Below are 72,089 nucleotides of genomic sequence, written 5' to 3'. Positions count from 1 at the left end.
AATTAGACCCTTAGAATGATTATGTTAAAACTCCACTGAAGCGTAATGTATATCACACTTTTTTCACTAGGGTAATGTATATCACACTTTATTCACTTGGGTAATGAGTAATGCGCTCACGTCCCACATGTGCGTTCTTGAGGGTTCATTTAGACGTTGTAGAGTGCACAAAACACTTTTTATTACGAAAGTGGAAAAGGCATTTTCTTCCAAAATGGGCTAATGCAAACCATGATAGAAAAAGACGATGGCCGAGCACAGCGCATGGAGTCACGGGCGGTTTGAACCTTAATTTACATCTTTACCAGGATAAAAAGAATTACATAGGTGTACCTAAATTCGAAAACAAAATACGTCCATGGACTGCCCGGAGCCGACATGAAATGATATATTTGGCTTCTACACAGAGTTGTGCGCGTATACACATCGAGTGGACCAACCTCTTCACTATTAGAAGATCCACGCCGGGGGACCACAACAAGTGGTAGTGCGAGACGATCTCCCTGGGTGTTGATCGGGTCATCTCATGATCATAGAAAGGGTAGACAAGATTCCAAATAGTAAGTGCGCTGTCTCCATTCCCTATTTCCAGTTTGTACCAGAAGAGCTACTCGTACAAGAGCTCCTCTCCATCTGAGGCGACTGTGCGGAACTACCATTGTGGTACGTTAGGTCGTCTCCTTTGTGATTTACACAGGAATCACAACTGATAAGAGTTCCTTCATCCTATCATTATCAGGGTCAACCAACATGTGGAACCTTACAAATGATTGGGATACTGTGGACGCGATGGAAATGATAGTTTATGTTGAGGACTAGGTTCCTAAGATTATGAGATGTGGCGATCATGGCATGAAGTGTGTTCTCAGAGTTTTTGATCCAGCAGAGAGTGAGCTCAATAACATTTGGAAAAGTGTGGCCGCCCAAGAGATCCTCGGGGAAATGGCAGCAGCTAAAGAATGTGACACAGAGAGAGGAGAACTTCAGTGTGGAAGGCTACATACAACAAGGGCATCGACTCACCATCCTAAAGTGGTTAGGTGTTGTTCACCTGCAGGTAGCTGAAATCGAACTCCTTGAGGTGATCGAGAACCTTGGATCAGAACCATTTGTTGAAGATGTGTAGAGGTCTCAGTCGCCGGAGTGGCGACATAACGTGCTGAGAAAGACGACGAGCGTGCACCTGGCGTGGAGCCTTGAGGATGTCCGAGATGAGGTCGACTAGGTTGTCTTCCCATGCCCTTTTCTGGAGGTCATGGTCATCAAGGCTGAGCGGGGTGGATTCGTGCCAAAGGCGTTTCCACCCTGGGATATGGCTTGTATGTTGGTGGCGTCATAGGTGTGGAACATGGAGATGATGGTGCCACGGATGTCATTCGGTAGGGCAATGATGTCGTCCTCCTTGGCGCCAGCAGGGTCCATCGGTGGTGCCACTTCTTCTCTGCCCAGCACCACCTGCGCTGAAGACGATCCACCAGCAAAGGAGCAGATATGTCCCTTCTTTGGGAGGCCACAACGGCCACAATAGTATCGAGCGCATTTCATTTGCGTCGTTAGGACCTTACGGTAGCTGACGTGGTTTGGGTTTTGTATCGGAAGAGGTACTCGTACAAGAGCTCCTCTATTGAGGTGGCTATGCAGAACCACTCGTTGTGGTACGCCAAGTCTTAGTGCTCATATGGCCGAATCGTCTTCAACGGGTATGACTCTCCATCCCCGGGCGCTAGATCACCACATTGGTTTGGCCACATGCTATAGCAAACGACGCAGGTGCAACAACAAGCTAGCGGTGCGGCGGCATGGTGACGACGTGGATCACTAGGATGTACGTCCCACCGATGTTGTTTAGCACGAAGACACTTTCTTTAATGTACACACGGTCCGAGAGCGGGATGCACATGCCCGAGCAAATGTTAAGCAGGGTGTGGCCGCTCCAATGCTCGAGGGTGACCATGGCTCCCAATATCAGCATCGACAAAATATGAATGATGTCACATGTTGTAGCGAGCGTATTTCAATGAAGTTTTGTCAATCTCTATGGGTACCAAAACCTCTGCACAGACTAGTAGTAGGTTAATGACCATGGTATTTTTTTTGTTTTCATGATGCAAGTATAAAATGCACATCTTAGGGTTGTAATAACAAAACGTTTTAATCAAGACACCATTTTGATTACTTTTAGGATTCTGTTCTTGTAATACGCTCATACGATCATGTGTGAACTAAACTTCAGTTTATAATCACACTTAAGCAGATGCATTAAATAATAGGCTTGTGTAGGAGACTGTATTCATAGAATATATTACATTGTTAGTCCAAACATATATATATATATATATGTATATATATATATATATGTATATATATATATATATATGTATATATATATATATATATGTGTGTATATATATATGTAGTTAGCTCTTTTATGATGCCCCAACTTAATTACCTCCAAGGAGGTACGACCAGCATTCAATATTAGTGATCCATCGATAAAGGGTGTGTTAGACAATTAATGTAAAATCTTCAAGTATAGTGTGTTTTCCTAAACAAAGAAATGTCCAAAAGGTCATCCTTATTAAGAACGATCCCTTCTTTTGCTTACTCATTAACAATATGACACACAAATGCAGCCCATGCCATATAGAAAAAGGTATTATTTGTATCAGATGCCTGTAAACTCTAACAAAAAAATGCATGTGATTCTTGCTTGAAAACTTTTGAAAATGCAAGAATAAAATGCACACACCTCCAGTTTACAAATATTTAAAGAGATCTCATATCCAAATTTGTTACGCAACATCCCAGTTTTATTACTTATAAATTTGAATGGATATGCAAGATTCTTATAATAGAGTCAAACAATCATTTGTGGCCGAAACTTCTTCTCTTTTTTGAGAAAATAATTTGTTTTATAACCCACTTAAGATGATGCATGACATAATAAACTCCCCCCCAGATAATGTATGCATAGAATATGTGACAATCCAAGGATTGGTATATACTTGTGTCCATAACCGACCTTTAATAAATTAATAGTGAATTTGAACACACACACACACACACACACACACACACACACACACACACACACACACACACACACACACACACACACCGGTGTGTCCCCCTTTCTCTTTGCCGATGGTATTTGTATTTCCAGCTTTCGGGTTGTAACCTCAAAAGATTCAAACTAAAGTTACATAGGAGCAGTGAGTTGGCTGGTATGACAAGGCACGAGCTCGTCTCTTCTCATGCAGAGATAGCGTCTCCTTTGTGGTTTACACAGGAAACACCACCTGACGTGTATCCTTGCCCCGACCAAAGAGCCTTCACTCGCTGACTATCTCCCAGCGCTCATTGCCAAGATTGGAAGAGACTAGCTTGTTGTCCCACCCAAAATGGGTACGGCCGTCGAGTCACCGACACCTAAGACCTTAACCTATCCCATAACCAGCTGGTTTACAAGGAACAAACTACTAGAGGTGGTCAGCATCTGTCCACTAGTGGATTGCTATTATCAGAGGTCAGAACCTTATTGCTTTTGAAAGGAAGGTTGAAAGCAATTTTGGTTCCTTAGACATCTGAATTTTATCCTCAGACATCAACTCCTAGATTGGCCCTCAAATGCAGCTAGTGTTCCTTTGCAGTGTAATTGTTTTGTTTCTTTTCTCCATTCGAGCAAATGTGTGCTAGACAGGACAACATGACTCAACTGGATATACCATGTAATCGCTAGTATGTAGTAGTATGTACCACGACACAAAATTGTGATGTTTACTACCTCCATGTGATTATATATGCCTTACCTGAAGATTGTTCAGCCAAATTTGCAAATGTGGGTATTTTCTCCGCTGCATTTCTTATGCGGATTAGGATGATTTTAGATCTCCACATGGACTACACACCAAAGCATAGAACAATGGATATTACACAAATTTATTGAGGCATAGGACAGTGTATATCACACAAATATTTTTCACTCGGGTAATAAAAGGCACACCATAGGTTTATAGTAACAAAACATTTTAATCAAGACCCCATTTTTATTACTTGTAGGATTCTCTTCTTGTAATACACTCATACTATCATGTACAAACTAGACTATGTTGACATCATTGCACTACTAATGCTTGCGGAGACTACAGTTCTGGAGTAACATATAATAAACTTTAAAGCTATGAAATACTTGCAGCTAGCAAGTAGAGCAGAGGCATATAGCAATAGGATTTCTAAAATAGGATAACAACTATCCCTGGTTGCACTTTGATTGATCTCCATTGCAATAAAATAGATGCTAGCTAGGTTATATCTCCCACGTATGTCTACATAGTAATACTCCCTCTGTCCCTCATTTCACGAAGTGGACCATGTAAGCCGAGGGCGGCGTGTTGGTATCCCGTGATTTGCTCCCAGAAAAGGAGGTCCCGAGCTCCTTCCCCTTTCGCGGTGACGAAGACGGCGCGTCCATGGCGGCAGTCGAGGATCCGCCAGAAGCGGCGGTCCGGTACGGGGAAGGAGAAGGGCATTGCGGTGGCGGGAACGAAGCGGGGGAGGCAGTGACCGTTCGAGTTGTGGACGAAGCCAAGCACAGAAGGTGCCCCGTTCAGCTCATGGAGCCGGCCGAGGATGGCCGGGCCAGAGGCGACGTGGCTCCAGGGCCGGGGGAGTGGCACCGCCATGCTGATGTTGCTCGCTCGAGGTGGCTATTGATAGAAATGGGCCTGTCTGTGCTTGAGGGGAGACTGATTAGTCCGCCGGTTCAATCGGCTAAACCAGATCAGAAGAAGGTTCCCTGTTTTCGCAAATGAGAATTGCTCTTCTTCTTTTTTAGGAAATCCATAATGCATATATGCACTCTTGAGGTTTTTTTTTTGCCATAGTGATGGTATCTTAGCCGGTATCATGCACTCGAGAATAGCAAGCATGCTGATGTGGCAGAGAATTAAAGAAGAGAGTGGGGGTTAGAGTAACACTAGTAGAAAAAGGGTCAAATGTGAAGCACATTAGTGCCGGTTTGATTTTGAGCCGGCACTAATGTGTCCATTAGTGCCGGTTCCAACGGCTAGGCGGGCGGAGATCATTAGTACCGGTTCGTGAGCAACCTTTAGTACCGGTTCGTGAGCAACCTTTAGTACCGGTTCGTGTCACGAACCGGTACTAATGAGGCTGCGTCAGGCTATGGTCAGGCTGGGGCCCCACTGGCACCTTTAGTACCGGTTCGTGCCATGAACCGGTATTATAGTTTCTTGGTAAGCTATTTTTTACTCCCACCACGCGAAGAGAGAGGCACTAGGAGCGGTTTATAAGCCCTAAGTGCAGAGACGATGAAGGAGAGGCGTAATGCTCATCTGCATGTTGCTTAGCTTTAAGCCTTGAGGAATAGTGTAGACTGCACGGAGCTATGTGCAGTGCAGTTTGCACTATTCCGAAAGGCTTGAAGCTAATTAACGAGCATTGTGCCTCTTTTTATCTTTAATAACTTATTCCAACTCTGAACTTCTTGTGTTACGGCAAAAACTGAACGCACTTCGTGTACAAACGTGACAATCTCTTTTAAAGTATCAGGGTTTCTGACGAGAACTCATCTGTTACATGGGCACTTCATTTTTTAAAACTTATTACAACTCCAGACTTTTTTGCCTTCCGTACACACCATTCAAAGCGACGTCATCAATTTTCAAAACTTTCTGACATCATTTGCTATTTTTTTAGTCATTTTCCGATTTGTTTAGAGAGCTAAATGACCATGAAATTAAAAATCACTACAAAATGAACTCTGAAAATGTCGAAACATGGCATGGTATCATCATTTCACCCACATAGTATGCGCAAAAGAGTAGAGAGGGTTACGGCAAAAATTGGACGCACTTCATGTACAAACTGGACAATCTCTTTCGGACTATCAGGGTTTCGGACAAGAACTCATCTGTTACACTGGAACTTCATTTTTTTAAACTTATTACAACTCCAGACTTTTTTGCGTTCCGTATGCACCATTCAAAGCGATGTCATCAATTTTCAACACTTTCTGACATCATTTGCTATTTTTCAGTCATTTACCGATTTGTTTAGAGAGCTAAATGACCGTGAAATTGAAAATCACTAGAAAATGAACTCTGGAAATGTCGAAACTTGGCATGGTATCATCATTTCACCCATATAGCATGTGCAAAAGAGTAGAGAGGGTTACGGCAAAAACTGGACGCACTTCGTGTACAAACTGGACAATCTCTTTCAAAGTATCAGGGTTTCTGACGAGAACTCATCTGTTACATGGGCACTTCATTATTTTAAACTTATTACAACTCCAGACTTTTTTGCGTTCCGTACACACCATTCAAAGCGACGTCATCAATTTTCAAAACTTTCTGACATCATTTGCTATTTTTTAGTCATTTACCGATTTGTTTAGAGAGCTAAATGACCGTGAAATTGAAAATCACTACAAAATGAACTATGAAAATGTCGAAACTTGGCATGGTATCACCATTTCACCCACATAGCATGTGCAAAAGAGTAGAGAGGGTTACGGCAAAAACTGGACGCACTTCGTGTACAAACTGGACAATCTCTTTCGAAATATCAGGGTTTCTGACGAGAACTCATCTGTTACATGGGCACTTCATTTTTTTAAATAATTACAACTCCAGACTTTTTTGCGTTCCGTACACACCATTCAAAGCGACGTCATCAATTTTCAAAACTTTCTGACATCATTTGCTATTTTTTAGTCATTTACCGATTTGTTTAGAGAGCTAAATGACCGTGAAATTGAAAATCACTACAAAATGAACTCTGAAAATGTCGAAACTTGGCATGGTATCACCATTTCACCCACATAGCATGTGCAAAAGAGTAGAGAGGGTTACGGCAAAAACTGGACGCACTTCGTGTACAAACTGGACAATCTCTTTCGAAATATCAGGGTTTCTGACGAGAACTCATCTGTTACATGGGCACTTCATTTTTTTAAATAATTACAACTCCAGACTTTTTTGCGTTCCGTACACACCATTCAAAGCGATGTCATCAATTTTCAAAACTTTCTGACATCATTTGCTATTTTTTAGTCATTTACCGATTTGTTTAGAGCGCTAAATGACCGTGAAATTGAAAATCACTACAAAATGAACTCTGAAAATGTCGAAACTTGGCATGGTATCATCATTTCACCCACATAGCATGTGCAAAAGAGTAGAGAGGGTTACAGCAAAAACTGGACACACTTCGTGTACAAACTGAACAATATCTTTCGAAGTATCAGGGTTTCTGACGAGAACTCATATGTTACATGGACACTTCATTTTTTTTAAACTTATTACAACTCCGGACTTTTTTGCGTTCCGTACACATCATTCAAAGCGACGTCATCAATTTTCAAAACATTGCATGGTATCATCATTTCACCCACATAGGATGTGCAAAAGAGTAGAGAGGGTTACGGCAAAAACTGGACGCACTTCGTGTACAAACTGGACAATCTCTTTCGGACTATCAGGGTTTCGGACGAGAACTTATCTGTTACACTCGCACTTCATTTTTTTAAACTTATTACAACTCCAGACTTTTTTTGCGTTCCGTACGCACCATTCAAAGCGACGTCATCAATTGTCAACACTTTCTGACATCATTTTTATTTTTCAGTCATTTACTGATTTGTTTAGAGAGCTAAATGACCGTGAAATTGAAAATCACTACAAAATGAACTCTGAAAATGTCGAAACTTGGCATGGTATCATTATTTCACCCACATAGCATGTGCAAAAGAGTAGAGAGGGTTACGGCAAAAACTGGACGCACTTCGTGTGCAAACTGGACAATCTCTTTCGAAGTATCAGGGTTTCTGACGAGAACTCATCTTTTACATGGGCACTTCATTTTTTTAAACTTATTAAAACTCCGGACTTTTTTGCGTTCCGTACACACCATTCAAAGCGACGTCATCAATTTTCAAAACTTTCTGACATCATTTGCTATTTTTTAGTCATTTACCGATTTGTTTACAGAGTTAAATGACCGTGAAATTGAAAATCACTACAAAATGAACTCTTAAAATGTCGAAACTTGGCATGGTATCATCATTTCACCCACATAGCATGTGCAAAAGAGTAGAGAGGGTTACGGCAAAAACTAGACGCACTTCGTGTACAAACTGGACAATCTCTTTCGAAGTATCAGGGTTTCTGACGAGAACTCATCTGTTACATGGGCACTTCATTTTTTTAAACTTATTACAACTTCAGACTTTTTTGCATTCCGTACACACCATTCAAAGCGACGTCATCAATTTTCAAAACTTTCTGACACATTTGCTATTTTTTAGTCATTTACCGATTTGTTTAGAAAGCTAAATGACCGTGAAATTGAAAATCACTACAAAATGAACTCTGAAAATGTCGAAACTTGGCATGGTATCATCATTTCACCCGCATAGGATGTGCAAAAGACAAAAACTATATAAAAAAATTACTCAAAAATAAATAGCAGAAAATAAATAATGCAGAAAAGAAAAAAACTATATAATTTTTTTTATATTCACAAAGAAACTAAATACAACAAAAAAAACTACTCAGAAATAAATAGAAGAAAATTATATAAAAAATTATTGGGGCGCTGCCTAGTGGGCCTGCCAGACCTAGGGTTTGCAAATACAGGCCTAGAAGGGCCAGCAGACTCACAGGGCAGCGCGACGAAGTTAGGCCCAGAAGCCTGCTATAGAGAGGAGTTCGAGACAGCAGCCGCGCCGGGGCTTTGAAACTGGTGCGGGCGCCCCTCGGCTAGCGAGGTGGGACTAAACTTGCCCGCACCGCTCCTGCGCCAGCGCACCCCTTTAGTACCGGGTCGTGGCTCGAACCGGTATTAAAAGGGGGCCTTTAGTACCGGTTGGAGCCACGAACCGGTACTAAAGGGGCAGTTTCCCGCCCCTTGGCCTGGCGAAAATTGGCCATTAGTACCGGTTGGTGGCTCCAACTGGTACTAAAGGCCCCTCCTATATATATGACACTTACGAAAAATTCAGTTTCATCGACCACCACTTCTTCTCCAACTACTTCGCGCGACATCGCCGCCGCCGCCACCGAGCCATCGCCCATCGCGTGCCGCCCTCGCAGGCCCCGCCGCCCTTGCCGCCCCCGCCGCCCGTCGTCGCCGTCACCGTCGTCGCCCCCGCCGCCCGTCGTCGCCGTCGCCGCCGCCCCGTACTACGTCGCCGTCTCGATCGCGCCGTCGCCCCCGGCCCGCCGCTCGTCGTCGCGACGTCCCCGTCGCATCGCCGTCTCGCGCCGCCGCCCGTACGCCGCCGCCGCCCGCTCGTACACACACACATACACACACACAGACACACACACACACACACACATATTGTTTTTACTTATTTTCTGTTTTCTGTTGTTTAGATTAATGTTAGATAAATTACATAGATAAGAATGTTAGAATGTTAATGTTAGATGAATTATATGGAAAAGATGTTAAATATTAATGTCAATTTTAGATGAATTATCTAGATATTAATTAGGTATATATATGAGATTTGAACTAGTTGAATTAATATAACTAGTTTATTTTTAGTATGAAAATTAATAGAACAAGTTTATTTTTAGTTAGAAAATTTAGGTATATGAGATTATTTGAACTAGTTGAATTAATATAACTAGTTTATTTTTAGTAAATGCTTAGTTGAACTAGTTGAATTAGTAGAACTAGTTTATTTTTAGTAAGAAAATTTAGGTATATGAGATTTGATGATCTAATTAAAATATTACTATATATATAGCTACTTTATATATTTTAGTAAGAAAATTAATAGAACTAGTTTATTTTTAGTAAATTCTTAGTTGAATTAGTTGAATTAATAGAACTAGTTTATTTTAGTAAGAAAATTTAGATATCTGAGATTTGATGATCTAATTAAAATATTACTATATAGAACTAGCTACTTTATTTTAGTAAGAAAAATAATAGAACAAGTTTATTTTTATTAAATGCTTAGTTGAATTAGTTGAATTAATAGAACTAGTTGAACTAATAGAAGTAGTTGAATTAGTTGAATTAATAGAACTAGTAAGTGTTTAATGTTTCACCTATATGAACATAGGAAATGTCGTCTGACGACGAAAAAGATTTCATTAAGTGCGAATTCTGTGAAGACCAGCGCGGCCTGTGCGACAGAAATTTCCTTGTTGATGATAGGCGCTTCAGCATCAAGCTGGATGAGACCTTCGAAGTGGATACAGTAAGTCACAACGACAAGTCTTTTTTCGTAATTAAGCATGACTTATATATGCTTCATTTGCTTCAACTTATAATTTTAAATTTTCACTATTCTACTAGCGCATCCCCTGCCATGCAAGAATTTTTGTCTTGGATAAGATAGGTTTCAGTGCTATGGAAACTATGGAGGTAAAGAGAGTTTACCTGAAGACCGAGCATGGTTATACTTTCAACGTCAAATTATACAATGCAGACACGTACACCTATTTTGAATGCAAAACTTGGCAAGAACTATGCAAGGCTTATGCATTTGAGCCTGATATGGTTATCACCTTTGATATTCGTCCGGAAGATGATATTGAAGGTAATAGAGACATCTGGGTCGATGTGCAGACGCCTCCAGTTCTACCATTATGTGAGTTTCTCAACCATATTTATGTCTTTGATATTGTTTATTCAAAAATAGTTGACAACTAATTTCTATTGACAGCTTATTTCCATTCAAGCAAACATGTCCGGCGCTTGGTAGACAGGACCTACTACTGTCCCGGAGCTGAACTAAACTGCGAGGAGATAAGTCATTATGTTTCATGGCTTGAGGATCTTGATGCTGTTAAGAGAAATCATTTTCCTGAATTTGAAAATCTTAGTACTCAAAACATGCGACCAATAGTGATCGTATTGAACTACGGTCACATGTATTTAGGAAAGATGGTAAGATTTTTACTATTAGTTCTCAGTGCATCTTTTGCATACATTATTTTTCAAGCTAAACTTTCATTGCTAAGTATATTAATTACTATACGATGTTCTTCAACAGGGACTCCCGATGACAGTTGTGCCTCAGTGGATCGAGACTAAAGGTCGCATGTCAATTGTTAGCTTACGGCCAAGATATCCTACAGTGCACATGAGTGCATTCAGGATTTCTGAGAGCGATGAATGCTTAATAGTGAAAGATTGGAGCAAAATTGTTAACGATCGCAGAGAAGTACTAGGGGGCAGCAATCAGAAGCGCAGCCCACGATTAGGAGACAGGTTCATCTGCATGCTCCAATATGATGAATCAGGAGAGCTATACATGTTCTATGCTATTTTACCCGAGAGAGAGCAGCAGGAGTGATTTAGCTAGTTATCATGCTCTTAGTACTTGTTGTCCTCTCATGCGTGTCCGTGTTCTTCGTCCTGAACTTAATCTCAAAGAGTGATTTGCTTTTGTGGTGTTATGAACGCTTATAATATCATGACCATGTTGAACTCGATGATATCTTTGCTAGCTAGTATATATTGTTGTTGGTGATGATATGATGCAAGAGTTTTTATATTAATATGATGATGATGATGATGAGTTATTATATCATTTATGAAAGAAACCGCATATTAGTTTCAACTGGATGGATCCTAGCTAAGTGATCAAGTATATGCCATATCCATATTACTTGATCACTTAGATCCACATGCATCCAGTCGAAACTAATCTGCGGTACTTTCACCTAATGATTTAACAACTCATTATAATGTAAAACAATCACTAAATTAAATTGAAAACACAAAACTAAAGGAAAAATAAAAATTAAAACCAAAACACACCCAAACATTTAGTACCGGTTGGTGTTACCAACCGGTACTAATGTCCTACACGCACCCGGGCCTGGCTCGTGCCACGTGGTGGCACGTTAGCGCCGGTTCGTGCCGAATCGGTACTAAAGGGGGGGCTTTAGTCTCCACTCTTTAGTGCCGGTTGCAGAACCGGCACTAAAGGCCCTTACGAACCGGCGCTAAAGCCCGGTTCTGCACTAGTGTAACATAGGTAGATAACATGTCATGTTAAATGATACGCTACTTTGTGTCATGCATGGCAATAAATATGATCATCTATGATACTACTCTATGAAACTATGCACTGTGAAGGTAGTATCATACAATAGCTTCATAGACGTTGTAGAGTGTACAAAATACTTTTTATTACAAAAGTGGGAAAATCATTTTCTTGAAAAATCAGAGCTTTACCCTTAGAATGATGGGCTAATACAAACTATGATAGAAGAAGGCAATGGCCGTTGGCCGAGCATTATGGGCGGTCAGAACCTCAATTTAAATCTTCACTAGGATAAAACAAATTACACATGTCTACCTTAAGTGGAAAACAAAATAAAGCCAACGTGAACTGCTATATTTGGCTCCTACATGAAAGAAAGGAAGATTGGAAGCGTATGCTATCGTGCAGGGACGCATGCGTGTTATATATAGAGAACAGAGTACAATGGCGCAGGTTGTTGTGTGGCTTGACCCCTCATCCAAGTCTATACAAGATAAGGATCTCCAACTCCAACAACCTGCCTAAGATTACAACTCACGCATACACGTTTACACCACCGTGACATATGTCACGCTACACAACTACAACTACATCATTTAACATCCCCCCTCAATCTAAACGTGTCAAGGTTGAGATTGTTCTTGAAAGCTTGTAGTTGTCGAACCTGCAATGGTTTTGTAAACCCATCTGCCACTGGATCTCCTGTTGGAATAAATCTGATCTCCAATAGTTTCCTAGCAACTCTTTCTCTGACAAAGTAAAAATCAATTTCTATGTGGTTTTTCCTTGCATGAAACACCGGATTGGCAGAAAGATACGTTGCTCCAAGATTATCACACCATAAGTAAGAGGTGTGTGACCTCTTTACTTCTAGCTCATCTAGTAAAGTTTCCATCCACATTACCTCAGTTGTTGCATTCGCTAGAGACTTATACTCAGCCTCAGTGCTGGAACGAGAGACTGTTGCTTGTTTCTTTGCATTCCATGATATAAGATTGGACCCAAAGAAAACAGCAAAACCACTAGTAGACCTTCTGTCATCAGGACATCCTGCCCAATCTGCATCAGAAAAGACACTTACAGTAGTTGAAGGTGACTTACATATTTTGAGTCCTGTACCGGCAGTTCCTTGGACATATCCCAATATCCTTTTGACAGCTGTCCAATGTAGAGAAGTGGGTGAGTGCAAAAATTGACAGACCTTGTTAACTGAGAAGGAAATATCTGGTCTTGTCAAGGTTAAGTATTGGAGTGCACCAACAACACTCCTATATTTAGTTCATTCCTCTGCACTCAACGGTTCTCCTTCATGCAGCGACAGTTTTTCTGTTGTGGATAAAGGTGTACTGGAAGGTTTACAGTCTTTCATACCTACTCGCTTGAGTATATCCTTGGCATATTTTTCTTGGGTCAACAGTATACCATCATGTATCTTGTTTACTTCAATGCCGAGGAAATAATGCAATTCTCCCAAGTCTTTGAGAGCAAAGTCATTTTTCAAATTTTTAAGCAAAGCTGAGGTGGCTTCTTGAGAAGAGCTAGCAACAATTATATCATCTACATAAACAAGCATATAAATGATCACCTTCCCTTTCTTGAAGAAGAACAAAGAAGTGTCTCCCTTTGAAGGTCTGAACCCAAGCTGTTGCAGTTTTGTGCTTAGTCTTGAATACCAAGCTCTGGGTGCCTGTTTCAGACCATACAATGCTTTGCCTAATTTGCACACATGTTGTGGCTTGGTGGCATTCACAAAACCAGATGGTTGCTTCATATAGACCTCTTCCTCGAGAACGCCGTGTAAGAACGCATTCTGTACATCCAATTGGCGAAGACTCCAACCTCTAGAGACAGCAATAAACAAAACAAGTCTGATAGTAGCTGCTTTAACAACAGGACTAAACGTGTCCTCATAATCAATACCATAGCGTTGTTTAAACCCTTTAGCAACTAATCTAGCCTTGTACCTATGTATAGTGCCATCTGCGTTTCTTTTAATTTTGTACACCCACTTGCAGTCTATTATATTTCTTCCTTGTCTAGCTAGGTGGAACTAAATGCCAGGTTTGATTTTTCCTAAGTGCATCATATTCAACCTCCATAGCATGTTTCCAATTTTTATTGCCTAGAGCTTCTGCTAGATCTCGTGGTTCTGTAGCAGTAGCAGCAAAGTTCACAAATTTGAAATTCTTGTCATACCTGGCCGTGCCATCCTTTGCGACCAATGGTTTAAAAATACCTCGCTGTGAACGCGTACTCGGACGCGCAGGAATAGTAGCCGCAGACGATCCTGGTGCTGCAGAGGATCCTGCTCCTCGTACCGGCAGATCCGTCAGAGGATCTCCCTCGGCTGCCGCGTGATCGGGCGTGGGATCGCGCGCCGGATCGGGCTGTCGTGTGGGCGATACACGCCCTGGAGACCGCGGGCCAGCGCCATCAATGCGCAGTGGGCCAGGCGCGGGCGATCCAGCGGAAGGGCGACAACCCGCGCTGGGAAACACGCCACAACCGGGTGCGCCCGACCGCTCAGCAGACGCGGGCCGCATGTCGGACGTAGAGGGGCTGCCCGTGGGTGGAGGAGACAGATCCTCCTGGGAGTCTGCGCGCATGATTGGGGCGCCGGATCCTGCACCGCTGGATCTCTCGGGATCAGCAACTGCAGGCGGATCCGTCTCGTCTCTCGCGCCGGTTCCCTTTGGCGTGATATGGAGCATAAAATCACGCTGTGTAACAACATTTTCTGCATCATTTTTGCTGCCTGTTTCTGCACCATGACGATCAGGGTCAGTATCACTATTAATCACATGATCACTAACACATTCGCCCCCTTGATCAGTAGGATTTAAGAGCTCCGGTGAAAGCAGGAGAATTTCGGCGCGAAGACGAGCACCCGCATTAGGATGCAAATTAGAGAAGGGGAAACAGGTTTCATCAAAAACTACATCACGAGATATGTAAACTCGTCCAGTGGAAATATCCAAGCATTTGTAGCCTTTATGAAGGTTACTATACCCGAGGAAAGCGCACTGTTTAGAACGAAATTGGAGCTTATGTGTGTTATACGGCCGAAGATTAGGCCAGCAAGCGCATCCAAAGATACGGAGAGATGAGTAGTTTGGGGTTTCACCAAATAATCTAGTGAGAGGTGTCTCAATGTTTATGACTTTGCTTGGCATCCTATTGATGAGATAGGTAGCTGCAATGAAGGCTTCATCCCAAAATTTTAAGGGCATGGAAGCTTGAGCAAGTAAAGACAAACCGACTTCAACTATGTGACGATGTTTCCGTTCGGCCGAGCCATTCTGTTGATGAGCGTGAGGACAGGAAACATGGTGAGAGATACCAATGTTTGTGAAAAAGGAGTTCAACTTGACATACTCCCCTCCCCAGTCGGTTTGAAGGGCAAGGATCTTTCGATCAAACTGTCTTTCAACAAGTTTTTTAAAGTCATGAAATTTTTGAAAAACTTCAGACTTGTGTTTTATGAGATAGATCCATGTAAACTTACTGAAATCATCAATGAAACTAACGTAGTATTTCTTTCTTCCTACGGTTTCAATGACAGGACCCCAAACATCAGAGAAAATAAGTTCCAAAGGAAATTTTGATTCACTCATAGATTGAGGATAAGGCAACTGGTGACTTTTCCCTTGTTGGCAGGCGTCACATACAAGTTTATTATCATCACTACTAGCACACGGGAGTTTATTTTCACAAATGATCTTCCTAACAAGGATGGAAGATGGGTGACCAAAACGTCGGTGCCACCAATCCGAAGATGGTTTGGTGACACTTAGCACTTGCTTCTTGACGTTTGTCCTGACGTGCTTGACAGGATAGAGACCTTTCCTACCCCTGCCTCGAAGTAGAACCCTCCTCATTTCCAGATCCTTGACAAGAAAAAAAAACGAGGGTGAATTTCAAGGTGTCATTATCAAGGGCAAGTTTGCTTGCTGAGATTAGACTTTTTGTAGCCTCCGGAACGCGAAGAACATTATTGAGATATAGATCACGATCTGGGGTTGAAATAGTTGTGTGACCAATGTGATCAATAGCCATACCTGACCCATTGGCCGCGTGAATTTGGTCATTGTCGGTGTACCTCTCCCGGACGGTGAGCTTCTCCAGATCACCGGTGATATGGTCAGTGGCACCACTGTCCATGTACCAGTTGGTGTCCACCCCATACTGTGGTGCAGTCATGTTCGCCGAGCGCTCTTCTCCTCCCTGGTAGGCGGAGTCATAGCGCTTCCAGCACTTCCATGCTGGATGACCCACCTTGCCGCAGATCTGGCATGTCAGCTTGGTGGTGGGATTGTTGTTGTAGTTCCCACCTCCACCACTGCCGCCTCCACGGTTAGGTGGCCTGGAGGAGTTGCTGCGGCCACGATCACCGCCGCCGCCTTGCCTGCCACGGCCGTGGTCACCACTGCCGCCGCCGCCGTTTCTGTTGTTGGAGCGCCCACGACCGACTGCGTTTGCAGACGACTCGGAGGACCCGCCACGAAGATTCATGCGGGTTTCGAAGCTCAGGAGCTGTGAGTACAACTCCGGGACCTTGACTGGCTCGACCCGAGAGCACATGGCTGACACCACGGGGTCGAACTCCTCATCTAGTCCAGCTAGGATGTGGGACACAACGTCCTCTTCATCCACCTTCTTCCCTGAAGCAACGAGTTCGTCACAGAGAGTTCTAACCTTACCAACGTACTCACTGATCGTGGAGTTTCCCTTCTGAAGATTGGCGAGGGCGATCCGGACGTTGACGTTTTGCGCTCGGGTTTGCGATGTCAGCATCCCCTGCACGGTATTCCACACCTCTGATGCGGTGTGGCAGGTCGCCACCTGGACGGCCATCTCGCGCGCATACCACACGCCAAACTCCGGGTTGGGGGCCTTCTAGATCGTTTTGTAAGAACCTTGCTCTAATATTATCAGCTCTTTTCCCGCAAAAAAAAAGTATCTGAATAGTAAATGTGCTTTCTCCATCGCCTATTTCCTGCTTGTACCAGAAGATCTACTCATACAAAAGAGCTCCTCTCCATCTGAGGTCACCGTGCAGAACCACCATTGTGGTACGTTAGGTCATCTCCTCTGTGGTTTACACAGGAAACACCACTGACATGTCAGGGTCAACCAACATGTCAAATCTTACAAGAGTTTAGGATAATGGGGACGCGGCGGAAGTGATATATTCTGTTGAGGACCAGGTTCCTAAGATTAGGAGATGTGGCGATCATAGCGTGGAGTTTGTTCTCAGAGTTTGTGATCCGGCAGAGAGTGAGCTCGATGAGATTTGGAGAAGTGAGGATTCTCTTCTTGTAATACACTCATACGATCATGTGTGAACTAAACTTCAGTTTATAATCACACTTAAGCAGATGCATTAAATAATAGGCTCCTGTACGAGATTGTATTCATAGAATACATTACATTGTTAGTCCAAAGATATATATTGGAGCTCTTTTAAGATGCTCCAACTTAATTACCTCAAAGGAGGTACGACCAGCATCCAATATTAGTGATCCGTCGATAAAGGGTGTGTTAGCCAATGTAAATACTTCAAGTATAGTGTGTTTTCCTAAACAAAGAAATGTCCAAAAGGTCATCCTTATTAACAAAGATCACTTCTTTTGCTTACTCATTAACAATATGGCAAACAAATGCAGCCCATGCCATATAGAAAAGGTATTATTTGTATCAGATACCTGTAAACTCCGACAAAAAAATACATGTGATTCTTGCATGAAAACTTTTTTTATTGAGGATGACTCACGCGGCTGTTTCTCTGGTGTATATAAGTTACCTAATTTCCTTGGGTTTCAATCATTTGTATGTGTCCGGCTTAACAATGCACAACTCCATCTAGACTAGGCGAGCACTACTCCACCGCAAATGACGAACCTCCAACGGTAAACTAATTAGACAAGGAAAAGAGCACGCCAATGTTACCTCGCTTGGCTGTCATTACATCTTGCCGGAGTACTGAAGCATAGGAAAGAAGTATGATTCTCAAAAAAAGAGGGAGGAAGTATAAAGGGGGCAAGAAGGCAATAATAATTCTGATGCAAATCCAATGGATACTAATAGTAGTAGGTTCTCCAGCAGTTCGGTGAATGACCAGTTAGTTTTTGTTTTCGAAATGCAAGAATAAAATGCACACACCTCCGGTTTACAATATCCAAAGAGATCTCATATCAAACATGTTACGCAAGATCACATTTTGACTACTTTTAAATTTGAATGGATATGCAAGATTCTTATAATAGAGCCAAACAGTCATTTGTGGCCGAAACTTCTTCCTTTTTCTTTGTGAGAAAAAATTCGTTTTATAACCAACTTAAGAAGATGCATGACATAATAAACTCCCCCAGGATATTGTATGCATAGACTATGTGACAATCCAAGGGTCGATATATACTTGTCTCAATAACCGCCCTTTATCCTGTGTGTGTGTGTGTGTATCCCCCTTTTTCTTTGCCGATGGTATTTGTATTTCCAGCTATCGGGCTGTAACCTCGAAAGATTCAAACCAAAGTTACATGGGAGCTGTGAGTTGATTGGCACGACAAGACACAAGCTCGTCTCTTCTCATGTAGAGATTCTTATAATAGAGTCAAACAGTCATTTGTGGCCGAAACTTCTTCTTTTTTTCTTTTTGAGAAAAAATCGTTTTATAACCCACTTAAGATGATGCATGATGGAATAAACTCCCCGAGGACATTGTATGCATAGAATATGTGACAATCCAAGGGTTGATATATACTTGTGTCCATAACTGACCTTTAATATAAATTAATAGAGAATTTGAACACACACACAGAGGGACAGAGAGAGAGGGAGAGAGAGGCCTGTGTGTCCCCCTTTCTCTTTGCCGATGGTATTTGTATTTCCAGCTATCGGGATGTAACCTCGAAAGATTCAAACCAAAGTTACATGGGAGCAGTGAGTTGATTGGTATGACAAGACACGAGCTCGTCTCTTCTCATGCAGAGATAGCTCCTTTGTGGTTTACACAGGAAACACCACCTGACGTGCATCCTTGCCCCAGCCAGAGAGCCTTCACTCATTGACTATCTCCCATCGCTCATTGCAAAGATTGGAGGAGACTAGCTTGTTGTCCCACCCAAAATGTGCATGGCCGTCGAGTCACCGACACCTAAGACCTTGACCTATCCCATAACCAGCTGGTTTACAAGAAACAGACAACTAGAGGTGGTCAGTATCTGTCCACTAGTGGATTGCTAATATCAGAGGTCAGAATGTTATTGCCTTTGAAAGGAAGGTTGAAAGTAATTTTCGCTCCTTGGAGATCTGAATTGTATCCTCAGACATGTGAACTTCTAGTTTAGCCCTCAAATGCAGCTAGTGTTCCCTTGCGGTGTAATTGGTTTGTTTCTTTTTTTTCTCCATTTAAGGAGATATGTGCTAGACAAGACAACATGACTCAACTGGATATATCATGTAACCGGTAGTATTTAGAGCATCTCCAGCCGTTGGCCCCCCAGGAGGCATAAAAATCACCGCCTGGGGGCGAGCCGGCGGCAGAATCGGTACTGCGGGCAGTTGGGCATCCAGCCGTCACCCCAGGCGCCGATATCGGGCCATTTGTGACCGCTTTTCGGCCCAGATAAATAGAAAAATGGCCCGATATCGGCAAGAATCGGCCCATATTCGGCGTGGTTCGGCGTTGAATTCTCAACATAAATAATTTTTTATCTCATAGTTCATCACAGAATATCAAATAGTTCAACAAAATAGTGCAACAACAAATAATTCAATACAAATTATATAGTTCAACAAATAAAAACTCAGATTTCATCACACCTCGAGCTAGGCGTCGCCCTTGATCCTCCATAGGTGCTCCAGCAGATCCTGCTGCAGTTGATGATGCACCTGTGGGTCTTGGATCTCCTGACACATACTGAGGTAGGCAGTCCAGGTTGCCGGTAGCTGGTGATCAACTTCGGCTAGAGGACCCTGCCTGTAGTATGGTTCTGTGTCAAACACTGGTTCTTCCTGCTCTCTCTCGATGATCATGTTGTGCAAGATAACACAGCAAGTCATGATCTCCCACATTTGATCTTTCGACCAGGTCTGAGCAGGGTACCGGACAACAGCAAATCGAGATTGGAGCACACCAAATGCCCGCTCGACATCCTTCCTGCAAGCCTCCTGAACCTTGGCAAAGTGGGACTTCTTGCCTCCTGGCACAGCGTTTGAGATAGTCTTCACAAATTTAGACCATCTCGGATAGATGCCATCAGCTAGGTAGTACCCCTTGTTGTAGTGCCGCCCATTGACCACGAAGTTCACCGGAGGAGAATGACCTTCAACAAGGTTGGCAAAGACAGGGGAGCACTGCAACACGTTGATGTCATTGTGAGTTCCTGGCACACAAAAGAAGGAGTGCCAAATCCAGAGGTCCTGTGTGGCCACCGCCTCAAGTATCACACTGCAACCTCCTTTGGCGCATTTGTACATCCCCTGCTAAGCAAACGGGCAGTTCTTCCATTTCCAATTCATGCAGTCGATGCTTCCAAGCATCCCAGGAAATCCTCTTGCTACATTCTGTGCTAGGATCTGAGAAGTGTCTTCCGCATTGGGTGTTCGCAAGTATTGCAGTCCAACCACTGCCACCACTGCCCGACAGAACTTGTAGAAACACTCAATGGTGGTGGACTCGGCCATGCGCCCATAGTCGTCGAGTGAATCACCGGGAGCTCCGTATGCAAGCATCCTCATCGCTGTCGCGCACTTCTGGATTGAGGTGAATCCAAGTTTGCCGGTGCAATCCTTCTTGCACTTGAAGTAGCTGTCGAACTCCCAGATGGAATTCACAATCTCGAGGAAAAGCTTTCGGCTCATCAGATAACGGCGCCGAAATGTTTTATCGCCGTGCAGTGGAGCGTCGGCGAAGTAGTCAGAGTAGAGCATGTAGTAGCCTTCGAGACGATGCCGATTCTTTGCTTTCATCCGCCCCGGCGCTGAGCCACCTCGCCGCAGCTTTTCATTGCTCGCCAGCAGGCCGGCGAGGGCGGGGAGGACCATGAGATGTTCCTCTTCTTGGATGTCGGCCTCGGCTTCCTCCTCCAGCAGCGCGGCGAGCGCTTCCTCGTCGTCCGAGTCCATTGCCGCGGCAGGCAAATCGATGAACACCTTGCGGGCGCGGTGGCCGTGTACCCGCCGCAACACTGCCCCTCCGCGGCCGGAAACGCTGGAAAAATCGCCCAGCTGGTGGTGGAGGGGCTGCCTCGGCGAAACCTCTGCTCTTTTTCCGGCGGGGATAGGCTATCTAGCGGTGGCGGGCGGTGGGCGGCGCCAGGATCAGCCGGTTGGCGGCCGAGCGCGCGGGGGGTGGGAGGCGAATCTAGAAGAAAGACTTGACTTTTCGCCTGACCGTGTGGGCCAGACGTGCTTTTCCCTTGCGCCGGAGCCCCCGAGCGCCCCCCAGTGCACCGGGTTCGGCCTGTGATCGCCGGGCCCAAAAACGGGCCGAGCCGGCGGATTTCCGCGTCCTAGGGGACGCGACTGGGGCGTTTTTTCGGCGTCGGGGGGGCCTGTTGGGGGCGCGGCTGGAGATGCTCTTAGTAGTATGTACCACGACACAAAATTGTGATGTTTTTCATACCTACGTGTCATTGTATATGCATTACGTGAAGATTGTTCAGCCAAATTTGCAAATGTGGGTATTATTTTTCTCCGCTGCATTTCTTATGCGGATTATGATGATATTCGATCTCCACATGGACTACACACCAAAGCATAGAACAATGGATATCACAGAAATTTCTTGAAGCCTACGACAATGTACATCACACAAATATTTTTCACTCGGGTAATAAAATGCACACCTTAGATTTAAACTAACGAAATGTTTTAATCAAGACCCCGTTTTGATTACTTGTGGGATTCTCTTCTTGTAATACACTCGTACGATCATGTGCAAACTAGGCTATGTTGACATCATTGCACTACTAATGCTTGCGCAGACTACAGTTCTAACATATAATAAACTTTACAGCTATGAAATACGTGCAGCTAGCAAGTAGAGGAGAGGCATATGGCAATAGGATTTCCAAAATAGGATAACAACTTTCCCTGGTTGCACTTTGATTGGTCTCCATTGCAATAAAATAGATGGTAGCTAGGTTCTATCTCCCACGTATGTCTACATAGTAATACTTCCTCTGTCCCCCATTTCATGGCTAACACGCTTAAGAAAAGAAAAAGGAAATTCATGATTAATTTGACTAACTAAACGTGTGATATATTTCACAAAATTATATCATCAGATTCATATTTCAACAAAGTTTCCAATGGCATGAATTTTATGACATAGGACATATATTATTAAGAAAAAATATTTTCAAAATTATATCACGAAAATGAGGAGATGCCATGTAAAAGGGGACAGAGAGTAGTGCAGGTCTATTTGCACTCTCAAACATTGACAAACACCATATAGGTTGGTCAGACGAGGATCCTCTACCGTGCCGCTGGGCACGGTACTCTGACGTGCCTTCTTACCCAGCGTACGCATTGGTATTGGACCTATCAGCCTATGGGTCAGAAATTAGAACTAACCAGCCCAGCCGTTCATGGTTCATCTATGCACAGTTTAACTAGAGTAATTACCTACTTATTATTGGGAATAAAAAGTTAAATTTTAATTAGCAATACACATGAGCAACATTCTTAAATGAAAATGAACTCGTATTAGAAAAATGGTTTTGCTAAATCTCAGTCATATTCTACGCGGAGCGATTTTTAATATTTTATATTTTTCTTTCTCCTTTTTTTGATTTGTTATTGTTTAATCAGTTTGATTAGTATGTTTTTTGTCTTTTTTGCGTGCCAATTGTGTAATTGGAGTTGCATACTCGTCGACCATGTGACACTACAGTTGCACACCAGATGCATGCACGTCACTGCCCTTATGAGCACCTATGAGAGACACGTGAACACATTTACGCCCGCCCAACTGACGTGCACCTGTAATTACGTGCGATCCATGGACATGTAACTGTGGCCGCATGAATCCCCTGGATATGGATTTTGGTCAACCGGATTTTCGACGGATATGGTAGCGGATATGGTATCGATAATATCCGACGGATGTGGATCATCCGGGCTTTTTGCAAATTATCTGAGGTTATCAAATAGGATTATCCGATAAATTTAGCCCAAACAACAAGTAGCAGTCTATTTTTTGATAGGCCGCTCCGCGAGCAAGGAGCACCACAAGGAGAAACAAAACGGCACAAAAAATAAAAATAAAAGGACCAATCCAAATGATAAAACAATAATAAGTAATAAAAATTAGGAAAAGGAAGTATATAAAATACAAAATTCGCTCCGCATAATATATGACTGAGATACAAAATTGGTGTTTTTAAGATAATAATATTTTTGGGGAAAATAATAATACTTCATTACTTTTTTCAAAAAAGTAATAGTTAATTAGTTAATATGCAGGGGTGTGATGCATTAGGTTTTTCTTTTGAGCGGTGTGTGATGTATCAGGTTTGCTAGGCTGGTTGGATTCTGGCCCATATCTTCTTTTTTTAGGGGATATTCTGGCCTATACCAGTGCGTACCCCTGGGTAGGAAGAAGGCACGGCAGAGTACCGTGCCGTTGGGCACGGTAGAGGAGCCGGATCCAGGTTGGTCTCACCACCAAACACAAGAGAAACCTAAACTGCAACACACGGTTCACTAACGACCACACATTACCGTACACCATTTTAAAGTTTAGTTCTAATAATTAAGCTCATCTCCAAGCCTACTATCCAATGCTCAAATGAACTAAGACACATGACAGTAACAGCAAATTAAAGGGAGTATTGACAGATTGTAATAAAAAAATCTGTGCAACTGCGAGTCCCATGGGAGTTTGGAAGAAGCCTAATGTGATTTTGAGTGCATGGCTGAGGCAGTCGACAGCATCAACGACGGCTTTCTCCTCCTTCCCAACTCCCACACCAACTTGTGTCTGGAGCTTACAACCTGTAGTATAGAAGTAGAAGCTAACAACTGGAATCAAAGGGCGTCGCACACCTTCCTCACCCGCTCCGAAGGGAGCTCAATTGTGAAGATGGCCAGCAACCGCGCTCACGAAAATGGTGTTTGCTTCATCGGCGAAACCCATGACATTTGGTGATTTTTGCAAAGATTCAATACCATCAAAGTCATGGTGTTGGGACAAACCCTCCCGCGAAAACACCGGACAGAGGTAGATGAAGGAGACACCATGACTTTTTCCAGCGACGAACGCCTGTATCTTGGCTTTATTCAACTCAACTACTCAAACACATACATGGAGGAACACACGCACACACGCAGCACAACCCCGGGAGAACTCTCACATCGACCGGGTGCATACCACGGTCCCGACGGAGTCTATCTTCCTTAGGCCCCTCCCCCTCGGCTCGGCACATACCGTCATCATGGCGCGGCAACAGACCGGCGCACTCCATCAATAGACAGGACGGAGGTTTTATACCCGGGCTAGCACAGACGCACACACACCACTAACCGGGCCACCACTAAGCACGTACTCACGGCCGGCTCACCCACTAACTCATGCATGACTATGCAATCACGCCATGAAGCTAGCTAACCAACTAAACGCTTGGACCATGTACTACGCGCTGGTCTAACCAACAGCCACGGCCGAGAGTCCACACGCATATCCATCTGATGCATGCATCACGTTCGCCGGTCTCCACAACCGCACACATGACCGGACTCGACCGTGCGCTTACACCGGTCGCCACCATCACGGGCATGGCTTGTTAACCATTACGAGCATGGCTTGCTGCTAACATTCAATACCACCAATGGGGAGCAAATTGGCCAGGTCGATGACCCGGGTCTGTACACTAGTAGAAAACAGGGCATAGGTCACAGGGCAGTTTTCACATTAGCCCCGGTTCAGTCACGAACCGGGACCCATGGGGGCATTCGTCCCGGTTCGTGAGCCCAGGGGGCCGGCCGGGGCCTCGTGGGCATTGGTCCCGGTTCGTATGAAAACATTTGTCCCGGTTCGAGCCACGAACCGGGACTAATGGTCCTTACTCCTGGCCCACAACCATTTGTCCCGGTTCTTGGCATGAACCGGGACAGAAGGCCCGGATTTAGTACCGGTTCATGCCACGAACCGGGACCAATGAGGTGCCTATATATACCCCTCGCCCGCGAGCAGAGCACTCCAGTGCTCTGTTTTTCTCTGGCCGGCGAGGGGAGGGCTTTGTGGTGCTCTAGCTCACCTCCTATGCACATGACGTGTTCGATGAAATGCCCGAGCCACACTAGTTAAGCTTTGTCCTCTCGAAGCTCGACCTCAAAGCTCCATTTTCCTAGAGATTTGTCTAGGTTTAGCGGCCCGTCACGTCCCATTCCCGTCTTCACCGCCGTCGACCGCCCGCGCCGATCTCGTCGCCGGCAACACCGTGGTGAGCCTCTTGTTCTTATCTTTTTTTTGAAAGAAAAAAATTCTTACTTTAGATAGATACTTTTCTAATTTTCTTACTATTTTATTCCTTCTTATTACATAGTGCGATGGTTTTGGTATCCGCCCCCGTCGGCCCTCGTCCTGTCTATGATTCAGATGTGGTATATATTATCTTTTTATAACTATTTGATTCATTTATTGTTTATGACAAATATACCGACCAGCGTGACATAGATTTTATTTATCTAGGAGGTGGTTGAACCGGAAATTCTAACCGACCCTATTGTCGAGAGGTTAAATTTAGTTGAAGAAGAAAACAATTACTTGAAGGAAAAAATAAAAAAAATTGAGGAGGAGAAGATGATATTGGAGTTGCATGTTGCGGATGTCGTCGATGATCACAAGATCAAGATGGATGCAATGCGCTTGAAGATTAGAAAGATTAGAAAATATGCCATTCATACCGAGGCTTGGTGTCATTATGCCGTTGGATCAATTGTTACCTTGGTTGCGATTATGATCGCATTTGTTTTCGCATTGAAATGTTTTACATAGTTTCAATGTATGGTTTAATTAATTAGATGCTCTGGAGAGCTATATATATGTTGTTAGATGAGAACTATGTATGTACTTTGGTTCTAATGTGATGATGAACTTCTATTAATTTGGTCACTTAATTATCTATTCATGATGTTCTGTAATGGTTTTTGACGCACTTAATTATATATAATGCACGCAGATGAACCGGCAATGGATGTACGGTGACAGACACACCTCCGAGTACATTAAGGGCGTGCATGATTTTCTCGAAGTGGCTGAGGCAAACAAGCAGAATGGTTTTATGTGTTGTCCATGCCCTACATGTGGGAATACGAAGTCTTACTCTGACCGAAAAATCCTTCATGCCCACCTGCTTTACAAGGGTTTCATGCCACACTATAATGTTTGGACGAGGCACGGAGAAATGGGGGTTATGATGGAAGACGGCGAAGAAGAAGAGGACGATGACAACTATGTGCCCCCTGAATACGGTGATGCTGCAACGGGGGAAGCTGCTGAAGATCAAGAGGAACCAGACGATGTGCCCAATGATGCTGCAAGGGGGGAAGCTGCTGAAGATGAAGAGGAACCAGTGCCCGATGATGATGATCTCCGCCGGGTCATTGTCGATGCAAGGACGCAATGCGAAAGTCAAAAGGAGAAGTTGAAATTCGATCGCATGTTAGAGGATCACAAAAAAGGGTTGTACCCCAATTGCGAAGATGGCAACACAAAGCTCGGTACCGTACTGGAATTGCTGCAGTGGAAGGCAGAGAATGCTGTGCCTGACAAAGGATTTGAGAAGCTATTGAAAATATTAAAGAAGAAGCTTCCAAAGGATAACGAATTGCCCGACAGTACATACGCAGCAAAGAAGGTCGTATGCCCTCTAGGATTGGAGGTGCAGAAGATACATGCATGCCCTAATGACTGCATCCTCTACCGCGGTGCGTACAAGGATCTGAACGCATGCCCGGTATGCGGTGCATTGCGGTATAAGATCAGACGAGATGACCCTGGTGATGTTGACGGCGAGCCCCCCAGGAAGAGGGTTCCTGCGAAAGTGATGTGGTATGCTCCTATAATACCACGGTTGAAACGCCTGTTCAGAAACGAAGAGCATGCCAAGTTGATGCGATGGCACAGTGAGGACCGTAAGAAAGACGGGAAGTTGAGAGCACCCGCTGACGGGTCGCAGTGGAGAAAAATCGAGAGAAAGTACTGGGCTGAGTTTGCAGCTGACCCAAGGAACGTATGGTTTGGTTTAAGCGCGGATGGCATTAATCCTTTCGGGGAGCAGAGCAGCAATCACAGCACCTGGCCCGTGACTCTATGTATGTATAACCTTCCTCCTTGGATGTGCATGAAGCGGAAGTTCATTATGATGCCAGTTCTCATCCAAGGCCCTAAGCAACCCGGCAACGACATTGATGTGTACCTAAGGCCATTAGTTGAAGAACTTTTACAGTTGTGGAATGGAAACGGTGTACGTACGTGGGATGAGCACAAACAGGAGGAATTTAACCTGCACGCGTTGCTGTTTGTAACCATCAACGATTGGCCCGCTCTCAGTAACCTTTCAGGACAGACAAACAAGGGATATCACGCATGCACGCACTGTTTAGATGACACTGAAAGTATATACCTGGACAAAAGCAGGAAGAATGTGTACCTGGGCCATCGTCGATTTCTTCCGACCAACCATCAATGTCGAAAGAAAGGCAAGCATTTCAAAGGCGAGGCAGATCACCGGAAGAAGCCCGCCATGCGTACCGGTGATCACGTACTTGCTATGGTCAATGATTTACACGTAATCTTTGGAAAGGGTCCCGGCGGACTAGCTGTTCCGAATGACGTTGAGGGACACGCACCCATGTGGAAGAAGAAATCTATATTTTGGGACCTACCCTACTGGAAAGAGCTAGAGGTCCGCTCTTCAATCGACGTGATGCACGTGACGAAGAACCTTTGCGTGAACCTGCTAGGCTTCTTGGGCGTGTATGGGAAGACAAAAGATACACCTGAGGCACGGGAGGACCTGCAACGTTTGCACGAAAAGACGGCATGCCTCCGAAGCAGTATGAAGGTCCTGCCAGCTACGCTCTTACGAAAGAAGAGAAAGAAATCTTCTTTGAATGCCTGCTCAGTATGAAGGTCCCGACTGGGTTCTCATCGAATATAAAGGGAATAATAAATATGCCAGAGAAAAAGTTCCATAACCTAAAGTCTCATGACTGCCACGTGATTATGACGCAACTGCTTCCGGTTGCATTGAGGGGGCTTCTACCGGAAAACGTCCGATTAGCCATTGTGAAGCTATGTGCATTCCTCAATGCAATCTCTCAGAAGGTGATCGATCCAGAAATCATACCAAGGCTAAGGAGTGATGTGGCGCAATGTCTTGTCAGTTTCGAGCTGGTGTTCCCACCATCCTTCTTCAATATCATGACGCACGTCCTAGTTCATCTAGTCGACGAGATTGTCATTCTGGGGCCCGTATTTCTACACAATATGTTCCCCTTTGAGAGGTTCATGGGAGTCCTAAAGAAATATGTCTGTAACCGCGCTAGGCCAGAAGGAAGCATCTCCATGGGCCATCAAACAGAGGATGTCATTGGGTTTTGTGTTGACTTCATTCCTGGCCTTAAGAAGATAGGTCTCCCTAAATCGCGGTATGAGGGGAGACTGACTGGAAAAGGCACGCTTGAAGGGGGGAACTCAATAATATGCAGGGACGGATATTCTTGGTCTGAAGCACACTACACAGTTCTACAGAACTCTACCTTGGTGACCCCGTATGTCGATGAACACAAGAACAGTCTGCGCTCCAAACACCCGGAGCAGTGTGACGACTGGATTACATGTGAACACATCAGGACTTTCAGCAGTTGGTTGGAAACACGTCTCAGAAGTGACACCACTGTTTGTGATGAGTTGTACTCGTTGTCCAGGGGACCATCTTCGACTGTATTGACTTACAAAGGATACGAGATAAATGGGAATACATTTTACACGATCGCCCAAGATCAAAAGAGCACCAACCAAAACAGCGGTGTCCGCTTTGATGCAGCAACCGAGAGGGGAAAGGACACATATTATGGTTACATAATGGACATATGGGAACTTGACTACGGACATGATTTTAAGGTCCCTTTGTTTAAGTGCAAATGGGTCAATCTGTCAGGAGGCGGGGTACAGGTAGACCCACAGTACGGAATGACAACAGTGGATCTGAACAATCTTGGGTACACTGACGAACCGTTCGTCCTAGCCAATGATGTGGCACAGGTTATCTATGTGAAGGACATGTCTACCAGACCGAGGAAAAGAAAAGATAAGGAAGAGAATACATCATACGATGAGCCAAAGCGGCACATAGTTCTTTCAGGAAAAAGGGACATTGTGGGAGTGGAGGGCAAGACAGACATGTCTGAAGATTATGAAAAGTTTCATGAAATTCCTCCCTTCAAAGTCAAGGCTGACCCAAGCATCCTGATAAACGATGAAGATTATCCATGGTTACGGCGCAATAAGAAAATGACACAAGCGAAGAAAAAGTGAAGACTTTCTCCCGCAACTATTATGATGATAGCATGCCAACTTTGTAATAGACGAGTATGATACCATTGTCCGTTTTGTACAAGAAGTGCATCTAGTTTTTGCCGTAACCCTCTCAACTTTCTTGCACATGCTATGTGGATGAAATGATGATACCATGCCAACTTTCAACCTTTTCAGAGTTCATTTGAAATGCTTTATAAGCCCTGAGTGCAGAGAGGTTAGGCCCGTAAGCCTGCTTTAGAGAGGAGCTCGACAGCTCAGGCGCACCGCACCTTATAAACAGGTGCGGCTCTCTCTTAGCTAGCGAGGTGGGACTAAACTCACCACCACGCCGCTGTGCAAGGCCATTGGTCCCGGTTGGTGGCACGAACCGGGACCAATTCCACCCTTTGGTCCCTGTTGGTGCCACGAACCGGTACTAATGAGGTTGTGGCCCCACGAGCACCTTTAGTACCTGTTCGTGGTACGAACCGGTACTAGAGTTTCTTACTAGCTAAGCAGTTTTTTAGTCCTACCTCGCTAGCTGAGAGGCACTAGGAGCGGTTTATAAGCCCTGAGTGCAGAGACGATGAAGAAGAGGCGCAATGCTCACGTTGCTTAGCTTCAAGCCTTGAGGAATAAGGTAGACTGCATCGAGCTATGTGCAGTGCAGTCTACACTATTCCGAAAGGCTTGAAGCAAATCAACGCGCATTGCGCCTCTTTTTTATTTTTAATCATTAAAAGCAAAAAAAATTCATAAAGAACTTTTTTTATAGAAACTTTAATAGCAGAAAGAATTATCATAAAGTAAAATAAATAAGTAATTAGAAACAAAATAAAATAAAATAAATAAGTTTTTTGTTGTAAGTAGAAATAAAACAAATTAAATATAGCAAAAAAGAAAATAAAAAAACTAAATACAGTAAAAAGAATTTTCATAAAGAACTAATGGCACTAATAGAAAGTTTTTATGTTTTCTAAAACTAATGGCACTAACAGACAGTTTATAATTTTGCTGACCTAAAAGCAAAAAGAATTAAAAAATAAAGCAAAAAAACAAAAGAAAATAAATAATGCAAAAATTTAAAAAACTGCCACCTATTGGGCCACCACGGCCTGAATACGACTAGAAACCTAACCTGGGCCAGGATTCAGACCCGCAGAAGGCCCAATAGACCAACAGACAGCACAGTGTGACATTAGGCCCGTAAGCCTGCATTTGAGAGGAGCTCGAGAGGGCAGCCGCAGTGGAGCTTATAAACCACTCCGAGCCCCTCTCAACTAGCGAGGTGGGACTAAACTTTTGGCCGCGGGCAGCGCAAGGCCTTGGTCCCGGTTGGTGGCACCAACCGGGACTAATGCCCACCTTTAGTCCCGGTTGGTGCCACGAACCGGGACTAAAGGCTTTGCTATATAAGTCCACACTTAGGAAATTTTCGACATACCTCGCCAGTTGCCCCCGACGCCGCCAGGCTGCCCGTGCTCGCCGTCGCCGCCCGCTCCTCATCGCCGTCGCCCCGCGCCCTTGCCACGACGGGTCGCCGCCCGGTGCTCGTCGCAGTCGCCCTGCCCCCACGCGCCGCCCCGCCTCGTGCTCCCCTGCTCGCGCGCGCCGCCTCGGCGCCCCGAGCCCCCCTGCCCGGCCCGCGCGTGCTCGCCGGCGCCCTCGCCGCCCCCGCCCCGTCCCGGCCCCGTGCGTCGGCGCCCTCGCCGCCCCCGCCCCCGCCGTCGCCATCGTCCTAGCCGCCCCCGCTGTGAGAGCCGCCGCCCCGGCTCTGTTTTTTTATTTTTATTAGTTTAATTTTTTTGTTCATATGTGATGTATATGTGTATGTGGCTATAATGTATATGTGAACAAAAAAATGTGTATGTATGTAGATGTTCAAAATGTATGAATATATATGTCAAAAATGTTTTTTTGTTCATAGAAAGTTTTTTGTTCATATATAGAAAGTTTTTATATATTACAATGGATATATATTCGATATATATGAGAAATGATGATCCACATGGAAAAGTTTTATATATGCAAAAGTTACAATTTTAGAAAAGTTTTATATATCTAGCTAGGAAGGGAAGAAGAAGAAAAAGAAGGATAGGAAAGAAGAAAATAAGAAGAGGAAAGAAAGAAGAAGAGGAGAGGAAGAAGAGGAGATATAAATAAGAAGAGGAAAAAAGAAGAAAAAGAAGAGGAGAAGAAGAATATTTTCTATTTTTTCTTCTTCTCCTCTATTCCTTTCTTCTTCTCCTATTTTTTTTTCTTCTTTTTTTTCTTCTTTTTTTTCTTCAATCCTCTCCTCTATTCCTTTCTTCTTCTCTCCTCTTTTTATTTCTTCTTCGTTTTCTTATGTTTTATCGGGTCTGTCGTCGTCGATATATACCCCTCCCGATAACTTCAACACGAGGGGGGATAACTTCAACACGAGGGGGGGTCGATATACCCCCTCCCCGATAACATTATTTTCCCGTGTATATATGTCGTCGTTGTCGATATAACCCCCTCCTGATAACTTCAACACGTGGGGGGGGTCGATATACCCCCTCCCCGATAACATTATTTTCCCGTGTATGTATGTTGTCGTTGTCGATATTACCCCCTCCCGATAACTTCAACACGAGGGGGATAACTTCAACACGAGGGGGGGTCGATATACCCCCTCCTCGATAACATTATTTTCCCGTGTATGTATGTCGTCGTTGTCGATATAAAACCCCCTCCCGATAACTTCAACACGTGGGGGGGTCGATATATACCCCCTCCCCGATAACATTATTTTCCCGTGTATGTATGTCGTCGTTGTCGATATATATAACTCCCTCCCAGATAACTTCGACATGATGGACGGTCGATATGTATACCCCCTCTCGACCGTGATAACTTATACCACGGGAGCACCCCCCGGCCCTCTCGCTTGACCAAAACTCTCGAGGACACCCAAACCCTAGAAAAAAACGATGTCGGTCTCCTACCCCCTCCCGCCGCGCCCCTACCCTTGAAGCGTTGCCTAGGCCACCCCAAACCCGGAATAAGCTAGGTCTACGTTTGCACTAATATATCCACCTGCTGTCATGTTTGTGTAATAATTGCTATGTTGTAATATTTGCAGAAACAATGGAGCACGGACGAGATGAGCAAGCAGAAGAGGTGTTGGGGGACATAATCTTAGCCAGAGGTGATATCTTGTCGTATCTTAACGACAATGATGGTCTGGAAGAACAGGGTGAAGAAGCTGGCTGCGGTGATCGAAGAGTGGAGGAGGAAAGACATGATTATGATGGCTCCGGTGACCCAATGCTGGTGCAAGAAGGAGCCCGTGGTGACGGCTCCGGTGACCGAACAGAGTCCGGCCAGGTAAATATATTAGTTAAGCCTGTGCTGACTAGCTAATTGATGCATTCATTGTTTTGGTATGTACACATATTAATTAACACTCGTCTTTCTTCTTTTTTCTAGCCCTCCGGATTGAGCACAACTGCGGTAAAGAGACGAGGCCCGAAGAGAAAGTTGCGCTCGGATGAAAGGTTTGAGATCACAGCAATCGCGCGCGACGGCCAATCGATTGAACCCCTCTGGACAAAGGATGCTTTTGCTGCTCAGTGCGGGGTTCTAGTTAGGGACAAGATCTCGATCAGCATCCACCAATGGTATAAGCCTAAGAAGGAAGACCCTGAGGTTTCTTATGTCAATGATGTGCAGAAAGATGATCTTTGGACTGAGCTGAAGGCAAATTTCACCCTACCGCCAGAGGAGGATCCGGAGAAGCCAGTTATAGAGCAATTAATCAAGTCTCATGCTCTTAAGAAGATGGCAGACCTATTCAGGAGGTGGAAGAATGAGCTGAAAACGTTTGTCGACAAAGAAGAGACACCTGAATTCATCGGCCGGTATGAGAAGATCAGAGATCACTGGCCCGCATTTGTGGCCCACAAGAGATCGGAAAAGAGTAAGAAGATGTCAGCGACAAACAAGCAGAATGCTGCGAAGAAGAAGCTTCACCATCGCACGGGGTCAGGTGGCTACCTCAAAGCCCGGCCTAAGTGGGCCAAGTTTGAGAGGGATCTGCTTGATAAAGGGATCGAACCACAGACAATGAACTGGCCAGACCGTTGCCGGACTTGGTTCTTCGGGGCTGGCGGAACCTTGGACCCTGTATCAGGGAGGTGTCGTTCGACGGACGAGCAACTTGCAATACCCGTCAAGAAGATTCAGCACTATATCGATGCAGCGCAGCAAGGGACGTTCGTTCCAGACAGAGAGAACGACGAGCTCACAATGGCCCTCGGGAATCCTGAGCACCCTGGACGGACACGAGGCACGCCAGGCTCCGTTCCGTGGAAGGCTGGTTTTCCGGACGCGGGCGGTTACAAAACCCAGGAGAGGAGGAAAAAAGTGGAGCAGATCCAAATTCAGCGTCTGCACGAAAGGGTTCAAGTGCTAGAGGAACGAGACAGCAATAGAGATGCCGAAACTGCCCCCGAAGCTACACCGCCATCTCAGCGTAGAAGCAGCGTGGCTTCCACCGAGCTGCCTCAGCTGGAGCATGCGGCTACTCCTAGCTACCCCGTGGATGCTATCACGGAGTCTCAACATTGCCACCTTATGGCGAAATGGCAGAACTTGAAAATCAAGGCGGCTGTTGGCTCTGTTTTACCTACTGAACGCGGCGCAACCTACCACTGCCGGCCGATTCCAGAAGGATATGCTAGGGTGATGGTGGATGAAATAACGGAGGGATTTGAGGACCTCCAGCTTGACCACCCTACCGGTGAAGGGGAGACTCGGCTGGGTTTAGCTCTGAAGACTCCATGCCTATGGCGGAAGGAGCTCATCAAGCTTCCGAACTGGACGGCTCCGGCGAGTAAGGGCACTCCGCCTCCTCCTCCGGCGAGTGATCAGGGCACTCAGCCTCCTTCTCCGGCGCGTGGCGGCACTCCGCCTCCTTCTCCGCCAGCGCCGGCGCACCAGGGCAGCCAGCCTCCTCCTTCTCCGCCTCGTCAGCAAGGGCGGAAGAGACCCGCCGCCGCTGCGGCTGCTCCGGCGCGTCGTAGTCCTTCTCCTCCGCCTCGTAAGCAAGGAAAGAAGACAGCCGCAGCCGCTCCGTCTGCTCTGCCGGCGTTTAGCAGTACAACTGCCAGAGGCGGGAGGCAATACAGATTCGGTCCTTCTCTGAAGACTCCAGAGAAGTTACCATATGAGAGGACCAAGGAGGAGAACGCGAAGATCGTGCGAGCCGAAGTGAAGAACTTTTTTGAAGGGGTCAAAGCAAAGAAACATCCACCTCCGGAGGAGAAGGTAGATCCGGTGAAAGTAAAGCGCACTCTGGCTGCCCTGACAAAACCACCAAAGTCTCCGCCAAAAGGCAACTATGAGCGCGTTCTTGCAAAGGCATATGCCGAAGCGGAGCGGTCGGGAAGTACTATCAGTGATAAAAGGATGAAAGAACGACGAGCTGGGAAAAAAATTGCCCAGCTCGGCGAACAAGAGAACCAATCGTGCCCCCCGCTCAAGGTGTCAAAAAACATCGTCGCTAATGATCCGGGTATGGTGCCCGGTTATACCGATCTTGGAGATTACCTGCCCGACGATGTACATTATGAAATCATGGAGGTGGACGAACACAAATACCATTACGGGAAGCCTCTCGTCAAAGATGTCAAATCTCTAAGAACGATGAGGCGAAGACTACATGATTGGTAGATGAAAACCTGCAGAGAGTCTGATGGGATGAGTACTTTAACGCTGAGAGTTAAACCGGAGCATGACCTCGTTGGAATTGAACTGCTGAATGTTCCATTTGAGGATTTCTTCCAGTTTTACAATCTAAAGTCCCTCGATAAAACAACGATCACTTGCTACTGTCTGTAAGTAGTACTACTTTTGTCATTAAGTCTCTCTATATAGGTCAGCTCTTTCATTGCATGTATTTATACTTATCGTCACTATATTATGCAGATTGAAGATCGCCGAATTGAAGAAAAGACAAATCGGTGATATTGGGTTCATTAACACAAATCTCATAGATGATTATCAGGTTAAATTTCATGCCAAAGATACCGAGGCCAACTTGCTACAATCGTTGGTAATAAATCAAAACAAAGATATAATACTCTTTCCTTACAACTTCAAGTGAGTGTTACTGTCTTCTGCATATTCGGTTTCCCTTATTAGTCCAGGTTATGGTAATGTAATTGATGACTTATGCATGCATGCGCAGCTTCCACTATATTCTCCTAGAGATTAAGCTTGAGCCGGGAGTAGTAACCGTCTTAGACTCGAGACGAAAAGATCCTCAGGACTATGCGAACATGACTCAAATGCTCCAGAAGTAAGTTAAATCGATCATTATCCACCATATCAGCAACTTTGTTCATTTCCTGATATCAAGTAATTGTTTTCTTTGTCTGGCAGGGTTTGGAGAAAATTCACCTCAAAAGCCCCGGGACTGCCGAACCAGCTGCAATTTAGACACCCGAAAGTAAGTACTATAGTAGCATGTTTCGCGCATCTCCTAGTGATTCAAGCGCTAGTTTGATCAATACCATTTAGCATGCTTGCTTATCAGTTTGATTGACCTCTATTTCTTGTAAAGTGGTTGTGGCAGCAACCCGGGAATAATTACTGTGGATACTACATTTGCGAGTCCATCCGCTACCATACCTGTGAGCGGGGCTACACTGAAGAACAATATGAAGTGCGTAAGCAATAATATTCACAATTTTATTTTATTACCATCATTTGTGTTGAGTTTCATTTATTCATATATATATGTATTAACCCCCTTCTTCAAATTAGATTTTTCGAAAGCGGGATCAACTCCTAGCACCAGATCGTATGCGAGGAATTCAAGAGGAATTGGCGGCATTCTTCCTTGACCACGTGATCGCTGAAAACGGAGAATACTATGTGAACCCTGTGTTCCTACAATATAATTAGGAGATTGTATTGTAAGAGATAATTATTGTATATATGTAGCCGGTAGTGTCGGATAGATATACGAGAACTTGTTGTTCGACCAATATCTCGGAGAAGGAGAGGTGGTCGATATCACTTCTCTCTGTATATATATATATATATATATATATATATATATATATATATATATATATATATATATGTTCATGACGATCTTCTGTTTCCTTTATTTGATTACTAGCTAGCGTGTCTACTCCTCTCCATACGTATATAGTACGTAGCGTCGACAAAGCACGAAGATAAGAGAGGACACTTCTCTCTATTAATTAGCTAGCTAACACAATATATGAAACACCTAAATTAACCCCCCAAAACCCCTAAACCACCCTCTTTCAAAAAAAAAACCTCAGCTCCTGCCAGATGCTGACGCGTGGATGCCTATTGGTCCCGGTTGGTGGCACCAACCGGGACCAAAGGCCCTCCTGCCTGGGCTCCCCGCACCGGCCACGTGGACGGCCTTTAGCCCCGGTTCGTGTAAGAACCGGGACTAAAGGGCTAGTAACGACCCTTTAGTCCCGGTTCCAGAACCGGGACTAAAGGCCCTTATGAACCGGGGTAAAAGCCCCTTCTCCTACTAGTGGTACCCACAGGTAGAGACACGACTCGAAGGACATGGCAGCTCCCAGCCCACTGTTCCCGGCCGGCATGAAGACAATTCTCCTGTCGAACGACCACTCCGGCAACCGCGGTGATAGGAAGATTTTGAGGCGATGCTTGGCCAGGTCATACTCGAGGATAAACCCTAGTCGACTGTTCCCTCCTTCTCTAAAAAAGTGGGAGCTCCCTACGTGCACCGCAGGATCCTCGTCGGATCGTCCCAAGTACTAGTCAGCGACGAGTACACGCAGGCTGACCTTTGGTTCTCCTCGTTTATGCAGGTGAAGAGCACGCGAAAGGGCCCTCCATGGCAGGCGCACTGGTCGCACCCGTCAGCCACGCAGAGCTTGGCTGCGTTCATGGAGTGGACCCTGTACGCCGAGGGCGCCGGCAACCACCGCTGGTATCCCGGGCTCCTTCCCCTGACGCGGAGATGAAGAGGGTGCATCCGTGGCGGCAGTCGAGGATCCGCCATAAGCGGCGGTCGGGGACAGGGAAGGAGAAGGGCGTCACGTTGGCGGGGACGAAGCGGGGGAGACGGTGACTGTTCGAGTTGTGGAGGAAGCCCAGCATGGAGGGTGCCCCGTGGAGCTCGATCGTGGAGCCGGCGGAGGATGGCCGGGCCAGAGGCGGCGTGGCTCCAGGCCTTGGAGACAAGTGAGGCCCGGAGGAGGCACGATGGGTCGTCCAGAGGGAAGCGGATGAGGATCTCCTGAACGAGGTCTTCCGGGACGCTTGTCCAGGGAGAGTGCGCTGTCATGCTGATGCTGCTCGCTCGAGGTGGTTCGATCAGCTAAACAGGTTCCCGGTTTTCCCTGTTTTCCCAAATGAGAACTGCTCTTCTTCTTTTTTGTAAATCCATAATTGTGTGTTGTATTAAGAGTCAATTACATCAGTGATGCTAGAACTTGGCGCAAACAGTCACTTTGATGCTAAAACTTGTGGCATACATTGAACTGGTGAAACAACTTGGCTCAAGCGTGTAAATACGGTGCAAATCACATTGGATACGAAAAGACCAATGACTTGGCGCGCCAGCATGGCATGGGCCCGCTGTCGGTGAGTAGAAAGCAGAGAGGAATGAGTGTGGCCTATTTTTTTGTGAAAACCCCCTGATTTTTTTATTTCTCATAAAAAAGCCCCTATCTACGCCTCAGAATGCATTTTATTTTACCACTTCAATGACTCATGGGTCCCGGGTTTGAGTACAGGGAAATTAACCGGTAAAAAGAAGCCCCCACGGGTCGAACTCATGAACTACGCAAGAATGCTAGCCGACTTAAACCACTCCATCGATAGTACTCTTTTGCACAATATCGATAACAGTCCTTCTTGTAGTATACAAAAAAAATGGGTTGCACGTGAGGCTTAAATGGATTGCAACCATTTTGCTTGCACTAGGTTTTTTTAAGATATTTTTTTGAGGGAGTTTTTTAAGATATTTGTAAAACGTATGTAATAAAAATAAAATGTTTGAATATTCATGATTTATAAATATTATATTTTTTTGTGTGGATATAAATAGTATACATAACGATGATGATTAGTAAATTAAAAAAATTTAAATATACACCCATGTATTATATAAAAATGTTTAGTAAATAAAAACATTTAAAATATTTATATTAAATAAAAAAAATTAGTGAATACAAAAAAATATACAGTTGCAGCTTATATTTAAATTATACAAAATGATGAATACAAACATTTACTAAATATTCACCTGTGTATAATTTTAACTCATGACTTATATTCAAAAACGTTATATATTTTATATATTAGCCATGATTAAGTATTCATACGAACATTGTAGATTTTAAATTATTTTTTATTATACAAATGTGTGTATAATTATTGAATTTTTTAATTATACAAACATTTTTATTTGTATGTATATAATTGTATTATAAAAACATTTTTATTTTCAATTTTATTTTTAAATTACCTGTATTTATATTGTATTGTTTTGAATTATATAAACATTTTCATAATTCATAAATATTATTTCATATATATTAATATTTTTGAAAAAATGCCTGATTTAAAAAAAAAGTAAGTTAGTTTGTATGTATATAATATTTATATGTCACAAATATTTGAACTTTATTTTATTACAGAGATTCGAATTTACATACCTTTTACAAATTTCTGAAAGATAAGAGCAGATGCAAATGGCCGCACTGACAGCAGGTTATTTCAGCTCCTAGAACGCCTTCGTTATTTACTAAAAATAAAAAAGAGAGTGCCTTCATTCAACTACATTATGCGTAGTTATCCTTCTAAGACATGAATGCGTTACAGGTGAATTTGCTATTATAAACTATTTGCTACTTACGGGTCGATGGTTCGAGGCGGAGCTCTCTTTATGTTTTATTTTTTTCAGAAAAATTGAGATGCCACCTCACCAATAACGACAGGTTTTTTTTTTGCTAAAAAAATCGAGGTTGTTTTCACAAAAAGTGGCCACACGCCCCCTCTCAGCTGTCGAGCCACTGACAGCAGGCCCCACGCCAAGCTGGCATGCCTAGTCAGCGGTCCGAGCGTACACAATCAACATTTGCACCGTATTTGCAGGCTTGAGCCAAGTTATTGCACGAGTTCAATGTATGCCACAAGTTCTAGCATCAAAGTGACCGTTTGCGCCAAGTTCTAGCACCACCGGTGTAATTGACTCTTGTATTCCGCACAATTTGCTCCACAGAAATGAGAACTGCTCTTCTTCTTTTGTAGGAAAGCCATAATGCACATATGCACTCTTGAGGGTTCTTTTTGTAAGTCAGCTTCACCGACGTTGTAGAGTGTACAATACACTTTTTATTACAAAAGTAGGGAAAGCATTTTCTTGAAAAATGAGAGCTTGGTTATACTATGTCCCATATAACCATTTTCTAAGTCAGCTTCATAGTTGCATTTTTTTCATGTTGCTTGATTATACTATGTCCCATATAACCATTTTTATCTCAGATAATTTTCATTATCATTTGCAATGTCTCTTGAGATTGAAACACCGATAGCACCTGGAGAGTGACAATACGCACGTCTTCCATATATCCAAAATAACTTCATAGCAGTATTTTTGCAATTGCATTTGAAAGAAAAATTTTAAGGGATGCTTAGATCGGACCACATTCAAAATTGAGAGAGCCTGATCTTTCTTCATCCAAAGGATAGTCTACAAAACAACAAAAACGGTTGTACAACCAAAAATCCGAGCCGTCCGTGTTTTGTTAAAAGAAGAAAACAATGCACATGTACAAACAAAAGTCGGTGCGATCCCATTTTCTAAAGAAATTACTCTATAATATGCACACACAATTCTCATTTTTTTTTCTTGTAAAACAAAGTGTGCACGTATGAAAAACTTTACAGTATGCAACACAATCCTCTAACCACATATGTACCTAAATAACACGCTATTAAATGAGGGGGCATTCCCACACTTTAACCATGTTTTTGCATAGTTTCTCTGTTTTAGTTGATTTTTTCACGTTGCTTGGTTGTACTATGTCCCATATAATCATTTTTCTCAGATTTTTCTCATGATCACTTGAATGCCTCTTGAGTGAAGCACCGATCGATATCACCTGAAGAGTGACAGTACTCTTCCATATATCCAATATCATTTCATAGTTTACTATTTTTGGCATTGCGTCAAAATAGAAAACATTTGAGCATTTGTACTGGATGATCCGGGTAAAACCGCCGTTGGACCTGGTTCTCAAGGGAACCGAAATCAACTGCCCGGTGTTACCCCTGAAAAGAAAAACCTAATACAGCATGGAACGCAAATAAGAAAAGGATTTATACCCGTGGATCCGGGTAAAAACGCCGTTGCAGCGGGGTCTCAGGGAAACTGAAATCAACTGCCGGCCAGGGTTACCCCTGAAAAGAATAACTTTATACATCATGCAACGCAATAACAAAATATTTGTACCCATTGATCCGGGTAAAAATACCGTTGCACCCGGGTCTCAGGGGAACCGAAAGCAACTGCCGGCGTTACCCTGAAAAGAGAAACTTTATACAGCTTGGAACGCAAATAAGAATAGGATTTGTCCCCATTGATCCGGGTAAAAACGCTATTGCAGCGGGGTCTCAGGGAAATTTAAATCAACTGCCGGCCGGCGTTACCCCTGAAAAGAACAACTTTATACATCATACAACACAATAACAAAATATTTGTACCCGTTGATCTGGGTAAAAACTTTGTTGCACCCGGGTCTCATGGGAACCGAAATCAACTGCCGGCGTTACCCCTGAAAAGATGAGTTGTTACTACCTTTTTACTAGGTCGCTTTCGCTGGGAAGAAGGCGCAATACGCTGCTGGCTTTAGCTTTCAGTTTCATGCCGCCAGTGACAGTTCTGATCAGTTTTTATTTCTGATCAGGACCATCAAGTGGACAGGTGGTATGTAAGTCGTTTTTGGTGTATCCCTGTAAAAAAAGAAGTTGTTTTTGGTGTATCCCGTGCAGCCCAGCAGCAAGCCTGCCGAAGTCCCAATCTATTTTTTTGTTTGTTTGCTTTGAAGCTGCTTCATGTTTACATGCACGAATGTAGCCAAAAAAACACCGCGTAGCTGTAATTGCACCGGCGACCGGTGACCCAATTAGGCAGGAAACTACGGGCCAGGGAGACCCACATTTTCCGATGCTTTTCGTCATTGCAACCGATCCCATCCATGAAACGTATCCTAAATCTCGCAAAAAGGTTAAGGACTCTTCAGCAATTGAGGTGGTACCGCGCGACTGGTGGTATAAAGCCATGCATCTACTGCGCACAGAAAATTCAGCAGTTCAGTTCCTTGTAAAAGAAATACCTAAGTAACAAAGCTCTCATTGTAAAATAAATCCATTTCGATTTTTTACTTTTTTTTGTTTTTCCTATTATGTTTTTGCTTTTATCTTCTTTAAAATAATTCAGGATTTTTAAAAAGTTCCAAATTTCAAAAAAATGAATTTTGGAAAAACGTTCAAGAAATGATAAATGTTTCGTGGATTTAAAAAATGTTCGTCATTCTGAAAAAATGTTCACGTAGTAAAAAATGTTAGTGAATTTGAAAAAATGTACAAAAATTCAAAATGTTCATGAATTTTTTAAACATGTTTACAAAAAGAAGAAATAATTTTGAATTACAAAAAAGCATTAATTTAGAAAAATTCTCATGCATTTTGAAAAACAGGTTCGTCAAAAAAATGTTTATGAATTTCAAATAATTTGCCCATATTTTAAAAACATATTAGTTGATTCAAAAATGTTCCCCAATTCACAAATATGTTCAAAAATTAAAAAAAATGTTTCCGAATATAAAAAATGTTCATGAGCAAACTGTTGAGGATATAAACCTTAAAGTCACCCGCCAGGAGGGGCCGGGTTACTCATAATGGTCATTGCCAGAAGCCCGGCGCCAAGCTTGGAGACGGTGGGCCAAAGATGGGCTTAAGACCCGGATATGGCTTAAGGCCCGTAGTTACAATCATTATTATGGTAGAACTTGTAGCGTAAGGCAAGAATAGTTGAGAGTCCGAGCCGGACACTCTTATGAGCCGGCCGGGACTCTGAGAGTTGCTGGGCATTAGCCTCCCTATATAAAGGGATGACCCGGCAGCGGTTTAGGGACAAGTAAGATCTCATCGAGAGCCAGGCATAGCAATTAAGCTCCCTGGTCATCGAAACCCTAATCAATACCACCTCAACTGGACGTAGGCTTTTACCTTCACCGTAAGGGGCCGAACCAGTATAACCCTCATGTTCCTTGTCCCGTTAACCCCTTCAAGCTTCCTAGCGGCGATGGCTCCACGACTAAGTCCTAGCTTGAGGACATCTGCCGTGACAATTCCACGACACAAACGAATGTTCCCAAATTTAAAAAAAATCACAATTTTCACATAACAATGTTTGCGTAATTGAAAAATGTTAACGTTCAAAAATAAGTTCATGAATTCGAAAAGATATTCACAAAATGAAAAATGGGAAACAAGAAAGAAAATTAAAAAAGGAACATGAAAAATAAAAAGAAAAGAAAAACTAGCATGAAAAAACGAGGAAAACCAAAAAAAGGAAATGAAAGAAAAATGAAAAAGCAGGAAAAAAACCGAAAGAAAAAAAAGGGAAACCGGAAAGGAGCCAGTTGGGCCGACCCAAAATGTGTATGTAGCGGGAGCGGGGGGTACGCGCCAGGTTGCTAACTAGTGTCCTACATGCCGAATAGGGATTCACAGCCCCATGGTGGGTGTCGGCAACAGCGGCACGGCGTGACGCGGTTATCACCCATCGGGTAGGCCATGGAGACAAAACCCAATAAATAATCAAGGAGGCCCAAGCCCATTACGCCTATAAAGGATGCTAGAGTACCCGCCTCCTCGGGGGCTTCGGCAGCAAGAGTGTCCCCCAAGCCGTTTGTTTTTAGGTGGCATGCCGTGGGGGCCTCTCGTGGGCTCTCCGCGTCATTCGATCTACCCGGACGGCACGCACCCGGGCGACCTGCCTCGAAAGTCCATGACGGGTGGACTATAGGCGCATGCGAGGCCACTGTCATGTGGTGTTTTTGGCGCACTCGCGTGCAGCGCCTCGTGCGCTTACCCGCGCATGATGGCCCTGCCGGACCCACATGTTGGCATAGTCGCGCCCGCGGTGGGCTGGTTCGGTCGCGACAAGCAGGGCATGCGTCGCACCATCCGACTGGTGGCAGAGACCGGTTCTTCAAGGAGGCCCTCCGTGCCATCTGTTTCACGCTGGCCTCTCGCGGTTGCGTCCCTGGGGCTCTCCGTGTCGTTCGATCTACACGGACGGTGCGCTCCTGGGTGGCCTGCCTTAGGGTCCTTGACAGGTGGACGAGGGTGCGGCTGATGCCACCATCATGTGGTGATTTCGGCCGTGCCCGAATGTGCCGCCATGTGTGGTGCCCTGCTTGTAATGGGGAGGCCAGGTCACCTTGTCAGCATCGCGCGAGGCAAGACAGGATGTGCACGCGCCTCGAATTTCACTCGGGCTTTGAATGCCCAGACTTTTGCCTTCACGTTTCCTAGCCGGCTAGTGTGTTTTCTTGTGCTCGGCTATTGTACGTTGCTAGGGCTAGCCGGTTGGCGGCTACTGCCATTTGCTCCATGACGGTCTCTTTCTCTCAAGTGTGCCAAGCACACAAGAGCGCCCAACATGGGGTGTACCATGTTCGGTCTTGACGTCTAGGGTTGTCAAGGGCTTGGTGGGCTGGGTTTGTTTGTGTATGCCCAGACTGAACTTTGTCTACTCGAACTGTACATTGGTTTGCTCGTCGTGGCATCTCACTTTGGTCTTTTGGCAGTCCCTGTTTTTGGTTTGGTCGGTTAGTGTCTCGTTGGTGCTGTTTTGAGTGTTTTTTGTTGTTGTCTCTTTATGTTGGTTTGTGTTGTGCGTGGGGTGCTGTTCAACGGGATTCTTCGTCTTCTTATTACTGATGCATTCTTTTTGCATCCGCCCTCTCGCATTGCACCCAAACGATTTACGCATCGTGAGCTTCTTGCACCTTTTTATTATGCTGGATTCCTCTCGCTTAATTGTTGATACCTGTCGTTTGCTCTTGTTTGCTTCACTGGTGTCCATGATGTTGATTTCCCTAGCTAACCAATGTTCATACCTGGCTTCGCTCTTGCTTTTTCTTGATCTATTTTTTGCCGCTCGCCGTACCTCGTCTTTCTTCTTTGTATTTGTAGCTTTTCGCGTCTTCTTCTTTTGTTCTTTCCTGCCACGGTTATTCCTGGCGCAGTGTGTTGCTCATTCGTCTCAATTCTTCGCAGTGGGTTTATGTTTGGTCTTGGTTCAGCTTAGCTGCATGAGGATTGGTCGCGTCCTGAAAGTAGTCAATTGTGGTTGGGATCCGACCTTATGGCACCGACATGGCCGATGGTTGTGCCGGTGGAACTGATTGGTGTCGCCGTAAGAGGCCCAATAGAATATATGCGCCCCGGTGAGGAATGGCGGTGGCTTTTACATGCGCTAGTGGGAATCGGGGGATATATTCACTGTTCTTCCTCCTAGTGAAGAGGCTACTGTGCTGATGGCATGGCCAGAGGCGATAGACATCCGTGGTAGGGTTCCAGGCCGTCGGCCCTCGATGATTGATGGCGATGTTGATGTTGATTATATAGTCCCGTGATGCCTCCCCACGGCGATTCCCATATTTACCGGACAATGTTGCGGGTGGAACGACCGTGTTGCATGTCCTGTGCGTGGGCATCCAGGCATGTTTCTCACTTGCTCATCACGAAACGTTAAGATCACCGCAGTTCCACTGTGAACATACTCGTCAATCCCCGGACTGGTGATGAATGATGACCCATAAGTATAGGGGATCGTAACAGTCTTCGAGGATAGTATTTCAGCCAAATTTATTGAATTGACACAAGGAGAGTGAAAGAATATTTATAAGCGTTAACAGTTGAGTTGTCGATTCAACCATCACCTAAAAATCACTTCCTTGCAGCAATTTATTAGTAGCACAATAATATGATAATAGTGATAATAAAAGTAACTTTAACAGTAACAGAAATAGCAGTTTTGTCGCAAGCAGAGCGACATTAGTAATAGTAACTTGAGAAATAACAATAGTAGTGAAGTGTAGGTAATGGATCAATGATGGATATTTGGATGAAATTCAATATGTAACACTCACAATCTAGAGCGACACACAATAGTTTCAATTCATCAATCATATGTACGCATGTATTCCGTATATCGTTATACGTGCTTGTGATAAAAACTTGCATAACATATTTTGTCCTACCCTTCCGTGGCAGCGGAGTCCTAATGAAAACTAAGATAATTAAGACACTCCTTTTGATAGAGAACTGGAACAAAGCATTAACACATAGTGAATATATGAACTCTTCAAGTCAAAGTCATCCTCGTCAATATCCCAATTATTGTCACCTTGGGGGTCTAGAACGATGACATGTGCATACAACTTGTATGTAAGATTGACATCTCAAATATATAATCATGAAAAGCATATGTGTCCCGATGTGAAATCATAGCACTCAGGCCCTAGTGACAAGCATTAAGCATAGCAACGTCATAGAAACATTTACCTCAGAACATAGTAGACACTCGGGATCAAGCCCTAACAAGCTCGACTACATAAGAAATTTCATCAATCTCCGTCACCGTCCAGCAAGCCTACAAAAGGAACTACTCACTCCGGAGGGTGAGCATCATGGAATTGTTAATGGAGAAGGGTTGCTGATGACGACGACGATGAATCCCTCTCTCCGGAGACTCGAACGGACTCTATATTAGGGTTCCAGATGAAGAACAGAACGTGGCGGCGGCTCCGTATCGTAAAACGCAATAAATCTTTCTCTTATATTTTCTCGAGAAGAAAAAATATATAGGCTTGGAATTAGGTCAAACGGAGGCTCGTGCGGACCATAAGCTCGCCAAGGTTGTGGGGCCACGTCAAGGTTGTGCGCTGGGTATTTTAACATCACACAGGCCTTTGCTACATATATCTGGGCCACATGTAGGTCGGTGCGGTCTTCGGACTCTACCTGGAGCGGTTTTCGATGTTGTGGCCACCTGTATTGTCTTTTTTATCTATTTTGTATTGTTTTTTATGGTTTTTAGCTTTCCTAACTGATTTTAAAAAGGAAATAAAACGAATGCTAAAAACTGAATTGTCAGTTTATACCGAATGCCTAGGCTCTTGGGCAGGCCCAAGCGTTCACAGTGTTGACATTTTTTCTGTGTATTCTGTAAAAAAATATCTACCTATTCGTAAAACTTTCTCAAATTCGTGAATCTTTTTGCAAAAACATTTCGACCTATACAAAAATTTCACAGATCTTGTAAAGAAATTGTGAAAAACAATTAAAAGAATTGTAAAAAAAGATTCACGAAAATGTTTTTTTAATTTTAAAAATATCATGCATGAGAAAAAATATAAAAAAGGAAAATTAATATATGAAAATTTAGGTAGGCCGATAGTGCAAGGCTTTTGTTATTTGCAATTTCTGTCATTATCAATCAACGTGAACAATTTCTTATATCCCGATTATTTCTTGAAATTTGTCAACAATTTTGGAATTTCGAATTGTGTATGAAAATTTTATAAGCATGAACACGTTTTCGAAAATTGTTAATAAATTTCCAAATATTGATGTTGTACACTAATTGCAAACCACTTACTTTTTAAAAATTTATCGACATTTTTAAAACATAAAAATTATTAAATTTATGAACAAAAAAACAAAAATGGGAACACTTTTTGATATTCTAGAACATTTTATAATTATAAATATTTGAGAACAACAACATTTTTTAGTATTCCAAAAATATTTCAAATTTTAGAACTGTTTTTTGTAGGGCCTTGTATCACCATTCGAAGGCACCATTCCAAGTTATTGTGATTTCGAGAATTCTGCATTTTCAAATAACTAGTCAATGTGTACGTGCAATGAACGTTAATTTGCAAGTATATTAAGTGCATGCAGATATTAAATAGGATATTATTTCCGTGTTATTATGTGATTAGCACTATATTTGATATAAAATTAACTTCACGGTAAACGTGTTGAGCGCTCGATATTGAAGCAGTTTAGGTCGTTGGATTGACATGATCTGATGGCCGAGATTAATTGGATCTGCCCCTTCGGGTCTTTTTATATTGATATAGATGTTCGTGCTTTCAAAATTTATTTGGAAATTAGGAATCATGTATTCAATTCTTTTCTACACAAACACACACAAAAATGCTCATGAAAATTCAAAATAAATTGGTTTCTATTTTCTGATTTTTTTACTTGAAATGTAAAATTTTGTACTGTTTTTCAAAAAATGTTTGTGTTCAAAGTTGTGTTTGCTCTTTTTAGAATATGTTTGTGTTATGACATTCTGAGCAATTTTGAAAGACACGAACAAGTTTTGACATATCTGTACAATTTTTTTAAAATGCGAATATTTTTACTTTATGGAAAAAACTAACATTTTTAAAATTTTGAACCAAAATTTATAAGTGTGAGCATTTTTTGGAAAAGAAAAAGGAAAAAATGAAAAAGAAATAGTGATAAAATGATCGGTTCAACAATGGGCCAGCCCACTGGCTAACTGAAGTAGAAGAAAAGAAAAAGAAGAAGCAAATATGCACAACCATTAGAATGTCCTAATTGGTTAGTTTGGTCATCCTTAGACCAAGAGGTCTTGAGTTTGATTCATGTTACTTGCACTCTTTTTATCTTTTAGAAAGAAAGTGAAAAACGGCTTAGTGCGCCGAGAGAAAAAAACATGCCATGAGCAGGCCACGTTCGGAGCAGGTGAAACGACTATCCTACCTTGTATTATGACAGGGTATAGAGAGATCTCAGCCATCAATGTATTTAGGGGGGGGGGGGTAGTGAAGCAAATGTGTCTCATAATCTCAAGGAGAAAATGACTACCGGCTAACGAGTGCAATCAGACAGTGGCAGTTGAGCCCAGCTTCTCTGGGCACAACAACAGTTTTACCCATATCATCTTCAAGGGAAATTGATGTAACATCGACAGTTGACTGTAGTTACCTCGGGAGCAATATTTCTTTTCACCAAGATCGCTGGGCCCCTGCCTACTGGCAGTGGAACTGATAGCATATGCACACGCCAAAGAGCGACAGGAAGCCCAGTGAACTTCTAGGTAGTGAAGATTCAGTAGTAGCCAGCCATTGTGGTAGCGCTCTTTTATGAGGGCAAGGATATGTTGGGAACTGTCGGATCCAGCGGCCACATGGTGGCTTAGATGTGATAGATGATTATGAGAAGTGGGCACATCACTTCAGTACATTTTGACCTACAAACCAAGTGGCACACTCCTGAGGGTTATTTTGAAGACATCTTTACATTTTCTACCCAGATAGTTGTAGATGTTTGCAAACCATCTTTATATCAGAAGTGTGTAGAACCGTAAACCATTTCCTAAGAAGTTCAGATGTATGAAACAACACAGTTCTACAACGATCTGATACTTCTAAGATTTTAAGTATGCAAAGCATATCAACAGAAAATTGTATGGAATTTCCAAATGGAAAAACCATCTAGTCTAAAAGGTAGCCAGAAAGAACACGGGTTGATCACCTAGTCCAACATATCTTCGAAATAGCACACAACACATGGAAGACGTTCCACCATCTCATAGCCCTACCAATCCAATCACAAATCCAGACTTGAGTCCCCACCTTGACTAGAGTCGACAAGTGGAATGCGGATCGCAGTGATAGGCCACGCTCCCCTTCCATGTGAGGGGATGAAGCTCACTCAGTAAGAATGACTTGTTCAAAAATGGATAATTCCCAAGATGTGTGATTGCCTCCATCCTTGCTGAAATCCTAGGTTTGGCCACCGTTTCTAGAATGAATCCAACCAAGGCGGTTGCCATGTCTGGGTGGATCTACAAAATGACCTTGTTCATTGTGTCAGCAAGAGCGCTGACGAGTTCAAGTTCTACACTGGCGTGATGGGCGTCTGCATGGATGGCTTTGGGTGTTCGTGTCATTATCTCGTTGTTGCTCCGTCGGTCGGTAGCACTTCACGGCTGTTGCCGCCTCGCTCCCCATACATCGCTCCTTCGGTCTTCAAGACATGCCCTTGGGTGGGCGCTGCTTTGGCTTCAACGACGGGTGGCTTAATTGTTGGAGAGCGTAGCATGCAGTTTCAAAAAAAATCTACGATCACACAAGATCTATCTAGGAGATGCATAGCAACAAGAGGGGGAGAGTGTGTCCACGTACCCTCATAGACCGAAAGCGGAAGCATTAGGTTAACGCGGTTGATGTAGTCGAACATCTTCACGATCCAACCGATCTAGTACCGAACGTACGGCACCTCCGAGTTCAGCACACGTTCAGCTCGATGACGTCCCTCGAACTCTTGATCCACAAGAGGGTCAAGGGAGAGTTTCGTCAACACGACGGCGTGGTGACGGTGATGGTGATGTGATCTGCACAGGGCTTCGCCTAAGCACTACAACGCTATGACCGGAGGAGTAAACTGTGGAGGGGGGCACCGCACACGGCTAAGAGAACAACTGTGGTGCTTTGGGGTGCCCCCTGCCCCCGTATATAAAGGAGGAGGGAAGGAGGCGGCCGGCCTAGAGGGGGCACGCCATGGGGGGAAACCAAATAGGACTCCAAGTCCTATTCGGCCCCCCTTCCTTTCTTACGGAGGGGAAAAGGGGAAGGGAGAGGGAAAAGGAGAAGGAAAGGGGGGTGCGCCCCCTCCCCTAGTCCAATTCAGACTCCCTATGGGAGGGGGCGCGGCCACCCCTTGTGGGCTGCCTCCCCTCTCCCTATGGCACATGTAGGCCCAATACTTTCCCCGGGGGGTTCCGGTAACCACTCGGTACTCCGAAAAAAATACCCAAACCATTCTGAAACCATTCCGGTGTCCGAATACCATCGTCCAATATATCAATCTTTACCTCTCGACTATTTCGAGACTCCTCGTCATGTCCGTGATCTCATCCGGGACTCTGAACAATCTTCGGTCACCAAAACACATAACTCATAATACAAATCGTCATCGAACGTTAAGCGTGCGGACCCTACGGGTTCGAGTACTATGTAGACATGACCGAGACACATCTCTGGTCAATAACCAATAGCAGAACCTGGATGCTCATATTGGTTCCTACATATTCTACGAAGATCTTTATCGGTCAAACCGCAATGACAACATACGTAATTCCCTTTGTCATCGGTATGTTACTTGCTGAGATTCGATCGTCGGTATCCTCATACCTAGTTCAATCTCGTTATCGGCAAGTCCCTTTACTCGTTCCGTAGTGCATCATCCGGCAACTAACTCATTAGTCACATTGCTTGCAAGGCTTATCATGATGTGCATTACCGAGAGGGCCCAGAGATACCTCTCCGATACTCGGAGTGACAAATCCTAATATCAATCTATGCCAACCCAACAAACACCTTCGGAGACACCTGTAGAGCATCTTTATAATCACCCAGTTACGTTGTGACGTTTGATAGCACACAAGGTGTTCCTCCGGTATTCGGGAGTTGCATAATCTCATAGTCAAAGGGATATGTATAACTCATGAAGAAAGCAATAGCAATAAAACTTAACGATCATTATGCTAAGCTAACGGATGGGTCTTGTCCATCACATCATTCTCCTAATGATGTGATCCCTCTCATCAAATGACAGCACATGTCTATGGTCAGGAAACTTAACCATCTTTGATTAACGAGCTAGTCAAGTAGAGGCATACTAGGGACACTTTGTTTTGTCTATGTATTCACACATGTATCAAGTTTATGGTTAATACAATTCTAGCATGAATAATAAACATTTATCATGATATAAGGAAATATAAATAACAACTTTATTATTGCCTCTAGGGCATATTTCCTTCAGTCTCCCACTTGCACTAGAGTTAATAATCTAGATTACATTGTAATGATTCTAACACCCATGGAGTCTTGGTGCCGATCATGTTTTGCTCGTGGAAGAGGCTTAGTCAACGGGTCTGCAACATTCAGATCCGTTTGTATTTTGCAAATCTCTATGTCTCCCTCCTTGACTTGATCGCGGATGGAGTTGAAGCATCTCTTGATGTGTTTGGTTCGTTTGTGAAATCTGGATTCCTTCGCTAAGGCAATTGCTCCAGTATTGTCACAAAATATTTTCATTGGACCCAATGCACTAGGTATTACACCTAGATCGGATATGAACTCCTTCATCCAGACTCCTTCATTTGCTGCTTCCGAAGTAGCTATGTACTCCGCTTCACACGTAGATCCCGCCACGACGCTCTGCTTGGAACTGCACCAACTGACAGATCCACCATTCAATATAAATACATATCCGGTTTGTGACTTAGAGTCATCTAGATCAGTGTCAAAGCTAGCATCGACGTAACCATTTACGACAAGCTCTTTCTCACCTCCATAAACGAGAAACATATCCTTAGTCCATTTCAGGTATTTCAGGATGCTCTTGACCGCTGTCCAGTGTCCACTCCTGGATTACTTTGGTACCTCCCTGCTGAACTTATAGCAAGGCACACATCAGGTCTGGTACACAACATTGCATACATGATAGAACCTATGGCTGAAGCATAGGGAATGACTTTCATTTTCTCTCTATCTTCTGCAGTGGTCGGGCATTGAGTCTGACTCAACTTCACACCTTGTAACACAGGCAAGAACCCTTTCTTTGACTGATCCATTTTGAACTTTTTCAAAACTTTATCAAGGTATGTGCTTTGTGAAAGTCCAATTAAGTGTCTTGGTCTATCTCTATAGATGTTGATGCCCAATATATAAGCAGCTTCACCGAGGTTTTTCATTGAAAAATTCTTATTCAAATATCCTTTTATGCTATCCAGAAATTTTGTGTTATTTCCAATCAATAATATGTCATCCACATATAATATTGGAAATGCTACAGAGCTCCCCTCACTTTCTTGTAAATACAGGCTTCTCCAAAAGTCTGTATAAAACCATATGATTTGATTACACTATCAAAGCGTATATTCCAACTCTGAGAGGCTTGCACCAGTCCATAAATGGATCGCTAGAGCTTGCACACTTTGTTAGCACCTTTAGGATCGACAAAACCTTCTGGTTGCATCATATACAACTCTTCTTTAAGAAATCCATTAAGGAATGCAGTTTTGACGTTCATTTGCCAAATTTCATAATCATAGAATGCGGCAATTGCTAACATGATTCGAACAGATCACTTAAGCAACGCTACAGGTGAGAAGGTCTCATCGTAGTCAACTCCTTGAACTTGTCGAAAACCTTTCGTAACAAGTCGAGCTTTGTAGACAGTAACATTACCATCAGCGTCAGTCTTCTTCTTGAAGATCCATTTATTCTCTATGGCTTGTCGATCATCGGGCAAGTCAACCAAAGTCTATACTTTGTTCTCATACATGGATCCCATCTCAGATTTCATGGCCTCAAGCCATTTCGCGGAATTTGGGCTCATCATTGCTTCCTCATAGTTCGTAGGTTTGTCATGGTCTAGTAACATGACTTCCATAACAGGATTACCGTACCACTCTAGTGCGGAACGTACTCTGGTTGACCTACAAGGTTCGGTAGTAACTTGATCTGAAGTTTCATGATCATCATCATTAGCTTCCTCACTAATTGGTGTAGGCATCACTGGAACTGATTTCTGTGATGAACTACTTTCCAATTCGAGAGAAGGTACAACTACCTCATCAAGTTCTACTTTCCTCCCACTCACTTCTTTCGAGAGAAACTCCTTCTCTAGAAAGGATCCATTCTTAGCAACAAATATCTTGCCTTCGGATCTGTGATAGAAGGTGTACCCAACAGTTTCTTTTGGGTATCCTATGAAGACACATTTCTCCGATTTGGGTTCGAGCTTATCAGGTTGAAGCTTTTTCACATAAGCATCGCAACCCCAAACTTTAAGAAACGACAGCTTAGGTTTCTTGCTAAACCATAGTTCATATGGTGTCGTCTCAACGGATTTAGATGTTGCCCTATTTAACGTGAATGCAGCCGTCTCTAAAGCATAACCCCAAAACGATAGTGGTAAATGGGTAAGAGACATCATAGATCGCACCATATCTAATAAAGTACGTTTACGACGTTCGGACACACCATTACGCTGTGGTGTTCCAGGTGGCGTGAGTTGCGAAACTATTCCACATTGTTTCAAATGAAGACCAAACTCGTAACTCAAATATTCGCCTCCGCGATCAGATCGTAGAAACTTTATTTTCTTGTTACGATGATTCTCCACTTCACTCTGAAATTCTTTGAACTTTTCAAATGTTTCAGACTTATGTTTCTTTAAGTAGAGATACCCATATCTGCTCAAATCATCTGTGAAGGTCAGAAAATAATGATACCCGCCGCGAGCCTCAACACTCATCGGTCCGCATACATCAGTATGTATTATTTCCAATAAGTCAGTAGCTCGCTCCATTGTTCCGGAGAACGGAGTCTTAGTCATCTTGCCCATGAGGCATGGTTCGCAAGCATCAAGTGATTCATAATCAAGTGATTCCAAAAGCCCATCAACATGATGTTTCTTCATGCGCTTTACACCAATATGACCTAAACGGTAGTGCCACAAATAAGTTGCACTATCATTATTAACTTTGCATCTTTTGGCTTCAATATTATGAATATGTGTATCACTACGATCGAGATTCAACAAAAATAGACCACTCATCAAGGGTGCATGACCATAAAAGATATTACTCATATAAATAGAACAACCATTATTCTCTGATTTAAATGAATAACCGTCTCACATCAAACAAGATCCAGATATAATGTTCCTGCTCAACACTGGCACCAAATAACAATTATTCAGGTCTAAAACTAATCCTGAAGGTAGATGTAGAGGTAGCGTGCCGACGGCGATCACATAGACCCTAGAACCATTTCCGACGCCCATCGTCACCTCGTCCTTAGCCAATCTTCGTTTAATACGTAGCCCCTGTTTTGAGTTGCAAATATGAGCAACAGAACCAGTATCAAATATCCAGGCGCTACTATGAGCATTAGTAAGGTATACATCAATAACATGTATATCAAATATACCTTTCACTTTGCCATCCTTCTTACCGCCAAGATTTTGGGGTAGTTCCGCTTTCAGTGACCAGTCCCATTGCAGTAAAAGCACTCAGTCTCAGGCTTGGGTCTAGCTTTGGGCTTCTTCCTGGGAGTGGCAACTTGCTTGCCATTCTTCTTGAAGTTACCTTTCTTTCCCTTTGCCCTTTCTATTGAAACTAGTTGTCGTTAACCATCAACACTTGATGCTCTTTCTTGATTTCTACTTTCGCCGATTTCAGCATCGCGAAGAGCTCGGGAATCATTTTTCGTTATCCCTTGCATATTATAGTTCATCACAAAGTTCTAATAACTTGGTGTAGTGACTAGAGAACTCTGTCAATCACTATCTTATCTGGAAGCTTAACTCCCACTTGATTCAAGCAATTGTAGTACCCAGATATTCTGAGCACATGCTCACTAGCTGAGCTATTCTCCTCCATCTTGTAGGCAAAGTACTTGTCAGAGGTCTAATACCTGTTAACACGGGCATGAGTCTAAAATACCAATTTCAACTCTTGGAACATCTAATATGCTCCGTGGCGTTCAAAACGTTCTTGAAGTCACGGCTCTAAGCCGTAAAGCATGGTGCAGTTAAACTATCAAGTAGTCATCATACCGAGCTTGTCAAACGTTCATAACGTTGGCATATGCTCCTGCAATAGGTCTGTCACCTAGCGGTGCATCAAGGACATAATTCTTCTGTGCAGCAATGAGGATATTCCTCAGATCACGGACCCAGTCAACATCATTGCTACTATCATATTTCAACTTATTTTTCTCTAGGAACATATCAAAAATAAACGGGGAGCTACATCGCGAGCTATTGATCTACAACAGAATTTGCAAATACTATCTGGACAAAGTTCATGATAAATTTAGTTCAATTAATCATATTACTTAAGAACTCCCACTTAGATAGACATCCCCCGAGTCATCTAAATTATCACGTGATCTGTATCAACTAAACCATGTCCGATCATCACGTGAGATGGACTAGTTTTCAACATACTATACTATGGTCGAAGCAGCAATGGACGACGGCGGCCATGGGAAGAGCTGAGGAGAGGAAGAAGGACGTCCGGAGGAGCAAAGGTCGGTGGCGAGTGGCCATCTCCCTTCTTTCATCATCTAAATTCTTTATGACAAAGCTTTCCTCCGAATACATTAAGTAAACAGCCCAACCGATGAGTGATGACGACAAGAAAAGAGTATAAACCCAGGTTTGGACATAAATAGTGTCAACTCAAGCAGAATATAATAAGGCAGTAAACATGTTGTCACATCCTCTTTGACCCTCTTCAGATCAAATCATCTACATAGCTTCAATTTTCTTTGTGCTTTACAGCAAAGAGCAAAACTAAGGAGAGCAAAGCATAGTTGATGATGGATTGGTGAATTACCTCGATGGCGTACATGATGGTAATGTCAGTGCTTCTGGAGCTAGTAGTGTTCGTCCACAGACATAAGCATAGAAAAGAAAACATGATTTCAGCGAAACTAAAACTGTCAATGAAAGTTGAATAACAATGCAGCAGATTAGCTCTTAGCATGGAGGAATATCACCAAATTAAACAAGATGGTTGTTCAAGTTTCTATATGACTATTCATGATTTCAGTTTGTCATCATCGTTTAAATAGCTTGGCAAACATTGACAGCAAAGAAACAAAAATTTGAAGTCAATAGCTTTGTGAGCATGTAGTAGATTGTTCACATCCTAATGAAATACATGGCAAAGAAGCTTGAATTATACTAGCAACAGAAAGCAGTCAGCAGTATGTGAGAGTGCCAGCTATAGATAAAATCATGCACACTCGAATATAAACTGAACAACAGCCACCAGAGCAAGACATTGTCGTTGTTGTCTACAAATAGAAGTGTAACATTGCTTTCCAGCAATCAGAAAGAAAATTTGGGTGCCTGCTTCTAGTACACAAGCTCAGGTAGTGCAACATGTCTAGCAGAACAAATGAACAATAGCAGCAAAATGTCTGCAGCAAGCACTAAGGCTGGACCGTTGAGATGGTGACTCCTGTGGCTTTCTAGTCCACATGTCAGCAGCAAGCACTAAGGTCGATCTCATCGAACGCCACCGCCTTGGCGCTCCCGGCCTCCGCCAGTACCTGCCAAAAGACCCATTCAGAATTTAGATCACACCTACACACGATGAACCATTCAAATTCGAACTGACTTGAAGCAGAGCATGGTTCTATAGCTCGTTTTCCAGGTTAGGTTAGGCTATGCACTTGTCCATCTAATCTAAACTAGTACAAACGACGCATCAACACTCAGAACATGATAGAGTGGAAAATACCATCACTGCAAGGTATGCTACAACGCCTGCATGACAGCTAAAAGGTTCATCCATAATACAGAAAAATTATGGCGTTGTGAAACATACTATGTCATATAGAGATAGACTTCACAGGTGAAGTCGAGGCAACTTATGATGCAAGTTTTCAGTGTGAGAAGCACCTAGGCAAGGGCTAACCTGGTTGATAAGGGCAGCAGAGCGAGAGACGAGCTCGATGTCGTTGCCATCGAGGATGATCTCATCCTTTACTTTCTCGGACCATGGGATTGTCACACCGTCAAGCATGTCAACTTTCCTTACCTGTTCAAGGAAAGGGATAATCTCAGTACATTTCAGACACGACTCAAGTAACACACAAAAGCGTCAGAACAGCTGAAGGCATGCAGGACATCACAAACACACAATGCAAGAGTGGCATTTGCTTCTCTAGAGTATACGACACTCAGGTTCATTGATTTCTTTATAGAAGGAGTAGTTGAAATCATGCATGCTTGGCCAACATAATTAAGCGCAGCCTGAGCCTACTACACAAACCACGAACATGTCACACGATTTCCATGTGGTAGCAGTATATCACCCAGCCAATGGTTAATGCAGGAATGCGCAAGTGTTGAAGCTTGGGCAATTCCTTGATGCCTGGCTCTGCTGGTCGAATCCAACAGCTGGCTACTAATTATGTCCACAGCTGGATCCGCGTGATTGATTACATATAAATTTTTCATTTCATTTTTCAGTGCTAAAAATGAGTTTTTTGTGAAAGACCTATCAAATATTTGTTCAAATGATGTCATATTTTGCACAAGTTTACATCTTAGATTGGCAAACAACATTGACAAAGGGAGTTTTTATTTCTTTCCCATGAAAAAACAATTGTCCATTTTTTGAGTGCCCAAAATAAGTTTTTTTGTGAAGGACTTACCATATATTTGTTGCAAAATTGTACCAAATCAATTTTCTAAAATACTAGGCCATATATAATGCACAATTGACCAAATGGTTAGGTGTCAAAAGTTTTGATGCACCTCTCATGAAAAAGACAAATTTCCGTCGATTCAGTAGAAAGCGGGTAAAATTTGTACTGTAGCTGCCTCATAGTTTGCTCTTTATTTTTTCCAAAAATCATTTCTAGGTACATAAGTATCTTTTTAATCATAGAAACACAAAAAATTCAAAGATTCAACCACTATGTAGGAACGGTCATACCCGCCGTTTTGACCCCATTTTGAAACGGGCATAAAAAATTCAAAAAAAATCAAAAAATTGGAAAACCTTCGCATTGTGTCATTATATGTGACCAAGTTACCAGGAAAAATAATAAACTTGTAATACGGCAATTCATTTAAAAAAGTGCTCTCAGAAACGAGCTATCATGTGTGGAGATCAATGACTTTCAAGCCAAATGATCGATCTTATGGCCACATTCATGGCATAGTTTGTTCAAATGATCTTATATTGTGCACAAGGGTGCATCTTGGAATGGCAAACAATGTTTCCTAAGGGAGTTTTCATTTTCTTTGCACGGAAAATTCATTTTCAATTTTTCGAGTGCCCGAAATGAGGTTTTTTGTGAAGGAACTACCAAATAAATGTTGTAAAAATGGACCAAATCAATTTTATAAAATACTAGTCCATGTTTAATGCACAATTGACACAATGGTTCGGTGTCAAAAGCCTTGATCCACCTCTGGTCAAAAAGACAAATTTCTGCCAATTCAGCAAGAAGCGGGTCAAATTTGAACTGCAGCTGCCTCATAGTTTGCTCTTTTTTTCCAGAAATCATTTCTAGGTACATAAGTATCTATTTAAGCATAAATACATGGTTTGGTGGTGATACGTTGAGGTTTGGACGGTGGCCCAGGGCCCCAACTCCAAAGCGCGTAGACTCGCATGCCCGCCGCGTGGTCACCGCGTGACCGTGGCGTTGCCATGCATTCTGGGAAGCCTAGGCATGTCTAGTAGGTTTGTCACTCCCCAGGTAGATGCTTGGAAGAAAATAACAACAGAATAATCTCACAAGGAGACCGAACAATGCTCAAACATGAATTAGCACCCAAGTGTTTGATTAGTGGTACGGGAAATGCACATGGCCAATGGGCCTGAGTTTTGGCCGAGGATGATCATCTACTAAGGATACTATCTTGGAAAATTTGCAGCTCAAATGGAGGAGCCTATGTGTCACTTGCTTTGCAACGTACCACACTGGACAGAAATATGAATGTTGAAGCCACACTCACATGTATTGTTATATGGGGCTCAAATTTTGTGGAGAGCTTTTGGGAATATAGAAGATGTGGCAAAAATTCAGCTCATTAGGATATGCCTAGCTAGTACTTCCTTCACAACAGTTCGAGTTGAACAAAAACTTTGAAAATTTGCCGAGAAGATTTACCAGGCAAATGGAGTTGAGTATTGTCATGAGGCAATGATTTGGATAGTAAAGAATGCCTAATTTTTTTGGGAATTTTGGGAATGACAGAAATATAGGTTGCTACACAACCTAGGGCAAAAATTGACACATGGACATGACACATAGGCAAAACTGATGAGGTGGCGCCTAGTCATAGCAATCCACCACAATTTACAAGGTTATGACCATCTATATTGGTCGTGATCAGGTAGAAATAAGGCAATGGATCAGTGTTGTCTGCTTTATGACCATTTCGTGTAATCAAATTACGACCTTTATGGCAAAAATGGTTGATATAGTTGAGGGTTTGGAGCCCCCCGAGCAGCTTTTAACAAATTGGTCTCAAATGGTCGTAGATCTATGACCAATTCTTCCAGGGTCACTGGCAGAAGGTCACTAGTTGACATATTTCTTGTAGTGAGCTTCCCAGACGCAATGTTGTCTTCTGATACGTCTCCAACGTATCTATAATTTTTGATTGTTCCATGCTATTATATTATCTATTTTGGATGTTTATGGGCTTTATTAAGCACTTTTATATTATTTTTGGGACTAACCTATTAACCCAGAGCCCAGTGCCAGTTCCTGTTGTTCCCCTTGTTTCAGTGTTTCGAAGAAAAGGAATATCAAACGGAGTCGAAACGGAATGAAACCATCTGGAGAAGTTATTTTTGGAAGGAATGCTACCCGATAGACTTGGAGTGCACGTCAGGAAAGAAACGAGGGAGCCACGAGGCAGGGGGCGCGCCCACCCCCCTAGGGCGCGCCCTCCACCCTTGTGGCCCCCTCCTGGCTCCCCTGACGTATTTATTCCGCCTATATATATCCATATATCCTAAAATGATCGGGGAACAGAATAGATCTGGAGTTCCGCCACTGCAAGCCTCTGTAGCCACCAAAACCCAATCGGAACCCTGTTTCGGCACCCTGCCGGAGGGGGGAACCCTCACCGGTGGCCATCTTCATCATCTCGGCGATCTCCATGACGAGGAGGGAGTAGTTCCCCCTCGGGGCTGAGGGTATGTACCAGTAGCTATGTGTTTGATCTCTCTCTCTCTCGTGTTCTTGATTTGGCACGATCTTGATGTATCGCGAGCTTTGCTATTATAGTTGGATCTTATGTTGCTTCTCCTCCTCTACTCTCTTGTAATGGATTGAGTTTTCCCTTTGAAGTTATCTTATCGGATTGAGTCTTTAATGATTTGAGAACACTTGATGTATGTCTTGCCGTGCGTATCTGTGGTGACAATGGGATACCACGTCATTCACTTGATGTATGTTTTGGTGATCAACTTGCGGGTTCCGCCCATGAACCTATGCATAGGGGTTGGCACACGTTTTCGTCTTGATTCTCCGGTAGAAACTTTGGGGCACTCTTTGAGGTTCTATGTGTTAGTTGAATAGATGAATCTGAGATTGTGTGATGCATATCGTATAATCATACCCACAGATACTTGAGGTGACATTGGAGTATCTAGGTGACATTAGGGTTTTTGTTGATGTGTGTCTTAAGGTGTTATTTTACTACGAACTCTAGGGCTGTTTGTGACACTTATAGGAATAGCCCAATGGATTGATCGGAAAGAATAACTTTGAGGTGCTTTCGTACCCTACCATAATCTCTTCGTTTGTTCTCCGCTATTAGTGACTTTGGAGTGACTCTTTTGTTTCATGTTGAGGGATAGTTATATGATCCAATTATGTTATTATTGTTGAGAGAACTTGCACTAGTGAAAGTATGAACCCTAGGCCTTGTTTCCTAGCATTGCAATACCGTTTACGCTCACTTTTATCATTAGTTACCTTGCTGTTTTTATATTTTCAGATTACAAATACCTATATCTACCATCCATATTGCACTTGTATCACCATCTCTTCGCCGAACTAGTGCACCTATACAATTTACCATTGTATTGGGTGTGTTGGGGACACAAGAGACTCTGTGTTATTTGGTTGCCGGGTTGCTTGAGAGAGACCATCTTCATCCTACGCCTCCCACGGATTGATAAACCTTAGGTCATCCACTTGAGGGAAATTTGCTACTGTCCTACAAACCTCTGCACTTGGAGGCCCAACAACGTCTACAAGGAAAAGGTTGCGTAGTAGACATCAAGCCCTTTTCTGGCGCCGTTGCCGGGGAGGTGAGTGCTTGAAGGTATATCTTTAGATCTTGCAATCGAATCTTTTAGTTTCTTGTTTTATCACTAGTTTAGTTTGTAAAAGAAAACTTGAAAAATGGAATTGAGTTTGCCTCATACGCTTTATCTTTTTAATATCTTTCGTGAGTATGATGGGAAGGAAAATTGTGCTCAAGTACTAGAAGAAGAATTACATAGAATGCTTGGCATAAAATATGTGAATGATGAGCATGATTGCAATGTTGTTAGTATGAATTCTTTGAATACCCATGATGCTAATGATATGCAAAGTCACAAGTTTGGGGAAGCTATGTTTGATGAAGATGATATTTTTTGGCCCCCAAGCTTTGATGAGCAAATTTACTATGATGAAAGCATGCCTCCTATCTATGATGATTATTGTGATGACACGTATGCTATAAAGAATAATGATAACCATGAAACTTGTCATCTTGATCTTAATTTTCAATCACATGATAGTTATTTTGTTGAGTTTGCTCCCACTATTATTCATGAGAAGAATTTTGCTTATGTGGAAAATAATAAAATTTCTATGCAAGTAGATCATGAAAAGAATGCTTTAGGTGCTGGTTATATTGTTGAATTCATTCATGATGCTACTCAAAATTATTATGAGAGAGGATCATATGCTTCTACATATTGCAATAATATCAAGTTTCCTCTCTATGTGCTTAAAGTTTTGAAGTTATGCTTGTTTTACCTTCCTATGCAAGTTGATTCTTGTTCCCATAGGTTGTTTGCTCACAAAATCCCTATGCATAGGAAGTGGGTTAGACTTAAATGTGCTAGTCATATTCTTCATGATGCTCTCTTTATGTTTCAATTCTTATCTTTTATGTGAGCATCATTGAAACCATCATGCCTAGCTAGGGGCGTTAAACGATAGCGCTTGTTGGGAGGCAACCCAATTTTATTTTAGTTTCTTGCTTTTTGGTTATTTTTAGGAATAAATAATCCATCTAGCTTCTATTTATATGTGGTTTTGTGTTTTAATTAGTGTTTGTGCCAAGTAGAACCTTTGGGAAGACTTGGGTGAAGTCTTTATGATCATGCTGTAAAAAAACAGAAACTTTAGCGCTCATGATATTAGCTAAAACTTTTTACTGGAGAGTGATATTTAGCTGATTCTTTTTGCAGATTATTACTAGACAAATGTCTCAGCTCCAACAATTTATTTTAGAATTTTTGGAGTTCCATAAGTTTGCGTTAGTTACAGATTACTACAGACTGTTCTGTTTTTGACAGATTCTATTTTTCGTGTGTTGTTTGCTTATTGTGATGACTCTATGGCTAGTAAAATAGTTTATAAACCATAGAGAAGTTGGAATATAGTAGTTTTAAAACCAATATAAATAAAGAATGAGTTCATTACAGTACCATGAAATGGTGTTTTGTTTTCTTTCGCTAACGGAGCTCACGAGATTTTCTGTTAAGTTTTGTGTTGTGAAGTTTTCAAGTTTTGGGTAAAGATTCGATGGACTATGGAATAAGGAGTGACAAGAGCCTAAGCTTGGGGATGAACAAGGCACCCCAAGGTAATATTCAAGGATAACCAAGAGCCTAAGCTTGGGGATGCCCCGGATGGCATCCCCTCTTTCGTCTTCATTCATCGGTAACCTTACTTGGAGCTATATTTTTATTCACCACATGATATGTGTTTTGCTTGGAGCGTCATTTTATTTTCTTTTGTTTTTCTTGCTGTTTGAATAAAGTAACAAGATCTGAAATTATTAAATGGGAGAGTCTTCACATAGTTGCATAATTATTCAACTACTCATTGATCTTCACTCATATCTTTTGGAGTAGTCTGTCCTTTGCTCTAGTGCTTCACTTATATCTTTTAGAGCACAATGGTGGTTTTATTTTGAAGAAATATATGAACTCTCATGCTTCACTTATATTATTTTGAGAGTCTTAAACAGCATGGTAATTTTCTGAATCCTAATATGCTACGTATTCAAGATTAGTAAAGACTTTCTTATAAAGTGCATTGAATACTATGAGAAGTTTGATTCTTTATGATTGTTTTGAGATATGAAGATGGTGATATTAGAGTCATGCTAGTGGAGTAGTTGTGAATTTGAGAAATACTTGTGTTAAAAGTGTTGGGGAACGTAGTAATTTCAAAAAAAAATCCTACGCACACGCAAGATCATGGTGATGCATAGCAACGAGAGGGGAGAGTGTTGTCCACGTACCCTCGTAGACCGACAGCGGAAGCGTTATCACAACGCGGTTGATGTAGTCGTACGTCTTCACGATCCGACCGATCAAGTACCGAACGTACGGCACCTCCGAGTTCTACACACGTTCAGCTCGATGACGTCCCTCGAACTCCGATCCAGCCGAGTGTTGAGGGAGAGTTTCGTCAGCACGACGGCGTGGTGACGATGATGATGTTCCACCGACGCAGGGCTTCGCCTAAGCTCCGCAAAGGTATTATCGAGGTGTAATATGGTGGAGGGGGCACCGCACACGGCTAAGAGATCTCAAGGATCAATTGTTGTGTCTCTGGGGTGCCCCCCTGCCCCCGTATATAAAGGAGCAAGGGGGAGGCAGCCGGCCAAGAGGAGAGGCGCGCCATAGGGGGGAGTCCTACTCCCACCGGGAGTAGGACTCCTCCTTTCCGTGTGGGAGTAGGAGAAGGGAAGGGGGAAGGAGAAAGAAGGAAGGGTGCGCCCCCCTTCCCTAGTCCAATTCGGACCAGACTATGGGGAGGGGTGTGGCCACCTTTTGAGGCCTTTATCTCCTTTCCCGTATGGCCCATTAAGGCCCAATACGAATTCCCGTAACTCTCCGATACTCCGAAAAATACCCGAATCACTCGGAACCTTTCCGAAGTCCGAATATAGTCGTCCAATATATCGATTTTTATGTATCGACCATTTCGAGACTCCTCGTCATATCCCCGATCTCATCCGGGACTCCGAACTCCTTCGGTACATCAAAACTCAATAAAACTGTCATCGTAACGTTAAGCGTGCGGACCCTACGGGTTCGAGAACTATGTAGCCATGACCGAGACATGTCTCCGGTCAATAACCAATAGCGGGACCTGGATGCCCATATTGGCTCCCACATATTCTACGAAGATCTTTATCGGTCAGACCGCATAACAACATACGTTGTTCCCTTTGTCATCGGTATGTTACTTGCCCGAGATTCGATCGTCGGTATCTCGATAACTAGTTCAATCTCGTTACCGGCAAGTCTCTTTACTCGTTCCGTAACACATCATCCCGCAACTAACTTATTAGTCACAATGCTTGCAAGGCTTATAGTGATGTGCATTACCGAGTGGGCCCAGAGATACCTCTCCGACAATCGGAGTGACAAATCCTAATCTCGAAATACGCCAACCCAACAAGTACCTTTGGAGACACCTGTAGAGCACCTTTATAATCACCCATTTACGTTGTGACGTTTGGTAGCACACAAAGTGTTCCTCCGGTAAACGCGAGTTGCATAATCTCATAGTCATAGGAACATGTATAAGTCATGAAGAAAGCAATAGCAACATACTAAACGATCGGGTGCAAAGCTAACGGAATGGGTCAAGTCAATCACGTCATTCTCCTAATGCGGTGATCCCGTTGATCAAATGACAACTCATGTCTATGGCTAGAAAACATAACCATCTTTGATTAACGAGCTAGTCAAGTAGAGGCATACTAGTGACACTCTGTTTGTCTATGTATTCACACATGTATTATGTTTCCGGTTAATACAATTCTAGCATGAATAATAAATATTTATCATGATATAAGGAAATAAATAATAACTTTATTATTGCCTCTAGGGCATATTTCCTTCAGTCTCCCACTTGCACTAGAGTCAATAATCTAGTTCACATCGCCATATGATTTAACATGAATAGTTCACATCACCATGTGATTAACACCCATAGTTCACATCGTCATGTGACCATCACCCAAAGGGTTTACTAGAGTCAGTAATCTAGTTCACATCGCTATGTGATTAACACCCAAAGAGTACTAAGGTGTGATCATGTTTTGCTTGTGAGATAATTTTAGTCAACGGGTCTGTCATATTCAGATCCGTAAGTATTTTGCAAATTTCTATGTCTACAATGCTCTGCATGGAGCTACTGTAGCTAATTGCTCCCACTTTCAATATGTATCTAGACCGAGACTTAGAGTTATCTAGATTAGTGTCAAAACTTGCATTGACGTAACCTTTTACGACGAGCCTTTTGGCACTTCCATAATCGAGAAACATATCCTTATTCCAATAAGGATAATTTTGACCGCTGTCTAGTGATCTACTACTAGATCACTATTGTACTCCCTTGCCAAAATCAGTGTAGGGTATACAATAGATTTGGTACACAGCATGGCATACTTTATAGAACCTATGGCCGAGGCATAGGGAATGACTTTCATTCTTTTTCTATCTTCTGCCGTGGTCGGGTTTTGAGTCTTACTCAATTTCACACCTTGTAACACAGGCAAGAACTCTTTCTTTGACTGTTCTATTTTGAACTACTTGAAAATCTTGTTAAGGTATGTACTCATTGAAAAACTTATCAAGAGTCTTCATCTATCTCTATAGATCTTGATGCTCAATATGTAAGCAGCTTCACCGAAGTCTTTCTTTGAAAAAACTCCTTTCAAACACTCCTTTATGCTTTGCAGAATAATTCTACATTATTTCCGATCAACAATATGTCATTCACATATATTTATCAGAAATGCTGTAGTGCTCCCACTCACTTTCTTGTAAATACAGGCTTCACCGCAAGTCTGTATAAAACTATATCCTTTGATCAACTTCTCAAAGCGTATATTCCAACTCCGAGATGCTTGCACCAGTTCATAGATGGATCGCTGGAGCTTGCATATTTTGTTAGCACCTTTAGGATTGACAAAACCTTCTGGTTGCATCATATACAACTCTTCTTTAATAAATCCATTAAGGAATGCAGTTTTGTTTATCCATTTGCCAGATTTCATAAAATGCGGCAATTGCTAACATGATTTAGACAGACTTCAGCATAGATACGAGTGAGAAACTCTCATCGTAGTCAACACCTTGAACTTGTCGAAAAACCTTTTTGCGACAATTCTAGCTTTGTAGATAGTAACACTACTATCAGCGTCCGTCTTCCTCTTGACGATCCATTTATTCTCAATTGCTTGCCGATCATCGGGCAAGTCAACCAAAGTCCATACTTTGTTCTTCATACATGGATCTCATCTCAGATTTCATGGCCTCAAGCCATTTTGCGGAATCTGGGCTCACCATCGCTTCTTCATAGTTCGTAGGTTCGTCATGGTCTAGTAACATAACTTCCAGAACAGGATTACCGTACCACTCTGGTGTGGATCTTACTCTGGTTGATCTACGAGGTTCAGTAATAACCTGATCTGAAGTTTCATGATCATCATCATTAACTTCCTCACTAATTGGTGTAGGTGTCTCAGAAACTGGTTTCTGTGATGAACTACTTTACAATAAGGGAGCAGGTATAGTTACCTCATCAAGTTCTACTTTCCTCCCACTCACTTCTTTCGAAAGAAACTCCTTCTCTAGAAAGGATCCACACTTAGCAACGAATGTCTTGCCTTTGGATCTGTGATAGAAGGTGTACCCAACTGTCTCCTTTGGGTATCCTATGAAGACACATTTCTCCGATTTGGGTTTGAGCTTATCAGGATGAAACTTTTTCACATAAGCATCGCAACCCCAAACTTTAAGAAATGACAACTTTGGTTTCTTGCCAAACCACAGTTCATAAGGTGTCGTCTCAACGGATTTTAGATGGTGCCCTTATTTAACGTGAATGCAGCTGTCTCTAATGCATAACCCCAAAACGATAGTGGTAAATTGGTAAGAGACATCATAGATTGCACTATATCCAATAAAGTACGGTTATGACGTTCGAACACACCATTATGCTGTGGTGTTCCAGGTGGCGTGAGTAGTGAAACTATTTCACATTGTTTTAACTGAAGGCCAAACTCGTAACTCAAATACTCTTCTCTACGATCAGATCGTAGAAACTTTATTTTTCTTGTTACAATGATTTTCCAGTTCACTTTGAAATTATATGAGCTTTTCAAATGTTTCAGACTTATGTTTTATTAAGTAGATATACCCATATCTGCTCAAATCATCTGTGAAGGTCAGAAAATAATGATACCTGCTACGAGCCTCAATATTCATCGGACCACATACATCTGTATGTATGATTTCCAACAAATCTGTTGCTCTCTCCATAGTTCCGGAGAACGGCGTTTTAGTCATCTTGCCCATGAGGCACGGTTCGCAAGCATCAAGTGATTCATAATCAAGTGATTCCAAAATCCCATCAGTATGGAGTTTCTTCATGCGCTTTACACCAATATGACCTGAACGGCAGTGCCACAAATAAGTTGCACTATCATTATTAACTTTGCATCTTTTGGCTTCAATATTATGAATATGTGTATCACTACGATCGAGATCCAACAAACCATTTTCGTTGGTGTGTATGACCATAGAAGGTTTTATTCATGTAAACAGAACAACAATTGTTCTCTAATTTAAATGAATAACCGTATTGCAATAAACATGATCAAATCATATTCATGCTCAACGCAAACACCAAATAACACTTATTTAGTTTCAACACTAATCCCGAAAGTACAGGGAGTGTGCGATGATGATCATATCAATCTTGGAACTACTTCCAACACACATCGTCACCTCGCCTTTTACTAGTCTCTGTTTATTCTGCAACTCCCGTTTTCGAGTTACTACTCTTTAGCAACTGAACCAGTATCAAATACTGAGGGGTTGCTATAAACACTAGTAAGTACACATCAATAACATGTATATCCAATATACCTTTGTTCACTTTTCCATCCTTCTTATCCACCAAATACTTGGGGCAGTTCCGCCTCCAGTGACCAGTTCCTTTGCAGTAGAAGCACTTAGTCTCAGGCTTAGGTACAGACTTGGGCTTCTTCACTTGAGTAGCAACTTGCTTGCCGTTCTTTTTGAAGTTCCCCTTCTTCCCTTTGCCCTTTTCTTGAAACTAGTGGTCTCGTCAACCATCAACACTTGAAGTTTTTCTTGATTTCTACCTTCGTCGATTTCAGCATCACGAAGAGCTCGGGAATTACTTTCGTCATCCCTTGCATATTATAGTTCATCATGAAGTTCTACTAACTTGGTGATGGTGACTAGAGAATTCTGTCAATCACTATTTTATCTGGAAGATTAACTCCCACTTGATTCAAGCGATTGTAGTACCCAGACAATCTGAGCACATGCTCACTAGTTGAGCGATTCTCCTCCATCTTTTAGCTATAGAACTTGTTGGAGACTTCATATCTCTCAACTCGGGTATTTGCTTGAAATATTAACTTCAACTCCTGGAACATCTTATATGGTCCATGACGTTCAAAACGTCTTTGAAGTCCCGATTCTAAGCCGTTAAGCATGGTGCACTAAACTATGTAGTCATCATATTGAGCTAGCCAAACGTTCATAACGTCTGCATCTGCTCCTGCAATAGGTCTGTCACCTAGCGGTGCATCAAGGACATAATTTTTCTGTGCAGCAATGAGGATAATCCTCAGATCATGGATCCAATCTGCATCTTTGCTACTAACATCTTTCAACATATTTTTTCTCTAGGAACATATCAAAAATAAACACAGGGAAGCAACAACGCGAGCTATTGATCTACAACATAATTTGCAAAAATACTATCATGACTAAGTTCATGATAAATTTAAGTTCAATTAATCATATTACTTAAGAACTCCCACTTAGATAGACATCCCTCCAATCCTCTAAGTGATCACGTGATCCATATCAACTAAACCATGTCCGATCATCACGTGAGATGGAGTAGTTTCAACGGTGAACATCACTATGTTGATCATACCTACTATATGATTCACACTCGACCTTTCGGTCTCCGTGTTCCGAGGCCATATCTGTTATATGCTAGGCTCGTCAAGTTTAACCTGAGTATTCCGCGTGTGCAACTGTTTTGCACCCATTGTATTTGAACGTAGAGCCTATCACACCCGATCATCACGTGGTGTCTCAGCACGAAGAACTTTCGCAACGGTGCATACTCAGGGAGAACACTTATACTTTGATAATTTAGTGAAGGATCATCTTATAATGCTACCGTCAAACAAAGCAAGATAAGATGCATAAAGGATTAACATCACATGCAATCAATATAAGTGATATGATATGGCCATCATCATCTTGTACTTGTGATCTCCATCTCCGAAGCACCGTCATGATCACCATCGTCACCGGCACGACACCTTGATCTCCATCGTGGCATCGTTGTCGTCTCGTCAATCTTATGCTTCTAAGACTATCGCTACCGCTTAGTGATAAAGTAAAGCATTACATGGCGATTGCATTGCATACAATAAAACGACAACCATATGGCTCCTGCCAGTTGCCGATAACTCGGTTACAAAACATGATCATCTCATACAACAAATCATATCACATCATGTCTTGACCATATCACATCACAACATGCCCTGCAAAAACAAGTTAGACGTCCTCTACTTTGTTGTTGCAAGTTTTATGTGGCTGCTACGGGCTTAGCAAGAACCGTTCTTACATACGCATCAAAACCACAACGATAGTTTGTCAAGTTGGTGCTGTTTTAACCTTCGCAAGGACTGGGCGTAGCCACACTCGGTTCAACTAAAGTGAGAGAGACAGACACCCGCCAGTCACCTTTAAGCAACGAGTGCTCGCAACGGTGAAACCAGTCTCGCGTAAGCGTACGCGTAATGTCGGTTCGGGCCGCTTCATCTCACAATACCGCTGAACCGAAGTATGACATGCTGGTAAGCAGTATGACTTATATCGCCCACAACTCACTTGTGTTCTACTCGTGCATAGCATCAACGCATAAAACCAGGCTCGGATGCCACTGTTGGGGAACGTAGTAATTTCAAAAAAAATCCTACGCACACGCAAGATCATGATGATGCATAGCAACGAGAGGGGAGAGTGTTGTCCACGTACCCTCGTAGACCGACAGCGGAAGCGTTATCACAACGCGGTTGATGTAGTCGTACGTCTTCACGATCCGACCGATCAAGTACCGAACGTACGGCACCTCCGAGTTCTAAACACGTTCAGCTCGATGACGTCCCTCGAACTCCGATCCAGCCGAGTGTTGAGGAAGAGTTTCGTCAGCACGATGGCGTGGTGACGATGATGATGTTCCACCGACGCAGGGCTTCGCCTAAGCTCCGCAACGGTATTATCGAGGTGTAATATGGTGGAGGGGGGCACCGCACACGGCTAAGAGATCTCAAGGATCAATTGTTGTGTCTCTGGGGTGCCCCCCTGCCCCCGTATATAAAGGAGCAAGGGGGAGGCAGCCGGCCAAGAGGAGAGGCGCGCCATAGGGGGGAGTCCTACTCCCACCGGGAGTAGGACTCCTCATTTCCTTGTGGGAGTAGGAGAAGGGAAGGGGGAAGGAGAAAGAAGGAAGGGTGCGCCCCCCTTCCCTAGTCCAATTCGGACCAGACCATGGGGAGGGGTGCGGCCACCTTTTGAGGCCTTTATCTCCTTTCCCGTATGGCCCATTAAGGCCCAATACGAATTCCCGTAACTCTCCGGTACTCCGAAAAATACCGAATCACTCGAAACATTTCCGAAGTCCGAATATAGTCGTCCAATATATCGATTTTTACGTCTCGACCATTTCGAGACTCCTCGTCATATCCCCGATCTCATCCGGGACTCCGAACTCCTTCGGTACATCAAAACTCAATAAAACTGTCATCGTAACGTTAAGCGTGCGGACCCTACGGGTTCGAGAACTATGTAGACACGACCGAGACACGTCTCCGGTCAATAACCAATAGCGGGACCTGGATGCCCATATTGGCTCCCACATATTCTACGAAGATCTTTATCGGTCAGACCGCATAACAACATACGTTGTTCCCTTTGTCATCGGTATGTTACTTGCCCGAGATTCGATCGTCGGTATCTCGATACCTAGTTCAATCTCGTTACCGGCAAGTGAAAGATCGTGGATGTCGCCTAGAGGGGGGTGAATAGGCGCTTTAAAATAATTACGGTTTAGGCTTGAACAAATGCGGAATAAACCTAGCGGTTAATTTGACAAGCACAAAACCTACAACAACTAGGCTCACCTATGTGCACCAACAACTTATGCTAAGCAAGATAAACAACTAAGTGATAGCAAGATATATGACAAGAAACAATATGGCTATCACAAAGTAAAGTGCATAAGTAAAGGGTTCGGGTAAGAGATAACCGAGGCACGCGGAGACGGCGATGTATCCCGAAGTTCACACCCTTGCGGATGCTAATCTCCGTTTGGAGCGGTGTGGAGGCACAATGCTCCCCAAGAAGCCACTAGGGCCACCGTAATCTCCTCACGCCCTCGCACAATGCAAGATGCCGTGATTCCACTAAGGGACCCTTGAGGGCGGTCACCGAACCCGTACAAATGGCAACCCTTGGGGGCGGTCACCGAACCC

The 72,089-nt window shown here is 43.2% G+C and overlaps 2 protein-coding genes and 1 non-coding gene across 3 annotated transcripts; all 3 read right to left on the bottom strand.

Annotated features, from left to right (window-relative positions):
* Window positions 1-13,310: 13,310 nt before the first annotated feature.
* Window positions 13,311-16,885, bottom strand: LOC141040735 (uncharacterized). The gene is made up of 4 exons (XM_073506852.1): window positions 16,090-16,885; window positions 14,552-14,792; window positions 14,268-14,336; window positions 13,311-13,872 (listed from the first exon to the last, which is right to left on the bottom strand). The coding sequence occupies exons 1-4, from the start codon at window positions 16,883-16,885 to the stop codon at window positions 13,311-13,313; spliced, it is 1,668 nt and encodes a 555-aa protein (XP_073362953.1).
* On the bottom strand, window positions 16,549-16,687 carry LOC120975137 (small nucleolar RNA Z247). The gene has a single exon (XR_005770974.1). It is a non-coding gene; the product is annotated as a small nucleolar RNA Z247 (small nucleolar RNA).
* A 20,438-nt stretch (window positions 16,886-37,323) lies between the features above and the next one.
* Window positions 37,324-37,896, bottom strand: LOC141040734 (uncharacterized). Its single transcript, XM_073506851.1, has one exon. It carries the CDS (start codon window positions 37,894-37,896, stop codon window positions 37,324-37,326), a length of 573 nt encoding a protein of 190 aa, XP_073362952.1.
* Between the last annotated feature and the right edge of the window lie 34,193 nt (window positions 37,897-72,089).

Source organism: Aegilops tauschii, chromosome 2 (genome assembly GCF_002575655.3).
Source record: "Aegilops tauschii subsp. strangulata cultivar AL8/78 chromosome 2, Aet v6.0, whole genome shotgun sequence".
Classification (NCBI taxonomy): Eukaryota; Viridiplantae; Streptophyta; class Magnoliopsida; order Poales; family Poaceae; genus Aegilops; species Aegilops tauschii.
The sequence above is the reverse complement of the archived record's forward strand: the minus strand, read 5'-3'. Positions and strand labels throughout refer to the sequence as shown.

Coding starts and splice junctions, on each gene's coding strand:
- LOC141040734 (XM_073506851.1), bottom strand. CDS start 37,896: ATGACAGCGCACTCTCCCTGGACAAGCGTCCCGGAAGACCTCGTTCAG.
- LOC141040735 (XM_073506852.1), bottom strand. CDS start 16,885: ATGGCCGTCCAGGTGGCGACCTGCCACACCGCATCAGAGGTGTGGAAT. Junction 14,793..16,089: donor TCACGCGGCCAATGGGTCAG/GTATGGCTATTG, acceptor GTCATGGTGCAG/AAACAGGCAGCAAAAATGAT. Junction 14,337..14,551: donor CGGCCCGCGTCTGCTGAGCG/GTCGGGCGCACC, acceptor TACGAGGAGCAG/GATCCTCTGCAGCACCAGGA.